Source organism: Papaver somniferum, chromosome 1 (genome assembly GCF_003573695.1).
Source record: "Papaver somniferum cultivar HN1 chromosome 1, ASM357369v1, whole genome shotgun sequence".
In the NCBI taxonomy this organism is placed as follows: Eukaryota; Viridiplantae; Streptophyta; class Magnoliopsida; order Ranunculales; family Papaveraceae; genus Papaver; species Papaver somniferum.
Genome location: NC_039358.1, coordinates 237,972,306 through 238,044,394, shown reverse-complemented (window position 1 = coordinate 238,044,394; position 72,089 = coordinate 237,972,306). Strand labels below are relative to the sequence as shown.

The following is a 72,089-nucleotide window of genomic DNA, read 5'->3' as shown; positions in this document are numbered from 1 at the left end:
ACCAGTTTTCAAATATTCCCAACATACCCTTCTGCAACTCAAAGTGACGAACATAAAACCAAGTCAGTTTCTTTCCTCTTTTTTTCTTCTCAGATCGGTTTCTCTCACTCTGCGTTTTGGATATAATCAATTTCTGGTACTGTTTTTCAATCATCTTCATCTGAGCTTCGAATTAGGTTCTTCTGAGTTTCGAATTAGGTCATCTAAGCTTCGAACCAAGGTATTTATCCTTTCAATCATCCTCTTCTGCTGCTGTTCTAGAAATCTTGATGAATAATTAGGTTTATTCTGATCCAATTTCTATCAGGATAATTGTATATGATGTACATTGTTATCTTTTTATGATTTATGTTTTATGATGATTTACAATGTCAATTCAGTTTCGAAGTAATTTCCGTTCGGTTTTTAAGTAATTTTCGTGATTTTTGTGTGTTTCAATTAGGTATTTGAGCTTCGAATTAGGTTTATCTCAGATTCGAACAAGGTATGATTTCTTTTTATGATTTATGTTCTGTTTTTTGTAATCTGATTTTTTGTATTTTCTACGTTTTTCTGCTGCTGTTCTGTTTAGTTTTCATTAGACAGATCGTGTAGTATGTATTACCAATACGTACTGCATATAGCGTGCTCTCTTTTCATTCTGCAGTAGATGCCAATACATATGAATATGAGTCAGTACATGTAAATACGTCCTGCATATAACATGCTCTTTTTCATCCTGCAGTAGATGCCAATATATATCAATATGAGTCAGTACATGTCAATACGTACTGCTTATAGCATGTCAATACAAAGACTCTTTTTGTTTCATCTCAGTACATGTCATTTTTTACAGGGTTAACATGTCTGACGTTGCTCCCAAACCAGACTTCTCCATCTATTCTCATGTATACCATAAGCAATATCATTTTGCATATCAGGTTACATCGTTTTCAACTTTAGAGGATTTGAAATTTTGCATCTGTAATATGTGGAGCTGGTTGACTCCATCGACTATTATGGTTAACTATTTCCAGAATCAAGCGATAGTTCCTATTCTTGCCGATGTAACACTCCAGGGCATCTCTGCATTACATTCTTCAAAGCAATCAGCTTTCTTTGATTTGCACGTGGATGTAATTTCAAATGGCGCATCTAGGCGTATGGAGTTGACAGTAATGCAGACTTAGTTGTCAGTGCAAAGAATAGTTATTTGAAAGAAGGTAAAGAAGCCCCAAGAGTGTTTTTTTAGATGGTTGGGATAAGATTTTTGATGATACAGATCAATTATTCTATGGTGGTGTTGATGCCGTACGTATAGCATGCCAAAAATACTGCATGAGAACTGGATATGAGGTAATTAAGAAGAAGAATGACCTTGAGAGATTCACCGCCGTATGTAGTGTGAAAGGTTGTTCATGGAAGCTTCACGCAACTGCCATTGGTAGTTCTATTGATGTTTTTAAGATAAAGGAATATGTGGGAAGGCACACCTGTGGCGGTGGTTATATGTTGAAGAATCCAAGAGTTACAAAAAAACTCATGAACAGTCTAATTCATGAGATGGTCAGGCACAACCCTCGCATAACACCAGCAGAGATCATAGATTATCTTAAAGTTGGTGGTGGCATTGAAATCCAGTATCACCACGCATATCATGCAATTGAGTTGTCGCATAAACAATTTTTGGTAATGATGTGAAGTCGTACACTGATCTTGCTTGGTGGGTGAATGTTGTTAGGGAAACAAACCCTGGGTCATTTATTGATTTCGATTTCAATGATGCTACAAAAAGATTCAATAGACTTTTTGTTTGCTTTGGAGCTTGTATAGAGGGATATAAACTATGTCGTCCCATGATTTTCTGTGACTGTACATTTCTCACTGGAACTTTTAAAGGAGGTCTCATGGCAGCAACATGTCTTAATGGAATCAAGGTAACTGGTTCTTTTTTTTTGATATGTAGTGTCTGGTAGTTAGATCACTCATATTGACCTTACTTCACTATCTGACAATGAGTATTGACCATACTACATACTACATATTGACCTTACTGAGTATGAGATAAACCATACTGCATGTGAAAATGTAGTGTCAATCAGTTGCTTAACATGTCATTATGTAGTGTCAGGTTTTCACATATCAACAAAGAGGTAAACCATACTGCATGTCAATATGTAGTGTCAATATTAGTTGCTTAACATAACTAGTAATTCCTTTTTGCAGGATTTTATCCGCTTGCGTTTGCTTTATACTGAAGACAATATCAGCTGGGAATGGTTTTTCAAGAAACTGAAGGAGGCTTTGAATGATGATCGCCCAATCACTTTTATGACTGACCGAGGTGAAGGGTTGGTTAAATATATTCCCAAAGAGTTCCCTGATTCTCATCAAAGATATTGTTACTTCCATTTGGACAAAAACTTACCTATCGCAAAGTCTGACGAAAAGTATAAGGAAGTGACTGATGCTTTCCGAAAGGCGACATATGCTCTTTCTCCTGCAACATACGAGGAAGGTCTTCAATAAATGGTTAATTTGGGAAGGCCTTGGGTTGCTGACTACTGCCGCAACATTCCAAAAGAAAAGTGGTCCAGTGCTTTCTTCAAGGGCTGTAGTTATGGTTACACTTCATCTAGCGTTGCTGAATCGTTCAATAGCTGGATTAACAAAGAGAAGAAATTACATGCGTGTGCGTTCGTTGACTCGATCCGGTTTGTATCAGTTTCCTTAGTCACAGTACAAGCTTATATTAGTTTTCTTTTTGTAACAGTATTAGCATATATGTTCTGTTAATCTACGTATATTTTTAGTATAATAGACTTGCTATTCCCTTGTCGTGTAGGATACGTATGATGGAAATGATGTCAGAACGTCGTGAAGAGAGTCTCTTGATGGACCCAGAACTGCTAACCCCTACGTATCAAGCCTTGCTTGAACTACACATCCAAATTGGCCGTCCCTGGAAAGTTAGCCAGTCAGATGCTAATCGTTATGAAGTGCATTCTCCAAGGTTAGCGTTTACCCCTAATCTCTATCATCTGAATGTTATTTACTTTCTCTTTCTTTTTTTAAGTACCATGTTTCTGTGAGAACATATAAATATGTACTGTGTATATTAGGTGTACTGAAAAATAACACATGAATATGTACTGTGCAGATCTCATATGGTAGATCTAGAGAGAAAAACTTGTACTTGCCAACGATGGCGCGTTTATGGTTTTCCATGCTCGCACGCTACTGCAGCTATTACTAGATCTGGAGGAAGGATTCTTGATTACGTTGAAGATTATTTCAAAGTTACCACTTTTCGTAAGCTATATTCAATAGCTATTAGACCCGTTCCTAACCACGACAGGTATGTGTCTTTAATCAGTACATTTTCATATTTTGCATAACAATATGTAATGGTAGATACCACTTACACATGTAATAGCAATTGAAACTGTCAACATAAACCTACTTACATATGGATGTTACATACTGATATGTAATGGTAGATACCACTACATTTTTTGATATTTGTTTTTTCAGGAACAATATACCGTGTACATATTCATATGTAGTTGTGGTTCATTCCATTTATATGATACTGTTTTTTTCTCACAGGCCCGATGAGTATCACGTAGACGATATCGTTCTCCCAGCAGAAGTAATTAGGTCTCCACCAGGTCACCAGGCAGGAAAAAGGGAAACGTATTAAGTCTGCATATGAGACTAGTAGAAAATCTGTCAAGTGTTCAAACTGTAATTTGAAGACTCATCACAACAAGGCAACATGCAATCTTATCCGACAGTATGAACTTTCTGAAGAATGATTTTTGTCAGGTATGTATTTCAGTCAGATACATATTAATGTCTTAATTAAGTAAGTATGATACAATACAATGTACTTTTAAGCAAGTAGTGTTCTGATTTCTCTTTTTTTTTATCACAGGCTTGAACGTGCAGCAGAATGTTATATCGATGATGTTGCCAGATTCCTTTTCCACAATTCTTTCCTCTAGCCCTTGTTCTATTCTACCGTTTTTCTTTTGATTTTGTCAGTACCAACTGAATTTGGTTAATAAGTATTTCATTTACAGTACATACATTACAAGTGTACTGAAAATACTGTTTTTTGTTGTTCTTAGAACATCTTTTGGTTTTTGAAACATTATAAGTCTATCAAAATGTAGTTATTGTAGTTATTTTCGAATAATGAAATATGTTGTTAAGTCTATCAAAATGTCAGTATCTATCACCAGTAGTGAAGTATTTACATACTGAAATTACATGTCAGTATTGTAGTGTTAGTATCTACCACTACATACTGATATGTAGTGGTTGTAGTGTAACCATACTAGATGTTTGTAACAAGAAAACAATCAAATATGTACTGGTTTGTGGTTTAACCATCTTCCACTAAGATTATTTAGAACATATCATAATTACAATTCCACAAAAACTTTTGTGGTTTCAATCAGGTTAGTACATATTAAAGAAAACAATCAGTACTTACTGATATGTAGTGGTTAGTTTAATTATGATATGTGGTTTTCCAGCTGATTCACCATCTTCACGGGGGTCGAGGGGAGCGCCCCCTCGTATCAACAACACAAAATCATGTTTAAGTAACACAATTGAAATATCACTACATTAAAGTTAAACCCAAATTCAAATTAAAAATCATACATATTAGATATACCCAAAAAAAACATGTTTGGAAAAGCTATATGTTTTTGAACATTCTTGAACTCATGAAATGAAATGTAACCAAGAATAAAAAAAAAAAATAGGTAAATAGTGATATGTACTGTCAGATTACTTTTAGCAAGTAAGACTATTTTTGTGTTATCTGCCAACTGATTTCTGGTGGAGATGCTTTCAGCAATTTGCATGCTAACGGGACCCTTTTGTTACGAATCTTCGCTTGCACTTCTTCATCATCTCCCAAAGGCACTCCCACATATTTTCTTTTTGACTTCTTCATCTTCATAAAATGCATCACAAACAGTAGACAGTCTGGCGATCCCCCTTGTTGAGGTGCTTCACATTCATTCACTATTACATTCTTCATTGTTACTTTGTTCTTCTCCAGCAAGTACACGTTGATAGGTACGTACATGTAATCTGCCATTTTGCAGGCGTGTGGATAACAAATACCTCCCCATTCAGCCTTAGAAGAATTGTAGTGGTTGAACACCATTTTTTGCAGTCATACTCAAGTAGCGTCCAATGAAGATTGTGGTGGCACATTGGTACAAGAATCTTCTTGATACTTTCATCCATCGCCAATATTGGTTTGTAAACAGAATCATGTGCTGCTCCTTTGAGGTTATCCGAGAACTCGACATTGTACTGAAAACATGGATGTACTTGAAATAGTTTATATCTAATTTTTTTTATGCAATATCGTATAGTGTACCTACCCCTACATACTTTTTTAATTTTTGAATATGTGTTGTAGTAAATATGCAGTGTAAGATAACAACTTACCCAAGCGGACGGATCCAGATGCAACACAGGCAAGTATTTCCTGTATACTTCGTGCATCGGTTGCTCATTCTGAAATTTGGTGTTAAGCTTGTATTGTGCGTAGTTGAGAAGATCTTGTTCTAATAAATCGTTCTGCACCAAGTCATCAACTGTAGTTCCACTTACACGAAGACCACCTTCTCCCACTCTCCAAGCAATTGAGCTAGAAAATAAACGACGTAAAGGTTAGTATTCTTTGTGTAACAGTACATACTGATATGTCTTTCTCAGTATTTTTTATACAAATATGTATGTATATCAAAAGTACATACACAAACTAATAGTACATATAAATATAAAAATGTCAATTGAGAACTCACCTAAGATTTTTTGCATTATTGATGTATGTGGAAAGAGTACTCTTTTGTTCATCGTTCATGTCATTAGAGAATGGTGATTTAGTCAGTTTCCGGAAATACTTGCGCAATTTAAGCTTTCTCTTTTTGTTTAGTGGTATTGCTTCTGCTGCTGTAGCTTTCGGTGCTTTATATGATGGTGAGAACTTACTTCCACTCTCATATATATCATCTACCTTCTTTGCAGGATGGGAACGAGTAACAGGTCTGATGGGTGTTGTTACCTACTGCTTTTCGGGCTTTGAAGCGCGCTTTTTGTTCACTTTTACAATTTTTTGTTTCTGGCTTGGGCTAAACTGTTCCTGCATTTTTAATCAACATAAAAAAATATGTAAATATCTATTTTGCATAAAACATAGTTACATCACCTAATCATTTTTGAAAGCATGTAGTGGTATATGATTGTATGGTATAGTGATTTTTAGTGCTACCATACTGATATAGTGTAATATTAACTACACAAAATGAGATTTTTAGTACATATCATTCACCTGTGATGGAACCTCCAAAACATCTTGCGAGGGGACATCCAGAACATCTTGTGATGAAACATCCAAAGGATCTTGTGATGCAACCTCCAAATGACTTTTTGAACTGGTTGTAGGTATGTATTCTTGTTGCTTACCTGTAACTTCACCTGCATCTTTCGGTTCAATGGGTTCTTGTTGCTCAGTTGTTTCTTGTGGAATTTGTAAAGGCCGCAAATCTCTTCCAAACAGATTATCAAATTGTTCTCGTAAGTTAATACCAAAAAGACCATCGTTGTTATCTGGAAGGAGGTCTGCAAACTCTTCGACATAAACACCAATGCCAGAGTTTGCCATTTCTATAAAATCTGGCATAGACAGCTTTTCAATGTGTTCCAAACTCGACATCATAGTAAACAAAGGTACATCCAGCAAATGAAACTCTTTCGCCGCCAATCCGGCGTTATACTCTGGAAATTTCTGCGAATTAACTACAACTGAAGACTTCGTTTCTAGCATAGTTGTAAGCAACTCCTTTGTTGCTTCCTGCCTAACTTCAAGTTGATCAACCTGCAAAAATCAATTGAAACTGTCAACAAAAACCTACTTAGCTTGAGTTTTTGCTATGTCTACCACCACAAGAATGTACTGTTACATATAAATATGTTCCACTACAAGAATGTACTGTTACATATCAATATGTAATGGTAGATACCACTACTTATTGATAAGTAACAGATAGATATTGATATGTAACAGATAGATAGTGGTATACAAGAATGTACTGTTACATATCAATATGTAATGGTATCTACCATTACATATTGATATGTAACAGATAGATATTGATATGCTACTTAGACTACGTACTGATATGCTACTTACCTGTGTGTTTTCTTTGCCCTTTTTCTCTTGTATCTCTTTGACTTTTTGCTCCAAATTAGATTTAGCCCAATTTTTAACCTCAGAACGCGAAACTTCAACATCATGGAACTTCAATACTGAAGTTGTTGACAATTCAACCTCAGAGGTGGCATTAGCATGAGTTTGATCTTTCGGTGTTGACAAACCAACTTCAGGAATGTTGACATTAGCATCTGTTTGATCTTCCAGAGAACCTTGTATTTCGTTCTCAACTATTTGGTCCACATTCAACTCTTCGTTGGGGTTTCTTGGAGTAGGTGTACATCCCAAGCTAACATAATATTCCTGGATGGCTTCTCTCTGCAAAGGGAAAGCTTTCCGGTAAATATCATGAAACATGAACTCAAGCTTTGAAGCGTCAACCGGTTCTCCCTCTTGCTGCATTGTGTTGAATTCACTCCATTTGGCAGATATTGTATTCCTCAAATCATCGTATTTAATCTTCCAATCTTCTCCCCCCAATACTGAGTCCTCTTCTTCCTTCTCTTCTTCCTCTTCTTCTTTCTCTTCTTCCGATTCGGAATTGTCATCTAAACAAAAAGCATCATCATTTGCTTCATGTTGAATCCTTCTTGAAATACGATTAAGTATTTGTCTTTCTTCGTGTGTGATCTCGTCTTTGAAATCAACATGGAACTGGTACAAATCAAATAAATGTAAAAAAGCAACTACATATTAGATATTACCAAAAAAACAACATGTCGTAGTTCTTTCTCTATTAGATACACATGGAGAACTACATATTGATATGCTAATAACTATATATCAATATGTATCACCACAAATTGATATGCTAATAACTACTACATATTGATATGCTAATATGTAGTAGCATATTGATATGCTAATAAATACTACATATTGATATGTTAATAACTACATATCGATATGTCGAACTACATGTACTTATCAATATATATTTTTATTATGACAAAATATGTACGGCAAGTTTACCTGATACTCAGAAAGATCAATATCCTTTAGGAACTCAGCACATATCTTTGTATGATTCCACCTAGCCACTCTTGGCACATACATTCCTGCAGGTTCTGTCACTATATCCTCGGGCGCCACCAAATGGGTATGCTCCGCAAACCATGGATGCAAAATATTGATGTGCAGTATTAGATATACTATCAAAATGTAGAAAACACATAAAACAAAAACATTTTGAAGTAGAATAAACAAATAAATAGATTCTTACTAACAAATAAATAGCACAACCATTTGTGCGTTCTACGGATTCCATGTTTTCATTCAGCTCTTTCTCTAAATGAGAATGGATGAGGTCAGGCCATGAAATATTCTTAGCCTTCTCAAGATCAAGAACGAAACCAATATATTTTTCATTCAAATCGTTTGCATCATTTGTAGCGAAAAATAATGAAGTGCACATACACAGGCAGATAAGTCTAACAAGATCTTCGGCATATTCCTCGTCTTCTTCAGAATCTTCATTTGATTGATCACCAACGCTTTGCAGAGACTCTTCATCAGACTTCTTCTTTTCAGATTAATTGGTGTTCGTTTAAGGATTTTCAAGATTTCCTTCACAATCATTGGCCTAGTCACTTTATCACCAGCTTTCATATCAGTAGGAAAAGTCCTTTTGAAAAATTCTGTTTCACGCCATCCACTTTTTTTATTGACTTGTGTAAGCCTATAATCAAGATATTCCCTATTTGTAATTCTCGGCATCCCATAAATAAGTGCCATTTCTTCTGGTGTGGATACTAGCTCATTCGGTTGGCCATGCCTTTTAAAGACAAATCTAAGCTTGTTTGGATCTTGACCCCTAACGTAACAGCGTAACATTTTCGTCATTGCATCTTCAATCTTCAACCAATATTCCAACTCAAATCTTGTGTACCAGAAAATTAGGAACAAGTTACCGAATGATGCTTCAGAAATCATCTTCAGCTGCAACTCACTCAACTCAAGGTTTTCAATGGACTTCGCAATAGACTTCTTAGTGGTCCTAATAGTCTTCGCAACCAATTGTTGTTGATAGATTTTCGATTTCAAATTTCGGTAATTGTTGTTGATGACCTTTATCGATTTCTTTCAATCTTTTTTAACCATTAACTTCGAGAATTTCAGATCAAAATACTTCGAGAATTTCAGTAGGAAATCAGTTTAGTTTTGATTTCTTTTGTGATACGGTGCTTGTAGATCAAACAATTTCGATCTGTTTGGTGGATTTTGTTTTCTCCGAAGAAGATTGATAAACTAAAAAAGAAGAGAAGATTGAAAAAGTGCAGGAGCAGCAAAATGAAAACTGAAAATAGTTAGGGTTCTTGTTTGTCGATGAAAACAAGAAGAAAATTGAACTGACGCGTGGTTTCTTTTCTGCGTTTTTCTGCCTGTGACTCTAACACGCGTGTTGTTAAGGTTAGCTTAGTAATTTTAGCTTTTTCAAATATTTTTTGGACCAGCTATTAAATGTATTCTCCCGCTGGACTACAGATTAACCCGGGTCGGGTTTTTTGGACTACACAGGAAATTTCTCTTTTTTTTTTTGAATCTGCCTTCCCAGGTATACAAAGCTGGTGCGAGTGAATAAAACCTAATGGATCTGGTGCCAAGGCCCACTCCATTCTCTACCGACCGACATCAATATTGGGACCCATTACCAAAATTTGACACCAACACCAATTCTGCAATTCCTATTCACGGACCATCTGAATGTCGTCTTGCTGGTTGTGTAAGCTTAGGCGAACACAGGGACCTTTCTTTATCCTCTGATGCATTTTCCATTAAACGGCAGCAACTTCTCTGACCAGCTCCCAACTCCAACCACTGTCATCATCTCCAGCATCACCTAGAGTTCAGGTCCTCCCTTACAGACTCCGTTCTCGAGCTTCACCATTAACTTTCGATTAATCTCTTCATGTGCAACGGATATGAAATCCATGTATTCACTCCCTGTTTTCTCAGCACCGGCACCTGCGACTTCTCTTGAAACTTGTAATGTTGTAACACCAGCCAGAAAATCCTTTCGATCACCATCTCCGATTGCAACCGGCTAACTCCACAGCCAAGTCCCTACCTATTCACCACTGCCAGCAGCATCGAGAACATTTAACATCGCCAACTCCACTCGAGCACAACCCCATCGTGGATATTAGAACACAGCCACCACTGGTGCCGCAATTATTTCCTCGATCAATGACAAACAACAAGCCATGAAGAACTGTTGGGTTGGTCGACATAAAATACCCCTTCAATTCCTTGTCCAAAACTGAAGCAGCACTGACGATCTCCATCCAATCAACTGAGCAAACACAACTATTTGCAGCTGCTCTTCTTTCGGCACAAACGAACACCATCTGATTCATGTCCGCCCAACTCTCAGCAATCACCGGTTGTTTCTTCATCTCGTCTACACCAATATTTTCTTTGCAAGCTATTCATTACTACAAGCTGCTACTTGAACTCATTTCCTGACCACTGCCAGCAGCAGACTCCGAGCAACACCTCCATCAATCTGTCACAGCACTTCACGGACTTCAACTTCATTGCCATTCGCAACAATCTCACCATCCTGCACAGAATCCATCTCAAAACCCAATTACCGTTCCTTGAACTCATGCCTGTAAGCATCAGTTCCTCTTTTGAATTTCATTACCACTAGCTTCGATCATTACCAACGAGCTCTCAGTCGAAAACCACCACTGTCACAATCAACCCACAGCAAACCAACACCAACCCAGCCAACGACCGAAGAGAACCAGTTCAATCTCATGAGACCTTACTAACTAACCATTGTTCTTCTCCATGTGTTCTTTCATCATCATTCAAGAGCCCTAGCTTTGCTGCTGTTTAACTCTCAATTGAGATCGAAATTCCCAGTACGAATCATTTTCTCAACTAGACGCCATGAAGTGTGGAACGTCCCACTTATCTCTCCTGGTCATGCACCGATTCCAAACCCTGGCCGTCCTAAGCAAAGCACCAACTACACGTAACCCTTCTCCATCTTCGCAGCTTAGTTCTCGTACACAATATACTGCCAGAACCCATGAAAATCTCCGAACTCCAACCGACAAATCCAAACACAGAACCAACTCCTTAAACTTCTGAGTCTTGTCACCAGCTAGGCATGCGTACTCAAGTCCCTGTCCGTCCAAACATCTCAGTCAACTACTCTTCCATGACGAACTGAGCACCTTCTTGCACTGTCGATTCTTGCAATGACCAGCGAGTCTGTAGAACGCACAACTGTTTGCAGCACCAAACCCATTCATTCCACCTCCATTCGTTCACCGCAATTGCATAGCTCAACTGACTTGCTCGTCTCAGCCCCATCGTGTTACTTCTCTACTCCCTGACCAGTCCATGCCAAGAACAATACAGATTCAAGCAAACAACTCCCAATTAATTCCCATCTGCGGATTTATATACGACCACCATTCATTTCCCTGAACATCTTCAATGCATTAGCGATATGGCTTCAGCCCCCTTCTTCTCTGCTGCAATACGAATTAACCAACACGGACAACCATTCCTTCACCGACTTCCGCTATAAAATCCATCTCATCTCCCATCTCAAGAGCTGCAGAATCATCCCCAAACAACCACCATTATCCAACACCAAAACTAGGTCAAACCCGTCTCCGTGACTCCATGTATTGAGAGCATCAAATGAAACCCATCACTGTCGGTTATGGAGAGATTGCAAACACCACTGCCTGCACTCTTTCCACCAATTTTAATCTATGACAAGAACCCCCAATGCAGATTCAACTCAGCCAGTATTTGTGGCACCATTCCTTCTAGCTATCACCATTTCAGTCCGTCTATGCTGCAGTTTTGTCGACTGCAATTTATCATCTCCTTCCTTCAACTAATTGCAGCACCTTGTTTTGCTGCTGCCAAATCTCTGTCAAGACCGAGACTCTTAATCAACCTCAAAACTGGATATAGACCCATCTTCTATCTATCTTGTTGCTGTTGTTCATTTCTCCATCGAGAAATCTCAAGAACTCAACAAACTTCTCCATAACTCTGTTGCCGTAAACACCAATGTCTTAATCAGTCCTCGACATCTCCATCTCAGCCATTTTCGGTCAGCACCGTTCTTCCCAGCTTCTACCTTTTGTCACATCTGCAGATTTTATTGTTTGCAGCTACTTGATATGAGAATGATGAAGTAGAGAAAAGAATATGATGTCGAATTTCTCCGAGATACCACAAAGAATGGCCACGTCTGCTTTTTGTTTACTCCACTAGTGGGTGCACGTGCCTGGGAAAGAAGAACAATTGGGTGCTCCCTTGAATGAACATTTCTGGGCCTCCAGGCTGCTGGTATATAAAAAATACCAGGCCAGCCATATTTAGCTATTTTCGTCGCAAACGCCAATTAAGTTAGGCGTTTATTCCTCGGGTGATCGAAATATGTTTGTACTTTCTACAAAAGCACTAAAATAGTATCATTAGCCAAAATATCGATTACTAACTAATATAAATATGGGTGTAAAATATAGTATTTATGTGCTTATCACTTAGACCCAATACCTAAAAGATGGAAAGGTATTTGTGAGGTAGGACTTGATTTTATAGAAGAATCTTGCAGAGGCATTGGAAAAGTATTGGCTTTTCATGCGTTTATTTTGAATAATGTTAAGGCCTGGAAGAGTACATGAGCTTCCTTTGGAGGAATTTTGTGAGCATTTTTTGCGTGCTAAGTATTACATTGGAAGCAGGATTTGGAAATAAAATGTGGAAGATATTGACTGCAGGGGCAACGTTGAGTATCATGTTGCACTGGGCATTGATTATTGGGCAAACCAGGTTTATTGCTTCTCTCTCATCCTTTCCATTTTATGTTATAAATGACTTCCATTTGAATTTTGCGATGAAATGTTTATTTTCAACGGGACGCATTGTTATGTCGTATTAAATTTTACATTACTTGCGTGTTTCAGGAGCAACTTCCCATTAACCACATTAGTATATTTGTCAATCCGCAAGAAGTGGTGAAAATGTCGCTTCTAAGTGAATTTGGTTAGCATTGGTACGTCTAAGGTTGACTGTGTTTAACAACACATCCTCTTAGATGAGTGAATGCTAACCCAATTTAAGTTTGGAAAACTAATACTCCTCTTATAATGGGTGAGGAACATTTCCAGTAGTTTTTGGCCTCCTTCATCTTCAAGTAAAGGTAAACCATTCATACTCTTATCCTTATACGGCAGTCCTAATAGCGTCATTTTGCTTACTTCATTCCTCTTCGACAAGCTCAGAGATGACCACATAATTTTGTTGACTTCAGTGGAACGGGGTTACCCAAGTGATGCCATATTCATCCTTCATACACCACCGAGAATCAACATCATAGATATAGAAAGTAATGTCTTCTTTTGGGCAATAAATACATGAGTTGGTATTGTACATCTTTTACCAGATATGGCTATATATGACTTGGTATTGTAACTAATTTTTTTTTGGTCACTATACGAACGAAGGTAACCAAAGATGTAACTACCCGCCGCACAATACATACCCGTGCAACGCAGGGGCGGACAACTAGTATTTTATAATAAAAATTGGTTAGGTAATCTAGATACCATGAGTAAGATAAAGGCACGACGTACAGTGTCTCCTTATAGCCCGTTTCATCGATGTATCCCAGAAGCTTTTTCCATAGGATAATCAATCATTCACTCATTTGATCATCATCTCTGCCAATTCCTTCTTCTTCATCCGTTGATTCGAAATGACAATATGCAACAACCAGAAGCCGACTGAGAGAAAATCTGCCAGCTTCTCTCCGAGTTGCTATCATGAGTTTGTGCAGTCTCTAGAGAGTGATTTCACAGTTGAGTGTATATTAATCATATATCAAGCTAATTAGGTAACGTTAATTCTTACAATCTTACTTATTCTGATATATCTGCACGAATGTGTAGAGGGAATCGAAGTATGGTAAAAGAGCTGAGAATCTCAAGGAAGAGATAAGGTGCATGCTTAATGATCAGCAGAAAGCCAGTAAAAGGTCCTTGTCGTCGACATCAAGTCTGTTGCAGCTGATCAATAACATTCAAAGGCTTGGATTCAGATACCATTTTGAAAATGAGATTAGAGATGCAATGGAAGCCATCTGTAAGGACAAAGATATAATATGGGAGGAAGTAGATCTGTTCACTCGAGCTGTAAGGTTTAGGCTCCTTCGATGTTTCTCAAGGTAATTAGTAACACGGGTTCTTGCTAATAATAAGGCATAAAAATCTCTTAGGATTATGATTTTCGATGATGCAGAATAACAGGTTTGCAATTGCCTACCAAAAAAAAAATATTCCCTCCATTTTAAAATCAATAGACCTATATGTTTTAACACGAAAATTAAGAAATCAAATTCATTATAATTAACTTTTTCGATTTTCTATTTAGGTTTCCCTTCAGTATTTCATGAACATATAGTGGTGAGACCTGTGTGTACATTTATTGATGTTCATTGGGATTATGTACAGTTAAAAGAATTTGCAAATTTGGCTCTTATGTGTACCGGAAAGAGTACAATTATAACTTTTGACTTTCCAAAAATTGAGACATGTCGTCTGTTTAGCTGTTGACATACAAAAAAATTGTAACTAGGCACATCTTTCCAGTAAGTTAACCACTTAATTTTAATATCTGATGGTGCATGAGATACAGATGTTTTTAAGAGCTTCCTGGAGGAGACAAGATCATCAAGCGATCTGATGATGCAGACATGTATGGAGAACAATAAATACGTTGAGGGAATTTTAAGTGTATATGAAGCTTCATTTTACGCTATCGAAGGTGAGGTGGTCTAGAAGAAGCCCAAGAGTTCACATCAGGACTTCTCAAGGAGTACATATCATTAATATCGAAAGACCAACGACAAGAAGAAGCCAATAGTAAGACGATGATTGCGAAAAGATTAATAAGCCATGCCTTGGAGATTCCAATACACTGGAGAATGCAAAGAATAGAGACCAGGTGGTATATAGATACGTATGAAATGATCCAAGATGGCATGGAACCATTGCTACTCGAGTTTGCTAAAATAGATTTTAACATGGTCCAAGTAACTTACCATAAGGACCTAAAATACATCTCAAGGTGGTGGCTGGAGTTGGATTACATTGGAATATTGAAATTTACAAGAGACAGATGGATGGAGACTTTCTTTTGGAGTGTGGGGTGTCATTTCGAACCCAAGTTTAGTAACTATCGCAGACAGTTGACGAAGCTCTGTTGTCTACTAACAACAATAGAAGATTTGTATGACAATTATTTTTCTCCGGATGAAATGAAGATGTACGCTGATGCGATTGAGAGGACGTATGCGTTACCAAATAGTTTAATCAAATGATAACTGTGAGAATAATTCGTTGTACTTATACAACTTCTTAAAAGCAAATTGTTGATTGTTTTTTATTTTATTTTGCAGATGGGACATTAACACTGTGGAAGATCTTCCTTACGAATTGAAAATATGTTTTATGGCAATGTTAAACACACTTAATGAAATAGCTTACGACGTTTTAAACAAGCATGGTTTTCATGCCATATCATACCTGAAAAAATCGGTACAATTTTCCTAATCTTCTACTCCATCTTCTTTTTAACTTCAATTAGCAAATGCATAATGAGCTGGCTACCGACATATTCACGTCGCTGATTTTTGCAAATCGTATTTGGAGGAGGCCAAATGGCACGACTACACACCAACACTTGAAGAATATATAAACATTGCATGGTTTTCGGTAGGAGGGAGTGCGATAGCAAGTGTTGCTTTTTTTTTACTTACCAAGGAGCCTACTAAGGAAGCCTTAGATAGCATAATGGACTACAATTCCTCACAAGTTCCCCGGGGCGCATACAGAATCTTGCGACTTGCAAATGATTTAGCAACATCTTCAGTACGTATGATATAATATCGATGTATTCATACTGCATAATTAATATTTATAGCAGTTGATATTGATTTATGCTGCGCAATGAAACATTAATTTACTATACGTACCTATAGGGTGAGCTTGAGAGAGGTGACACACCAACATAAATCCAATGTTACATGCATGAGGCTGGTGCCTCTGAACCTGCTGCTCGAGAACATATAAAACATATTATAAGTGAGACTTGGAAGAAGATGAACAGTGATAAGTTTTCTCGTTCAGTTTTCTCGGAACCATTCATAGATGCCATGCTAAATGTTGCTCGGGCATCTCAGTGTATTTACCAATTCGGAGATGGTTATGGTGTTGCTGCATAGCCTTTAACAAAGAGTAACGCATTGTCAATGTTCGTTGAACCTATTCTGGTTGCTTGTGATGAAGATAGTACAAAAAGTTATGGCTCTGGCTAGTCCCCGGCTTTTGGAAAATATGGAATAACATCCTGGTTGCTATATGGTGGTGCATATGGAAAGATTGAAATGCAAGAATCTTTAATAACATTAAGAAAACTTTGGCGAGCCACATTAGAGATATCACAAGCAGTTTTTTGGGCGGAAACGAACACAAAAATGTTCAGGCTTATGGCAAATATGGTAATTTCTTTATAGAATTTTTTATACTCGCTTCTATAATTTTTTGCTTTCTTTTTTTTTTTGGGTAGTTCTCATTTTTTTTTCTTTGATTTTAATCATTGAGTTGAGGGAACCTCTTAAATGCCTCTTTTTGATGAATTTTTTATTTAACCCGATCAAAAATGAAAAATAAAATAAGATATCGTCGACAAATTGTGGGAAACAAACAATTCTGATTTGTGATGGGTACTTTAGTGATGAAATTCCACTTACTACATCAAATAAGATTTACTACATGTGATATCCCACTTCTTTGTGTTCCCCCATTTGAACTGTTTATCAGAAGTCCAGAGTGTTTTTGACCTCACCTCATATTCTTCCTTAAACAAACCATAATTAGGTCTTACGAAGATAAAATAAAATATCCAAGATTCCATGCCCAGACGCTGCTAATTATGGCGTGTTTAAGTAATAGTCTAGATCCGTAACTCCTCAAATGATGTTCATTATTCCACAAAGAAGATAAAGGCAGGGTCGTATTCTTTCTTTATCTAGTTTAGTTGGAAAGTAACAAAGATTTGGCTAGTACAATCAATTGGCTCAAATTTAGAAAATGTGCTTCATTTGATATCATTGTATTAAGACTACAGACAGCCATGTTGTAGTCATTTGTTTGTGAGCTTATTAAGTTGAACGTACATGCTCGGAGTTTAGACTATAAAAAGCATTACAGTCTTGGAAATTGCCGTTGCGATGGCGTTGAATATTGAACGAGATACATACTTGAGCTCGAAACGTGCCTACACCATTGACCTTGGACAACTAACCAGTGGTAAATTTGTAACAGGCTACGATGTAAACCGGGTACATACTCAAAGCAGTCCAGTCATGATGTTACGGAGCCATCCTCTCTACTTGTAGTTGTAGTTACATTATACGTAACCCTAATTTACAACCACTCGGCCCTAGGGTAATTGAGGCCCGGTTTAATAAGAGCTCCTGTTGGACTAGAAAACCCTAGTTGTAGGATAACAAAAATCAGATTATCAGAATATAGTAGTCACTTGGTAGCTTCGCGGCCGAAGAAATGGAACCGGTCCTTATTGACGGAGAATTTGAGTTTAGATATCGTACAAGAAATACTTACTTGTTGAAGGTTAAACCAAGATACTATGTGAAGCAAACAACAACAAACAGGAGAAGTTTATTTGTTTAAGGAATGTCCGGAAGTTTAATAAAAGAAACTGCCGAGTAAGGAAGGTCCGGCCGTTTTATAAAACAAATGGCTGAGTAATGGGTAATTGGCTTAGAAAGGTCCGGACGTTTTATAAAACAAACGGCTGGGTAACTTAATGTTTAAGAGTTTGAGAGTTTGAGTTTCTAGAATTGTCTTTGTTTAGAGTTTGATTTGTTAGGAAAGTTCTTTGCTTGAGAGTCAAGTTTGTTAAACTATAAATAGGCTGTTGAGCCAAGAGATTATTTACATCACTAGAAGCGAGTTTTTTGTTTTGAGTAGTTGTGTGTTTCATTAAGTCTTTGATATCAGATTTTTTATATCTAGTATCAGAGCACTGGTATCAGATTCTAGGGCTGTGGGTGTGAGTTGTTGAGAATAAGAAGATGGCGTCAAGTTTGAGTTCTATTAAAGTGCCGGTGTTTGAAGGTAAAAACTTTGAACACTGGAGGTTACAGATGGAGAGTATTTTCATATATCAAGAAGTGTGGGATATTGTGAAAGATGGTTATGATGAACTAGCAGAAGGAGTTGTTTTAACAGCAGAACAACAAACTGCTTTAACATCAAACATGAAGAATAACTCTAAAGAAACCTATATTCTTCATCACCGTATTCATGAATCTCTCATGGATAGAGTTATCTATATTAAGAAATCTAAAGCAGCATGGGATGGTTTGGTGAATTATAACAAAGGTTCTGACGAGGTCAAGAAAGTGAGATTACAAACTCTAAAGTGCAAATATGAACTGTTACAGATGGATTCATCTGAAACAATATCAGATTTTGTCTCAAAAACTTTAAATCTTGTCAATGAGATGAAAGTTAATGGTGATACTATTGAAGATTCAACAATTGTTGAAAAGATTTTGAGAAGTTTGAAGCAAAAGTAACTGCTATAGAGGAGTGTAACACTGCTGCAAATATGACTCTTAATGAGTTATTAGGTTCATTACAGGCTTATGAACAAAGAATACTTGAAAAGACAGTTGCTGCAAAAACAATAAAACAAGCACTACAAAGTCAAGTCATATGGACTAATAATCAAGGAAATTCTAGCTCTGGAGGAAGATCAAATAATGGAAGTTATCAGGGAAGATATAATTTTAGAGGAAGATCAAATAATGGAGGTTATCAGGGAAGAAAACCGGTAGATAAACCAAAACTTCAGTGTTATAATTGTGGAGATTTTGGACATTTTTCTTTTGATTGTCCAAAGCCTAGAACCTCAACAGAAAAGAACTACAAAGCCAACTTCAAAGCAAATATAGCTGAAAGTCAAGAAGAAAAAGAAGAAGAAGAACATAAAGCTGAAAACATGTTACTTGCTTGTCATACCGCAAAAGAAAAACCTCAACTTAAGTGGTACTTAGATACTGGTTGTAGCAATCATATGTGTAGCAGAAAAAATTTATTTGATAATCTTGATGAGTCTGTAAGATCAACTGTGAAGTTTGGTAATATTTCTACAATTACTTTTATGGGAACAGGAAGAACATGAATTGTTCTTAAGAATGGTTCAAAAGCATATATAATGGATGTAATCTATGTACCTGGCTTACATCAGAATTTGCTGAGCATGGGGCAATTATCAGAGAGAGGATACTCTATGAACATTTACAATGGTATCTGTTTCATTAGAGATAGAAGAAGAAGACTGATAGCAAAAGTACGACAAAAAACATATTATTTCCTTTGAATATTCAGCATCAGAAGGAAAGTTGTTTCAGTACTCATGTGCATAATGATAGTTGGTTATGGCACAAGAGAATGGGTCATGTAAACTTTAATAGTTTACAAGCTTTATCTAAGAAGGAGATGGTGTCAGGTCTACCAATTGTAGAGCTTCCAGAGTCAAGGTGTGAGAATTGTATCTTTGGGAAGCAACACAGAGATCCATTCCCAGTAAATAAAGATAGAAGAACGGAACAACATTTGGAGATTATACATAGTGACTTATGTGGTCCTATTGAAGTTACATCACATGGAGGTAATAACTATTTCATAACTTTCATTGATGATTTTAGTAAAAAAGCTTGGGTGTATTTGCTTAGACAAAAAAATGATGCTTTTCATGCTTTTAGAAGTTTTAAAGCATATGCTGAGAAACAAATTGGTAAGAGTATTAAGATATTGAGGACTGATACAGGAACAGAATATACCATTGTTGATAGTTTCATGGAATAACATGGTATTCTACATCAGTTAATAGCTAGATATATACCTCAACAGAATGGTGTTGCTGAAAAAAAGAACAGAACTATAATGGAGATGGATAGAACTATAAGAAGAACAAAAGATTTACCAAAGAATTTCTGGAGTTATGAAGTTGATACAACAGTATATTTTCTTAACAGATGTCCTACAAATAGCTTGAATAATAAGACACCGGAAGAAGCTTGGAGAGGGATAAGACCAAGTGTAAGACATTTGAGGATTTTTGGGTGCGTTGCATATGCACATGTACCTAAAGAACTTAGGAAGAAATTGGATGATAAGAGTGAGAAGTGTGTTGTTGTTGGTTTTAGCTCAGTAACCAATGGATACAAACTTTATAATCCAGAAACAGGGAAAATAATCATTAGCAGAGATGTGATTTTTGATGAAGATTCACAATGGGATTGAAATGTTACAACAACAAAAGAAACTGTCAGAACAGTACCAGTTATAGTTGAAGAAGAAATAAGAACTCAAAATGATGTTGTTGAACATCAAGAAGAAGTTGGAGTTGATGCTGCACCACAACAAGAAAAAATACAAGACCAAGAAGAAATATTGTTGCACCAACAAGAATGAATGACTATGTGTTAATAAGATATGATGATGATACTGATGACGAAGTGACTAACTTTGCCTTGTTTAGAGATTGTGATCCTGTAGCTTATGAAGAAGCTTCCAAAGAACAAGGGTGGATACAAGCTATGGATGCAGAGTTGAAGTCTATTGAGAAGAATAATACTTGGGAGCTTACTGAACTTCCACAAGGAAATAAAACAATAGGTGTTAAGTGGGTTTACAAGATTAAATATAAATCAGATGGAGAAGTAGATAGATTAAGGCAATATTAGTTGTTAAGGGATATAGACAAAAACAAGGAATAAATTACTCAGAAGTGTTTGCACAAGTTGCAAGATTGGATACAGTACGTATGATTATTGCTTTAGCTGCTCAGAAGCATTGGAAGATTTTTCAGATTGATGTTAATAGTGCATTCTTGAATGGTGTACTAGAAGAAGAAGTTTATGTTGAACAACCAACGGGTTATGTTATGGAGGGGAAGGAGAATCAAGTATACAAGCTAAACAAAGCTTTGTATGGTTTAAAACAAGCACCACGTGCTTGGTATACAAGAATAGATTCATACTTCATTGAGAAAGGTTTTGCAAGATGTCCATATGAACATACACTGTATTTGAAAGTTGATTCTCTTGGAAGTCATATTATAGTTTGTTTGTATGTGTATGATCTTATATTCACAGGAAATAGCTCAGAGATGATCAATGAATTCAGGGAGGATATGGTAAAGGAGTTTGAGATGACAAATTTGGGATTAATATCATATTTTCTTGGTATTGAAGTACACCAAATATAAAGAGGTATCTTTATTAATCAGCAGAGATATGCAGATGGAATACTGAAGAGGTTCAAGATGGATAATTGCAATCCTATTTTAACACCAGTAGAGGAGAGGTTGAAGTTGACAAAAGATGGATCAGGAGAGCTTGTGAATCCTACTGACTTTAAATGTCTGGTTGGATGTCTCAGATACTTAACTACTACAAGACCAGATATTATGTATACAGTTGAATTGGTTAGTAGGTTTATGGAATCACCAAGACAGTCACACTTACAAGCTGCAAAACGTATTTTGAAGTATGTTAAAGGTACAACAAGTATGAGAATTCTTTACACAGTTTCACAAGAACCAAAGTTAGTTAGTTATACAGATAGTGATTGGGATGGAGATACATAAGGAAGAAAGAGTACTTCAGGTTATGCATTCCATTTAGGAACATGATTTTTCTCTTGGTCATCAAAGAAGAAACAAGTTGTTGCATTGTCTACAACAGAAGCTGAATATATTGCTGCTGGCAATTAGCCTAAAGACTGTTGCAGAATACTCGGTCTATAGCAATATACTTGGCTTGCTTACTGACTCAGTTGAGAGTCTTTAGTTGATGAGTTGTTATCCTTGACATCTCCCCTCAAGTTGTATTGTAGTTGATGGATGTGCAACTTTTTACGAATTATTTGAAACCTTGGCGCAGAAAGGCCTTTTGTAAATATATCCACTAGCTGATCTCTGGAGCTAATGAATCTGACTTGTAGTTGTTTATCAGCAACTCGTTGTCTAACAAAGTGCTAGTCGATTTCTATGTGTTCCGTTCTTGCATGAAACACCGGATTCGCAGTTAGATAAGTTCCTCCCAGATTATCACACCATAAAATAGGTGTAGTATGAACAACTCCGAGCTCCTTCAGTAAAGACTGAATACATATCAATTCAGAAGTTGCAATAGCAACCCCTAGATACTCAGTCTCAGTGCTTGATTTAGAAACCGTCTTTTGTTTTCTACCACTCCAGGATATCAAGTTTCCACAAAAATATATGAAGTAGCCATTTGTAGAGCGCCTGACATCCAAACTGCCAGCCCAATATGCATACGAGTATGCTTGGAGAGAAACATCATTGGAACGTTTCAGATGCAATCCATAATCGATAGTACTCTTGAGATATCACAGAATCCTTTTGACTAACTCCCAGTGTTCAACATATGGATCATGCATATACTGACAAACCTTATTCACAGTTACGGAGATATCCGACCTTATGAGATGTAGATATTGCAGTGCACCAACCACACTACGATACATGATAGGATCTTCGAAGTGCCAAGCTTTTGTGTTTCTGCACTAGGAGCAAGTGGAGTGCAAACATGCTTAATACCATATATCTTTGTGCATTTTAGAAGATCAGTAACATACTTTCTGTGAGTTAATACCAGCTTATTGTCATGCCTAAGAACTTCGACACCCAAGAAGTAGCTCAAGTTTCCCATGTCTTTTAAATCAAAAACATCACCAAGATCTACAATGAGTTTTTGTATCTGAGATGGATCTGACCCTATGACAATAATGTCATCAACATAAATTAGAACATAAGTGATGGAATTCGATGTCTATAAGATAAACAACGAGCTATCAGCTATTGAACCCTTGAACCCTAGCTTCTGCAAGTAGTTACTGAGCTTTGAAAAACAGGCCCGCGGCGTCTGTTTAAGCCTATAGAGTGACTTATGTAATTTGCAGACATGATTGGGGTAGTCTGGATCAACATAACCAGCTGGCTGACACATATATACATCCTCTACTAACTGACCATGGAGAAAAGCGTTCTCCACATCAAGTTGCTTTATATGCCACTGATTCATTACTGTAATGGACAACACAAGCCGTATTGTACATAGTTTAATAACAGGACTAAAGGTCTCGCCATAGTCCAATACCTCTTGATGATTATATCCTTTTGCCACCAAGCGAGCTTTATACTTTTCTATACTGACATCAGGATTCTGTTTAACTCGATACACCCATTTTGAACCAACTATATTCATGCCCTTCTCATATTTCACTGGAGAGCATGTACCATTGGGAATCAAGGCATTTATTTGAACATCCATGGATGCTTTCCAATTTGGATTCTTTGAAGCTGTGTTGTAACAAGTAGGCTCTATGTAATCTGCATCAAGAAGTGGGTTCTTAGAAGCAGTTAAACACAGTTTATTAATGGGTTTGACGATGCCAGCTTTAGATCTTGTCACCATCGAATGAGTTGCAGTGTCTCCCTGGATTGCAGGAACAGCAGGCTGACTGTGGTGTTGAATGGCTGAAATAGATGATGTTGCAGAGTTGGACGGACTGACTTCTTCCGAGAGTTGTTGCTGATGTGGTGAGTTCTGTGACGCAGATACAATCGGAGAGGCTGGTGTAATGGACTGACTTTGTACTCCATAGCGTCTGGAGTAACACAACGACTAAACGGTAGCGATATTAAAACACTAGTGCTAGTTGGCATATTACCTCGGCAAAGCAATGGTTCTTTCTACTTGAGAGACTGAAAAGGTTATGTACTTTCTTCAAAACGAACATGACGAGATATATAGATCCTATATGATTCTCTATGCAGGAAAAAATATCCTTTGTGTGCATTAATATACCCTACGAAGACACAAGGGAGAGATATTGGTTCTAATTTTGTTGCATTGTACTGTCTAAGACATGGATATGCCAAACACCCAAACACACGTAAGAATTTGTAGTCTGGTTTTAAGTTGAACAGGAGCTCTAACGGAGTTTTATTTTCTGACAAGATTTAGGTAATCTATTAATTGGATAAGACGTTGTGGCAAAGGCATCAGCCCAAAAACTTTTGGGCATATGAGCATGAAACAGTAATGCCAATCCAAAATCTGTAACGTGTATAATATGACGTTCTGCTATTCAATTTTTAGGAGAGGTATGTGGACATGAGAATCTATGTTGAATACCTTATTCATTGAGATAACCTGTAAATTTTGTGTACTCTAATGCATTGTCTGATTGAAAAACTTTGATGTTATGGTCTGTTAGATTCTCGACCTGTTTGTGAAAGTGGATAAAGGTTTATAAGGCATCAGAACGTTGTACAAGTGGAAAACCCAAGTGAAATGAGAATAAACATCCATTATTAGAAGATAGTAACGAAAACCAGACCTAGATAGTTGAGGTGAAACCCAAATATCCGACACAACCAAACTCAAAGGTTTGTCATAGATAGTGCTTCTTAAAGAAAAAGACAACTTCTTGCTCTTACTAAGATGGAAAGAATGACAGTAATCAAATTGCTTATTGGAAACTGAAAGAGAGTTTTGAAGACAAATTTGATAGACAGTACGTAGCATAGGATGCCCTAGTCGTTGGTGCCATAATGGGAAGGAAGATGATATATGTTTGCTTGCGGTTTAATGGGATTGTCTAGCATGTCAACTCCTTCAAAAATGTACAACCCATTCTGTTAGAGCACTGCTCGATCGAACTCGCATGCGTTTCTATCTCAAGCATGTTTTTCAATGTTAGTGATCAAGACCACAAGTCTTGATTTCTAGCCTATTTATAGATGTCTCGGACTAGGACATAGTTTGTTTAGTTGAGCTTAGACTTCACGGCGCTTATCACTTGAAGAAGAAGAACTACTAAGGAGAGCTTGTGGAACTTAAATGACAAAAGGTATGTGGAGACTTAAACTCATCTATCACTTGGAAAGTCTATTTCTACTTTATCTCCTATATTGAGACATAAGTCGTGTTACGATATAGTTTTCTCTATACACATTTGAGATTTCGAGCTGAGTATATCTCACTTACATATTTCTCGAAATATGTGTTGGTAAGCTTTCGCTTCGACCAAGTTCAACTTATATCATGATAAAATCGCCGAGTAACATCTTACATGGTTTGTGTGATACAATCATTTGGTGTAAGACTTGGAATGTATCGATAATGATTATTTCAATATCTTGAAAATTTCTTTGATGCTAATAGTGTGTGAAAACAGTTATTGTCATTATAGAAGAATGTTTCAATGATTGAAATAAAGAATTTAGAATCCTGTAACAGTCTTTGGATATAAGCATAGTGTGTTCGCACATTATTGTATTAGTCCAAAACCGGGAACCTAAAGTATGCATACTTGTGTGTATACAAAAAGGTTGTAGGAGACCGGGTAATTATGCGTACCCGTATGCATACTGGTTGAAGTTCACGTCCGTGAATTTCTGTGGAGTTTGAAAACCAAAACCAAACTCATCTGGTTACCTAAAGTATGCGTACCCGTACGCATACTGGCGAAAAGTTCACGTCCGTGAATTTCTGCTGAGTTTGAAAACTAAAACAAACTCAAATCCAGTTGCTTAAGTATGCATACCCGTACGCATACTTAAGTGTTTACCTTATAAAATCGGTTGTACATGAACCTAAAACATTTATCAATAAGGAATGCAATCTTTGCAAGCCGTGGATATTATTTTCATGTATTGATTCGAGTGAATCAAACCAATTTTTCTTCAATTGTGTTCTTGTATAAATCCATGAGAATATAACAATTGAACAACTCTTTAACTAGTTTCATTTGAGTCATTTGAACTAGTTATGCTTAAGATGAATAAGGTTGATATGAGAGTAATCATATGGCTAACCTCGGTTAACTATTTGTGAGCCAACATAGTGTACACGTTTAGGTACGGTTACATAAACCTAAATGAGGGTACATTTCATTTGTGTGTCACAAGCTAAGTTCGATCTAACGGTTGAAAGATATTATCTTGGTTGAATCAGTTTTTTCATCTAACGGTGAATATTGAATGCTTTGTTACCAAGGTAACTTGGATTGCAAACCCTGATTTGAAAACTATATAAAAGAGAACTCTAGCAACTGGGAAACCTAATCCCCACACCTCCTGTGTGCTACTAGTTGCATAACTAGAGTCGTTTCTCCTTTAACCTTAGGTTTCTTCTCGAGACCCTGTAGGTTAACGACTTGAAGACTTCATTGGGATTGTGAAGCCAGACCTAATTCACTACACCAAATCAGGAATTTTTTCAGAGAGGGTTTATCACTACCATGCCCACAATTGACAAATTTTCTAATTATAATAAAACATTTTATTTTTTGTGCCCAAAAATAATCGAGACTAGTCCAAATATCAATGACTTGGTGAAAACCTCAGGACTTGGACAAAAACCAAGCCCCCTTTCTCTCATCGTCCCCAACAACTCTTCTTCATTTCTTCATCTCGTTCGCTCCGCCACTAACCTCCTGAGAGCGCAGTAGTTTCAGTTTGAAACTAATCCATCAAACCAAATCTTAGTTTGATTTCTATTAGATTTAGATAGGTTTATGTTTTCTGTTACTCGTCTCGATAGGACCTAAATTTTGTATGACGATGAAGAAGATGGACCGTAGTGATTTTTTTATGCTAAATCTCATGCTTTTCCTTCTTCTTTGATGAGGTAAGCGATTATATGTTCTCTTTAACTTATGAATGAATTGATAGTTTGTCCTGTTATATGAAATTTGGGAAAGATGATAACAAAAATTAGGGATTTTGTGGAAGTTCGATATCTAGACCTGTATATTAGTTAGTTTTGATGAGTTTAGAACTGGGTTTTTCTTGTTGGTGGTGTTATTTTGCGTAGATTCGAAATTGGATCTTGTTAATTAGGGATTAAATTTGTGGTTGTACTGAACTAGAACTGATATTTCCTTACTTATGTAGATTCGAGAGAGAGTATGTTGTTCGAGAAGGATGACTTAATTATGGAATTTACTTCACCTGGCAGGGTTAGATAAGCTTGTCTGCTTGTTTTAGTAGTAAGTCTTTGATGAAGCTTAATATCAAATAGATAATGGATGTTCTGTGGCTTTTCCTTTTTTGTGTGTTTCACTCAGTCAACAGTTCCCTTTTTCATATGCCTGATTATGTTGTAATAATATAATATGCTGCTGCTAATTACCCAATTTAAGGTTGATAAGCTCTATTCAACATCTCCATACAAGACCTCACAAATTAGAAAGTGATGATTCATAGATGTTTGTGTCATTCAAATACAGGATAAGACAGACACTTCTCAAGGGCAAAATTACCACCCAAGACAAATTGAAAGCGGTCCCTGAAGGGTATCACCCTGCTTCTTAACCTTGTAAGTACTCTGTTTGACCCTTCTTCAAAAGTGGAATTAAGTTGGGCATCGTCACTGAAACTTAATCATTTGATTTCAAATGGACGACTATGTCAATTAAAAGATGAAGTAGTTTTAGATTGCATCCTGGCAGTCAGGTGGAAGGCCACAAAGGAACAGATGGAGTCATATATATTAGTGCAGTTGAAAAAAATATGTGAGTCATGCATTTTATAACTCTTGGTATTGTTCTTTAGTTCTATGACTTCCCTATTTTACTTGGATACTGGAAGGAACGGCTCTGCATGACTTCCCTTCTGAACTTTCCTGGAAAAGAAGAGAGAAAAATTGTCCAACGATAAGAGTCATGCATTTTATAACTCGAACAAGTTCTTTGAGATGAAGAAATAGCAAGGTATGAGCTTCATACTGTGTAAATGAAGGTTCATAATGGTCAATCATAAAACTTATAATGTTCCTCTTGTATTAGCTATTTAGAGTGGTCAATCAAAAGTTCCGTACTTAACGAATTATTGCTTGTTTTGATTCTTAATTTCCATGTTGTTAATGTCGTCTTAGTCTTACTTTCAATGTCCAGGTTCTGATGCGGCTACTACTTTGGCCTACATACCGATGGCTTTAGATAAACTTCTAGTATTCTAAATGTTTTTACTTTTATCTTGCAATTGCACCTAAATCTTGTGAATGTCGTTCTGCAGCTGCAACCATCGCTGGAGCACGTGACTCCTCGTGGTTTGAAAAAAAAGAATGATGTAAAAGCTACGATAAAGTCTGAAAAGACAATTAGAGAAGCTGGGCCCTTGAGAACGCAAGTAAGATCTGTTATATCTTTGTTCCTCTTTTGATGATGTTATGAATAAACAAGTACTTTGTTGCTCTTTTGAGTAGGTCACACGTTAGTGCGTGTTTGGATGAAGTGTCAAACGATGTGTCTTGTGCTTCAAAACTCAAATAGGTCATGTTACACCAGTAGTTGGTAGTCACCAATGCTTTTAACATAACATTAAGGAAGTGCTTTAGCACTTTGTAGTAACTAGATCGTGTTTACATTATTTCCATAATTTAGATCTCGTTTCATGGAGTGGCTATTGTGAACTACAAGCTACTGAAATAGATAGAAATATTATTGTTCAGTTGTATTTTTGATACAGAAAGAAAAAGGCTCCAACTTCCAGGAAAATATATTAGGAATTATGCATGCAGAGCCATGTTCATATCTTTGTTAAAGTTTACAGTATGTTATTTGCAGTCTGCATTCTCTTCATCTTTTCTTTTGTTAAAGTTGGTTTTATGAGTCACAAGGATATTCTGATAGGGATAGTCGATTTGATTTTGTTGAACTTATGGTGTGGAAGACTTGTGGGCTCTAGTTTATGGTCAGGTATATTAAAGACTAGGCAATTTGTGAAAGAGAATATTGGTTTACTGATTCAACGGTGCAGAGAACGGAACTCAAAACCACCTTTTCTTGTGCCGTACAAAAACCAGGAAGTTGTGGCATTACTTTCTGTGCAGTTTTGGTGTTCAGTGGGTCTTCTCTAACAATGTCAAGAGCAACATATGGGACTGGTCTAGTGTATCTCACTTGAATGCTGTCCTATCTATCTGATGTGTGCTAAAACTTTTTGATAGTGGACGGAACCATCACATGGTCACTACTCCCATCATTCAGAGAAGGCAATGATGGTCCTTGAATTGCAGAGAAAGAACACAGTTTGTTTGGTGTATTTAGTTGTAAAATGGTGCGAAAATAATGTATAAAATTAAGCGTGGTTCACTACACAGCTTATTTGTTGGCCTGGTGGTTCAGTGTTTTTACTTTTGCGATCTAGAAGACCTAGATATATAGGTAGTGGTATCGATTCTCACCACCTCCTGACCTTTATTTTTTCTTATAAATCAGATGGTTAGCTGTTGGGTTTACAATGGAAAAAGCCGGACAATTTTAATAAGCGGGACCACCGGGACAAGTTTTTAATAAGTGGGACCAGTTTTGCCTAGTGTGGTGATCCACGTGCTTCTTTTGTTTGTGTTTGCCTGAATTTTTTTTGAAAGTGTTTGTCTGAAGTTTATGAATTTATATTTTACACTTAAACGATTGCTTTCACAAAATTGTGATACTAATTAAGGGTAATATGGTCATTTTTTAGAATATTTGGTGCACTTGTTCCAGTAAGGGTAATATGGTCATTGTTTAGAATATTATGTGCACATGTTCCAGTAAGGGTAATATGGTCATTTCCTATTTGATGAAAATAATGTAATGAATTGGAGGGTATCTTACCATTTTCACAGTGTCCGGATATTTGGTGCACTTATTCGCGTACGGCTAATAAGGTGTAAATTGCGTGTAAATTTCGTATATTTTGTCAAAATATTCTCATTCTTTACCCCTTGGAGTTTGGAAATTGTTATTTTAAGAAATAATCATCTTAGGTAGAATTTTGGTCCAGGGGCAAAAAGGTCATTTTCTAAAAATTTCAAATCAGCGGCAAAATGGACATTTCACTAACTTTCGGACAAGGGGTAAAATAGTCATTTTCATAATCTAAGGAATATATTCTACACTTATTTTCGGTAAGGGTAAGGTGGTCAAGTCTCCGGGATATTCAATACACTTATTTCCGGTAAGGGTAATCTGGTCATTTTCACAGTTTTTTGAATGTGATGTACTTATTAAATTCTGATATATTTCGTCTCCAGTTCATCCGAACGAGAAACTCAGGTCGAACTCTAGTAATCTTTGAACCTGTGATGTTCAATTCTGATATATTTCGTCTGCAGTTCATCCGAACGAGAAACTTAAGTCTAACTCTAGTAATCTTTGAACCTGTGATGTTCAATTCTGATATATTTCGTCTCCAGTTCATCCGAACGAGAAACTCAAGTCTAACTCTAGTAATCTTTGAACCTGTGATGTTCAATTCTGATATATTTCGTCTCCAGTTCATCCGAACGAGAAACTCAGGTCTAATTCTAGTAATATTTGAACATGTGATGTTCAATTCTGACATATTTCGTCTCCAGTTTATCCGAACGAGAAACTTAAGTCTAACTCTAGTAATCTTTGAACCTGTGATGTTCAATTCTGATATATTTCGTCTTCAGTTCATCCGAACGAGAAACTTAAGTCTATCTCTAGTAATCTTTGAACATGTGATGTTTAATTCGGATATATTTCGTCTTAATTTTGGCAGATGCACGTTGTTTGCAAGGATTTTAATTTTGCAATTTTAGTTGATATTGGCAGATGCATGTTGTTTGCAAGGATTTTAATTTTGCAATTTTAGTTGATATTGGCAGATATATCCATGTCAAGGTTATTAGAAGTGAATGAGAAGCCATTATTCCTTTGATCAGCTTTTGTTGTTAGAGTTCAAAGATGGATTCAGGTAATAAGAGTTCAAAGATGGATTCGTCATTAGCTTCCCCAATTTCTTCTCTCAATTTGAATTAATTAGAACGATTTTTAACTCGCTAGTTATAGGCCATAGGTTGATTTGGGTTATGTATACATTATGCTTGTTGTGTGCTGTTACGTGTTTGTATGTGTCTTAGGTCTTACGAAGTGTATATTAACTACTTTGTTGAATTATCAATATCACTTGTGTGAGTATGCAGTTGTGCATTGCACATCACCATCTTGATTTCCAGTTTAGCATGGTAAGGGTTTTCATCTTGCTTTCCCATTGCGCGTTACAAAATTGTTGATGCCTTTGTTGGTTTAGGTTGTACTGCTTACAACTTAGGGACTGGGTATGAAACATATGTGCTTTAAATGGTCTCCGCATTCATGTTGGAAGTATGAATGATGATAATCTTTGATGATTCAGTTGCCCCATTTATTGTTTCCTTCTGTAATATAGTGCTGGCAAGTGTAATTACTGGTTATATCTCTGTTAATCATTGATCTTCTAAGTATTTGGTTACCAATCTAAGACATTTAAGGAGGTCCATGTAATTGGCATTAATGCTTTGGTATGTGCCTGACAGATTTGCATACAATTGGTGGTTTAGTCCCCCTTCTTGAACCCTTGAAGAACTCAACTGCAGGCATCCGAGCAAAGGCTGCCGAGTTTATAACTACCATAGTTCAAAACAATCCTAGGAGTCAGCAACGTATAGAACCTCTGCTGGCTAATCTCACCTCAGATCCAAATGTTACTGCTCGAAACAAAGTTCTTGGTGCAATATCGTGTAAGTAATAAGTACTGTCTATTCTGTATTCATCTCGTCAGGTTGGATATCTAGCTTTGTTATCTATACTGAGGCTGGTTGATGTTAACTGGCGTCACTTGAAAGACTTCCGACCTCTTGTGTGTTTGCTGCGGATGTCTTCCAGCTTTGATTCGGCACAACAAGCGTGGAGTTGCTGCATTCAGGCAGGCAAATGGTTATGGAGCATTGAGGGATGCACTGGGTTCAGACAATGTTAGGTTTCAAAGGTAATTTGTTCTAACATTTGATTAATCTCAGGTGCATTTTGGTATCAACTTTGTGTTGGGAGACATCAGTTAGACATGCTCTCTTGGTATCAACTTTGTGTTGGGGGGAGACTAAATGAAAAATTTAACACGTATCTTTGCTCTTGAATAATCATTATCATGTTGCTTTCTATATATTTGATTTGATGAAGATGTTCCACTATGAATCATATAAGCTCATTGTATATCGCTAATGGAATTTCTTTTCTTAGGGCCTGCTATGGTGTTTTGAGATTCGTCATGGGAAGTGGTGCCAAGGGTTGTGAGGTACAATCTGCCATTCTTTCATGTATTCCAGTCTTTTACACCCCGTCCGCTTGATATTATATTAAACTTCAATTTTGTAATTGTTGTACAGGTTATTGTGAGTGGAAAGCTTAGGGCAGCTCGTGCAGAGTCAACGAAGTTAAGGACGGATACATGATTTTTTCTGGTAACTACATTGATTCTTTGCAAATGTAAATCCTCCTTTTGCGCTTCTTATTTCTTTAACATTAGCTTCAATGACTTCTGTTTATTCATAACTTCTTGCTGTTAGAGTCCTACTGTTATTCTTTCTTTCAAGTTTGTTGATTCTTTTTATTATGTTTTTGTGAAGATTCCTCGATGTAAAAAGCTGCAGTTCGAATAACCTACTGAGGCAAGACTACTTCGAATTGTTTATATGGGATTCACTACACTCTTCTCTATAGGAAAGAGTGCCAATAATCTTTGTGAGTCGTGCAACTATTTTAAGTCTGGATGTTCTTACACCAAAAGTCTTCATTGGGTTACTCGCTGGAGCCGAAAAGGTGTGAAGAGATTAGAAAACTCATTCCAACTCTTAAAAATTAGGGTGTGGGTGTCTGGTTCAATTTTTTTTTAACTTCTTCTTGTTCTGTTTTCGTGCACCCAAAGAAAAAACTAGGTGCATCCATTCTTGATCTTGGTTGTGCTCTTTAAGTATGTCTACTTACCTTTTCCTTTCACTTTCTTGCAATGTTCCCTATTTTTCTAAATTCAATCATTCCTTGGATTTTTAGTCAAATATACGGTGTTTCGACTCCCCACTTTCTCTCTTTTGGTGCAGTCAAAGACAAAACTAGGTGGATCAGTTCTTGATCTTGATTGTGCTCTTTAGGTATGTCTGCTGACCTTTTACCTTCTTTTTCTTGTAATGTTCTCCGTTTTCTGAATTTTACTTCCTTGAATTTTTAATCAAATCCATGGTGTTTAACTTTTGAATTGAGTATCCAACTTTCAGTTGTTATGAGATGAAGTTCTTGTATTCATTGCAAGTCATATAACAGAGGTAGTTTGTGTGAGTACAAAAATCTGGCAAGTTAATAGTGCTATAACTACATTTGTAGAATTGAAGTATTGAATTAGTTTTAGTCTTTATTGTTTACAGGACGTGAAGAACTGTAGGTGTTAATGTTGAGTCTGTTTACCTACAGCTTAGGAAGTGGGAGTCCTGCGAAGTGGAACGCCACTTATTCTATGTTTTGCTTTATATAGCTATAAGTTGTAATTTGGAGTTTGTGAAGAGAGATCGATAATAATGTAGTTTTTTATATGTTTTTCCACCTCCACCGCCGCCGCTTCCACCACCACCACCACTGAACCCTAAACCCTAAATCTTGAACCTTAAACCATGAACCCTAAAACCCTTAACTCAGAAGGGTTATCATTGTCTTTTTATCACATGTGTGTCAAATACACCATGTAACCACCTTGGATGGAAAAGTTAACGGATTGGGATATTTTTAACTTCTTTTGAAAATCCGGCACATTTCTACAAACATGGCTCCCAAATTAGGGCATTTTGGCTATTTTTCCTTGATCATTTACTGTATCACACCTTGACCAGTTTTTGTTAGAGTTGTAATTTACGACCCTTGTGTGCATTTTTACTGCCCTACATCAAATTTTGTCTCACATCAAACATTTTCTCCAATATCATAAAATCCCTAATCATCTTTTCGTTTGATCCATCTAAATCAATTGACTCACTGGTTTCCAGGTTGGACCTAAACAACCCTACCCAATCCCAATGCCTTCTTCAGGTTGATGTCCGGTCCGGTTTTCATAACATTGATTTCTTTCTACACCATCTCAATTCATCTGTTTTAGGCCCGTCGGGTAATGGGACCCTGGTTGAACAAGAGCACCCTTTTAAATCTTTAGATTTCATTTAATATTTTTATCCTGGCATTTTTAGGGGCGACCCAAAAGAAATTAGGAGCTACACTAAAAGACAAAAAAGGTCACCCAAACGTAATTCTAAGCTACCCCTTATCTCTGATTTTTCGAAATGGCCAATATGCCCTCATATAATCGGGAGCCTACACCATAATCGGTAGGTTAGAGGTGAATCGGTAGGTTGAATTGAAACTATACCTACCGATTATAGTGTAGATACTTCGGCTAATAATTCGTTGTATAATCGGTAGGTTATCCAACTTGTAAGACTACCGATTATAAGGAGCCCCGTATTCAATCTTGGCTAAATTCCATAGGTTCTGAGGGGTGCAGAGCCAACCATAACCACTTGGCTTAAGTTGTGGATGTATCCATAATCAAAAACTAAATAGGTTACAAAACCTACCGATTATAAGTTGCCCCAAAATGAGTTTTTTCTAAAATCTTTCACGTAATGAATTTTGAAACCTGTTATAATCGGAAGTTTGTACAACTCAACAACCTACCGATTATAAGGAGTCCCATATCGAACCCTTGCCATATTTCATAGGTTTTGAGTGTACACAACCAGCCACAACCACTTGGTTCGTGTTTTGGATGCAGCGGTGATCAGAATTTTAATATGTTCCACAACCTTCCGATTATAAGTTGCCTAAAATGAGTTTTTTCAAAAATCCTTCATGTAATGAATTCTGAAATCAAGCCTAATCGGTAGGATATATTACTTCTTACCGTCCGATTATACGAAGCCCCAAATCCAACCTTTGCCAAAATCCATAGGTTTAGAGGGTACAGAGCCAGGCATAACCATGTGGCTCGTGAATTTTAAAATCTGCTATAATCGGTAGGATATACAACTTATAAAGTTCCCGATTATACAAATAATCGGAAGTGTAATCCTGTAATCGGTAGTCTGGGGTCTATATATTAGTGTTTGGAAATTGTTTTTGGGTCATTGTGAGATATCTTCCGATTGAGTGAGAGAAGAAGAAGTAAACAAGAAGAAGAAGGGGTATATGTCGCAAACTTCCGATTGTTTCCAACTTCCATAAACATGGATGGGTACGAAGAAGAACGTGAAGTTGTTGAAGTTCAAGGTTCACTACCGTTTAGAGATGACGATTTGGGGTATATGTTGAATGATCAAAACTGTAATGGAGATGAAACCCTAGACGACGACGCTTTCATGGAAGAATATGGATAATCACCCGAGATCGAAGCTAACGATGCATCAAACGTACAGGTATGTTGTTATCAAACTCTAATACCCAATTTATCCATGTTATGTGCGTTTGTGTGTTTTTTTGAACGTGAAAATTCGATTTATGCATGCTTTGAATTCCATGAACGACATATATTCGGTAGTTAATTTAGTACCATATCTACCGATTATTGGAAATCGGATATCTGTTGATGTAATAATCTGCCGAATATGGAAAAAATCCCCAAATTGAAAGCTTCAATTTCTCACAGTCGGAAGTTTTATACATCCACAAACGTCCGATTGTAAAACTTCGCCCCAAATACGAAATTTTCCAAAAATGAAATAGTTGTGATTCTTGATATTTCATAATCGGTTGTTTATGAATTACTTTTAGCTCCGCTTATTGAAGTTTTCTTTAAAGGAAAATTGTTCAATTGTCAATTTCTTTAATCGGTAGCTTATGGTCGTAATAGGCTACCGATTAATCTATAATCGGTCGGTCTGTGTCCTAATGGTACCTGATTAATCTATAATCAGGTGTGTTGTCTCTAAACTATCTTCCGATTATTAATCAACAACTTGTTCTTATGGTGCGTAGGCGATTGTAGCGGTTAATGACGATTATTATTTGAGGCCGGATACTTCCCTACGCTATGCAAACGATTTGGTATGGTCATGAATCATCTTCTATTTTTCCAATCATGTATGTTACATGGTTATGCTTATTATTTTTGTCTTGTTATATGCGCATTTAGATATTTGGAAGTAAGAAGGAGGCAAAGGTATGGCTTGTGAACAAGGCAAAAGAGAATATGTGCGTGGTAGTTCAGAATCCTTGTGTGAAGGATGTTATGTTTGAAATGGTGTGTGAGCGAAGTGGGAAGAAAAAGAGTCACGAGGAAAAAAATAATAAGTATGTAAGGAAGATGCAAAGGAAGAAGTACCGAACTCATACAAAGAAGATTGGATGCCCATTTAAGATTGTCTTCTATAAGCTCTATGGTAAGGAAAGTAAAGAGTGGAAAATGTCTAAAGTTTCTAATGGTTGTCACAACCACGATGATCCGGATACTCTTATTGGACATGTAATGGTTGCGAAGTTAAAACCACATGAAATTGAGACGGTGAGGCCTATGCGTATCCAAAAGGCGAGTGCCATCTTAAGTAAAATAAAGGCGGACGACCCCGACAACTTGTCTTCTTTGTCTACAATTAAGTCGTCACTAGCTACGATCAAAAGGACGAAATGGGATGGTAGAATGGTCATGCAACAATCACAGTGGTTAGCTGAGTTACACGACTACACGTTGAGAACGGAAGAAAAGGATGGTAAAGTGGTACGTATTTTCTTGGCACATCCCGAAATGATAAAACTAGCTCAGTGTTTTCATCAAATTTTGTTGATATATGCCACATACAAGACAAACAAATATAACATGCCGTTGTTGAACATTGCTTGTCACACTTCGGACAAAAACACGTTTACTATTGCATGGGGTTTAATGGATCATGAGAACAACGTGAGTTTCATTTGGATGTTGGAGACGTTGAGGTCCATTTATAATGGCGATATTTTTTCAAGGGTTATTGTAGCGGATAACGATCAATCCTTAATGCATGCAATAGCGGTAGTGTTTCCTGAAGCCCGAAATTTGCAATGTACGTGGCACATTCAATGCAACATCAAACACAATTGCCATCTCCATTTCCAAGCTAAAAAACCAAGGAAGGGTACCAAGAGGTCGAAGGAAGAGGACGAGCGCATTAGTAAATTAAGCGTGGAACAAAGAGAGGAAGAGAAAAGGTTATTTTATGAAAAATGGAAGGAGGATGTTCCGATTATACAGTTGCCCCAAATTTTGTTTTTGCAGAAATCTCATTTTTTTCGAATTTGGGAACTAGAATAATTTGTAGTTAACCTTCCTACCGATTCTAAGTTGCCCCAAATTTCTTCTTTGACGAAGTCACCAATTTTGGGAATTTAGGAGGTACTATAATCGGTAGCTTAGTGAGGTTCTCAGTCCTACCGATTGTTATAGAAGCGAGATACGAGTTAGGCACAAAAACACACTTAATCGATAGTATAATCACGTTAATAAGCTTCCGACTGCGGTATATTAATCGGACACAAATAAACTTCCGATTGTGTAAGGGCATTAATGTATTCTCCGCGTTTTTGGACATCCTTTAACGTTGTGTATGGGTTGGGAATAAAAAAGTCGCCCCTAATTCTTTTGGGGTCGCCCCTAAAAATACCAGGATTCTTATAGCACGGCCGTCAGCGGTGTTCAACTTCTGAAAACCCTAGCTGTAGAAAAGCAGAATCAGAAGACAGTAATGAAAACCCTAGCTGTAGAAAAAGTAGAACGAGAAGACAGTAAGCAGTTTGGAACTTTGCCGCGGGAGAACACGCAGACTGCAACCATGGAGAGTTTGAGTTCTGATATCATACACGAAATAGTTACTCGATTACCTATCAAATCCGTCTTAAGGTGAAGAAAAGTATGCAGACTCTGGCGAAGTCTCTTGGAGAAACCCAAGACAGGTATGCTTTTCGAAGATATGCCTAAATATTACAGTCTTGTCGAACTCTACTACGGAGAACCACCGTGGGAGATGGTTAATTTTAATTGCAAAGAGGCATCGGAATATTTTAACAAGATAGTTACACAATTAAGCAATGTAGATACTAAATTTTATTCCTTCAGGTTGCTTGGTTCTTGCAATGGTTTAGCATGTTACAAAGCTTGTGACCCCAATTTCGGTCATGTTATGTATATTTTCAATCCCATCACTGGTGAACGTATTCGTGTTCAAGATATGGGTATTAATGAGTATTTTCAGTGTGTTGGATTCGGGTATTGTCATTCCACGGATGAGTACAAGGTTGTTAGGATTCGCTACTCAGAAAACGGCAAAGAGTGGATCCAAGTATACACTCTCGGTGATGGCAGCGGGTGGAGAGACATAAAAGAAATTGCCTGTACTTCCTATATGTTTCAGGGTTTTGGCGTTTTTGCGAATGGGGCTCTTCATTGGTTAAATAGAAGATCTGACTGTGATATTGTAGCCTTTAATTTAACAGATGGAAAATTACGATCTATCCCATCGCCACCATGTCATATTCCTGCTGGTTCCTGGGATAACATTAATCTCGGGTCGCTTGAAGGGAATGTATACCTGTGTCTTCGTTATATAAAGCAAGGTGAACCTATGATGGATATATGGGTATTCAAGAAGAGAAATATGAACAACTGCCGACGTAGTACTCGTACAAAAGAGCGTACCTGCTTTAACTCTTTTACTTGGATCAGGGAGTTCAGCAGAAAATGGGAATCAAGCTTAACCCAGAAGTGTCAACTGCTATCACTAACAAAGAGTGAAATTCTGCTATGGCAAGATGGCTTCCTCTGGGCTTGTGACCCTAAAGATAAAACTTCAAAGATACTATGGTGTGTTGAAGGTCCACGACCGGAGGTTCAAGTGATTCGGCATATGAACAGCCTTGTTTCTTTGAAAGATCTCGGAGAAGAGCTGGTTGCTTGCTAACAAGTGCGTGTTTGGAAAGTTGGCATCCACTGCATGATTGAAGGATGAGTACTGTTCGAATTCGAATAGAGATGTCAACAATATTGAAATACTATTCACAATCTTACATGTTTCTGATGAGAATACCGCAGCTTATATTTTAGAGCGTATTGGTGGGCACCGGGAGCAAGAGATCATATGGATGTAATTGCTAAAGCAATGGTAATTGATTGGCTCTCTTCCCCATTAGACTTGTTAGTTAAATTTTATATTTTTTATTTTGTGGCATTGAATAATCCGTTTAAGCCATTTGAAGTTGCATCTTATTTGGAGCATATGTAAGATGCAATTTGAAGAAACGAATTTGAGCTAGCATAGTTACTTGTATTCATCTCTTATGAATGTCCTTCTGGTGACGGGGTATCTGAAGCTCGAGATCCTAGTTCATGTTTATTTCATCAAGGAATATCTTGGATCATACCAGCTCTCATATAAATTGTTCTAACCGCGGTGCTGGTTGTTGGCGTTGGTGTAATTATTGACATATTTGCAAGTATTTAATGAAATTTCTCCAGTGTATTTGTCTCAATGTTTCTTCTAGTCTGTGGACTCCGTAGGTTATGGGGTCGAAAAATATTCAAAAAGAGAAAATAAGATAGTTGGGGAAATTCGAATTCACAAATCTAACTATTTCCAAAATTTATGGCTTTATTATCATTGAATTCTCACCAAAACAAACATGTAAAGAAAAAAATTCAAAAAAATTCAATTTTTTTTTCCTTTTTTTTCTTTCTAGCTGTCAATTCTTGTCCTTGATCGAGATTTTCCTTGTTGTTTTCGATCTTTGATGTCGACTTGTAGTGTGTTCCCATCCGCAAGACTTCCATCCACGTTCCTGGCTAACTTGGAGTTATAGTACATCTTGTGCAGTATCAATTGGATTAGAGCAAGAACAGAAGCCAAGCCACTAGTTACCACCATGAAGTGATTAAATCCGAGCAGCGCAAACCAAATTCCGGAGTTGACAAAATTTGCAAGTAAGAGATAAACTGGCAATTTCTCAACACTCATTGTCTTAATATTCGACATCATGTCGTCGAGTGGCATAACATTCTGCATGCTTATGTTGACGATAGTACTATGAATTGGCACCACTAAGCCTTTATGCATTGTAGCGCGTCCAAAGAAAAAAGTGAAACTACCTACTAAGACCGAATAGACAGCGGTTTCAACCGCTAACGCGTCTAACACGTAACGTCTTTCTTCCTTGTCGGCATATAGTAGATATACCATTATGTACATGGATTGCATGACAAGAGCTACTATACTGAATGCCAGTATACTGTATGGAAGGAATGGTAAACTGTAGAGAAAACGGATTCCACAACTGAAAATGGAAGTTAAATAAGGGTTCAGAGAAAAATCCTTGACTGTTCGTTTCTTGATAATCTCGTAAAACTGTGGTGCAGAAGCAACATGGGACCGTAAGGAAAAGAGGTTTCCGACGAGCATGACTGGATAGATAATATAACTTGTGAAATTCATCTTTAGAAGAATTTCAGAACAAAAAGTTCGAGAAAATTTGAAGAAGAAAGAATCAAGAGGAGAGTAATTTGTAAGATGCTAATGTGGAGGACGTGTATATATAGAGAGTTTGAAAGGAGAGTTGTAGTCGATTTAGGTGAGAAAAATCAGAATCCCGGTTTGACTAGGAAACAGAACATTGAAAGGCAACAAAAATAAGTTTTTTCGTTTGGCTCGATGTGTCTGGTAGAGTGGGTCTGTTAATTGAATATGGTTTGAGAATATAAGTTAGAGATATAGATCTATTTAGAAGGAAAAAGAAGTATTCCTAGCTGCTAGTCGGATATTTCCTAGCGGCAGATGCATTCGACCTAGCCATTGATGGGTTTCTTCTTCAATTACGGAAAACATATTTAATCTTATTTTTGATCGATAAAACTTTGGGAAACTTGGGGATATGCCCCAAAAATCGGCTGTCATCTTGGGATATGTCTCAGGATTTCAGTTTTCAGAAATATGCTCAGCCGTCCAAAATTCCATCCAAAACTGTTGATCGCACACACTTGGGATTACATATACGAATTAAAATGATCGATAAAACTTTGGGAAATTTGGGTCGGCTGTCATCTTGGGATATGTCCCAGGATTTCAGTTTTCAGAAATATGCTCAGCCGTCCAAAATTCCATCAAAAACCGTTGATCGCACACACTTGGAATTACATATACGAATTAAAAGACAGATATACTATATACTAACACCTTTACAAGGTTCAGGAACATAATCGGATAGAAAAAACTTCTAAAAAATTAGATATAAAGTTCTGACATATTTACGATTAATTGACTATTTAACGATTCCTTATCGGCAAACGTTACTTTGGGGCATATTTCCGAAAACTGGAATCCTAGAACACATCCCAAGATGACAATCGATTTTGGGCATATCCCTAATTTTCACTAAAAATTTTGATGCTAATGGGTTCAAACTCAGATCAGTAGTGTTATAACCCAATAAATTAGCGCTATACTACATTGGTATCAGCAAAAACAAAGACTTAGTCTAACTACTTTGACTTTCATGCGCAAAAAAACAAGTAATTGAACCTTGGTACATTTACAGTATATGGTAAACAGGGGTCAACCAAGGAAAGAGGAAAAACAAAATATAAAGTCCATCTATAACTCCGGTACGGCCACTATATATATATATATTCTCCAAAGGAAACTCGTTCTCTATCCATCCATCTGACAACCCAAATGCTGTTTTTTGTGAACCTCTTTTTGGCAGGTGATGACTGTGGAACTTGCGGCATCTGGGTAACAGATGAATGAACAGCAAAAACGAGCATCTTTTGGAGAAGACATGGCGGCGTCAGATGAAGTAGTATCACTCTGCATATGTTGTTATGCACGACGGTGATAAAAAAGAATAAAAATACAGAAGCTGAAAATTGGATTTGGTTTGATAACAAAAAAAAAAAAGTTAATTGAGGATCAGATATGAACTACTTGATCCGATAAATCCTATTCTAGATAACTATTAAAAAAGTTAATATAAGACTTATCTAGATTACAGAAGATACCGTGAATCTTCCATAAAACAAAACGAAATCTGCCTCCGTTTTTAGCCCAAAGCTCATTAAATTCCCCGGCCTGGTCAGACCTAGCGGAGTGTGCTGTCAAATCCCAGGGCTCAACCCTATGCAGGCGGTGGAAACTACCAAGCTGGAGGAAAAGGGAAAACAAACAAACCTAGTGTAGCTATAACTCGGGGACGGTCTGGTCAAGTTGGATGTGTGTGTCATTCCAAGAAAGAGATGTTGTAAATCGAACCAATATGATAAAAAGAAGACGAACATTTGAGTGATGATGAAACTCCATGGCGGCTGCTTTGAGTTTGCTTTTATCTTTTTTGTGGTTTGGAAGTGTGCATATTATGCTGCTTTAATGTGATGAGGCTGCTGTTCGTCCCTTATTAGTTAAGAAAAGTTAGGTGTTGAGTTATTGAAATTGTTGGCATATTTTTTGTAGTGTACTAGTGGTATTGGTATAAAGATTGATGGATGTGATGGTCAATTAGGCATCTTATGGACGTACTTTTTATCTTCAACATGGAGAGCAGTTCCTATGGCAATGGCCAAACTCAAATATTTGTTGAGCCAGGTGGATGGTCAAATTGGGTTTTCCACTATGGTAAAGCGTAGGGTGTTGGACCACCAAACGCGCAACAGGACGACATACTCGGGCGCTGGAAGGAAAAACTCAGGCGTTAGTAGACTTGACGCGGGCATTCGGTGTCCTAACTCGGGCGTTAGAAGCAAAGTCTCTAACGGTCGACTCTCTAACGCCCATATTTCCAACGGTCGAATTTCCCCCTATAAATTCATTCTATTGATTTCATTTTCAGTCACACCACTTCCCTTTCCTTTTTCTAAAACTCTTAAAATGAACATGGCAAGAAGAGCGATGAATAGTATAAAGAAGAAAAGAGATAGAAAAAATGAATCGACACCGTTGCCTCACACAGGTGTAGATTTTTCTCAAAATCGAGAAGAAGAGTTTGCTAACCAAAATATAGTTGTTGCTCCATCATTAGTCCCAGGTCACGTGTCGGGGCATCATGAACGATCTGAGGATTATCATGTCACGAGAGGTGGATTTTCAGAATTAAATGTTGTTTATGTTGGTCTACCGGCTGCAGTCCGAGCAACGATTGACGAATATCCTTGGCGTGCGCTTTATAGAATAAAGCCTAGAAAACATAACAAAAAAATTCTGAAAACAGTGGTAGAAAGGTGGTGGATGACGACGCACACATTCCATTTATGGATTTCGAAATTGGTAAGTTTTTTTAACTTAACTAAAATTAAATTTTTTAAATAATTATTAAATAATCAAAAGAATTAATCATAGTTGATATTATATTTGTAATAGGAATTACTCCTGTTGATTTGTATTTCATTTATGGGATCCCAAGTGTAATGGGAGACCCGCCACCATTCAACCAAGATGAATGGTTCTCAAATAGTAATGGGAGACGCTTTGTCCCTCGTTTGTGGAATCAGATATCCCTCGTAAAGATTTGAAAGGAGGTGGGATTAGATGTGCGGCCTTGAAGATTTTCCTAACCAAACCCAGAAACCCAGAACATGTAGATGACTATCCTGAACTCGAAAGGATGTTTATCCTATGGGTATTGGGCCATGCATTCGTTCCAAACTCAACTTTTGTTGCTCATGTTGGTTGGCTTGAAGCGTTAGAAGATCTCGACAAAGCACCAGATTATGACTGGGGATCTGCAATTTTAGCATAATTGTACTGTACGCTAGATAGAGCGTCCTTGGGCGACGGAAACTTCACTGGTTTCTGGAGCATCATAGAGCTAAATATCAAAATTATTATTTTTAAATTTATTATTATAACTAAATACTAAAATTATGGAGTAATTTGCAGTATTGGTGGTATACTTACTTTCGTGTTGGTAAACCAATCCTAAAAGACGGGACAGTTAGATTTCCAATGATGGACATGTATATGAAGAACAACTTAGAGAAGAACATTGGCAGCGATGTCTTTGGTTCCAGTTATAGCTACACTAGGTAGTCTTTCTGATCGACCTAGTTCTTGTTCCTTGGCCCAGGGTGATGATGCCGCGAGCGAGCTAGTTGCTGATGGTACCGATGCTTTGGTACAGACTATCCAATCTATACCCGAAACTACTGACTCTTCTTCGGATGCTCCTGATGTTGCCAATTCCTATATCCGTTTTCCCTCTTCTTCTTTTTGCTTATGGACAACTTTTCCATGTCTTGACTGGTTTTCTGGGAGCTCCCAAGCTTGGGGGTGTGGCTTGACTTTTGAATATTCTTTACTTTTCCTGTTTCAAAATTTGGACAAGTAATTCTAATTCTATTGCTACTTATTTTTCTTATGTATTTTATTTATGAAATATATCTCGACGTACTTCTAGGTTTTTGATTGAGGAGGTGGAAAGCATACAAATTAAGGCAAAAATTAAATTTATGTCTATTTGTTATCATGCCATTCGTGCATACAAAGTTATGTCATATTCTTGGAGTTTAATACTTGTGAAAAGATATTATGATTGGGTAGTGTGTGTCGCATGGTATTGGGATGGTCATTTTCTTAAGTATTTCCTAGCATATTATGATAAGTAAATATCTCAATCTGTAATTCGAATAATACTTAGCTCGAGTGAAACGTGTTTCCTTCGTGCCTCAGCGCGATCTTCATTGCCTCAATTTATTTTGTGGTCCTTTTATATTAACATGATCTTTGCAGGTTTTATTTGCCTCCTAAGTAAAGTCTTATTTCCTTCCCCACATAGAGAACTTAAAGGAATTATGGTCTTCTTGGGTAGGGTCTTCAACATGTTGGGCGACGAAACCTCAGTTCCATGTGCTCTTGTGAGTCATTGGCCATCGATCTCAGCTTATCTGTGTTAGCATTTGTACCTCCTCAGGTTGTATGTGCGACAATATACCAGGTCTTAGATACTCCCGTGAGTAAAAATCTCTAACACATTGCCGTCTTTGACACAATTCAGTTCCCTAGTGGAGGGTGCAGTCTATTTATATTCCCCCTGAGATGCCCCCTCAAGAAGGTTACCCCTAACTATGTGGATTATGAGATAAGATCACACCCTAAGTGGGGTTTCTTTGGACCAAGTGTATCAAATCCAGGAACTCCTTCTACTCCACTGGTCATGTTTCTACACCCCATGCCGGAGAACTTATTCGCTGAGTGGTTCGTTCTCAGTGGCATCCAGCGGATAGGCTTTTATGTCGCCCCAATATAAGTGACTTCTCCAGGATTTTCCCAATATGACGCACGTTGGGGATTAGGGTCGCCTCTTACTTGATCATGCTAAAACGCCGTCGCACAGTCATGTGAACTAAGTTGACACGCAAAAATTGGGTACCCAACATCCCTAATTAGAGGTTTTAAATAAGTGACTTGCTTCCCCCTACTGAGGTTTTACGAGAAATTTGTGCAAACTTTGTTTCGCGTTTGGCTCGTGCGCATGTGGAAATAAGTTTGCTTCATATTAATGTTTCTTTGGTTGGTACATATCTTGCTTTCTTCATTACATAATTTCATCATTGCATACGTCTTTTAGATGGTAACTTGTATGCGATGAATATCCTTGCTTTCGCCTTCAGTCATTGCTTTTGCTAGGTCACTTTTAGTTTCTTGCTGATGAAATGCGGTCTCTCCTTCACCTTCATTATGAACAGAACAATTGCTCATGGTGTGACTAGAGATTTCGCTGTACTGGGCCTTCCATCTTGATACCAAATCTTGCAAAATTTCTCCTTGTTCTCTCTTCAGGCTGAATAATGTGTTTCTTCCTGTCTTTAGAAAACCTAGTTGTGCATATGCATTTATGTATGCATTCTGCAACTCAGGAATGGATGTAATATTCTTCTTCTGAGAGTGCTTGTGCTTTCCTGCTTTTCCTTGCTCCATCATTCTTTTAGGAGGTGAATTTTGTGACTGATTAATCCTGTGGAATGCTCTTATCTCGCCATGTTTTGATAATTTCATAAGTTTTTGCAGGTTTGCATTCACGTTCATCATAACGCATTCAGCCTTATCCTTCTCCTTTGTAATTCGCCCAAAATTTTTTCTCTGACCTCCTTTCTCTTTTGCATAGTTTTTTCCTTCCTCCTTTATCATATTGACCATCATCCTTTCCGCTCGTTTGTCATCCTTCACATTTTGTCTCTGTTTTTCCTTCAACTTCGCTTTTCCCTCATATTGTTTTACTTCTAGTTCGTTACATCTCTTTGCACTAGTGCAATCCCCTAAGATCTCTCCTATGCCAGATGGCATGGGGAATCGAATTCGCCTATGGTAAGTTGATGCACTCTCATTACTCCGTGAATCCAGGGCCTCCCAATGATGGAATTGTATGGCGATTCTACATTTACCACACAAAATGTTACTACCGTCTCTAGAGTTCCCGCGGGAATGACCATCGTAATATCTCCCTTTGGTCTTGATGTGACACTATTGAGTCCGTAGATTGTATACGTGGAAGGGATCAGGTCTGGATCGCAGTACCCCATGGTCCTGGACGCGTGATAAAACAAAATATCAATTGAACTCTCCGTGTCTACTAAGATCTTATTTATCTCCTAGGCCGCTTTTTCTCCTCTTCGTGTTCTTCCGATGTAGAGTGCGGCTGCATAGTAATGGTGACTGCTAATGGGTCAGAATGCATTCTTCCTCCTGCTGGCATATCTTCTGTTGCGAAGGAAATTGGTTTTTTTTGCCATTCGTTATTGGTTTTTGTTACCAGGTGTATTTCTTCGTCGTTACGATCCTTTTTGTATACTCGGCTCAAGATATTATCGTGAAAGTCGCTGATGTATTTTCAGAATGGATGATGGAATTTATCTTCCTTGAGCTCTGCCGATTTCAATGCGATGTATGACTGCGGGTTGTTGGGGTAGTGATCCCCTTGGTAATTCAGTTTCCTCCAGAAATTGGTTCAACTTTCTTTTCTCGATTAGTTCTAACAAAAACTTTCGCACATTCCTGCAACTTGCAGTGATGTGGCCGTGAAACTAATCATACAAACAAAATTCACCACTCCTTCCTCCTTGTTGAGGTTCTCGTCCTATATTCCCTGTTAGTGGTATTTCTTCGGTTAGCACCACTGTCTCCGAGATATTTTCTAATGAGGTGTTTAGCGTAGGAAGCTTCACATCTTCAAATGGAGGTTAATATGGCCTTCGCTCAAATCTATGGTTATTATTATACCCTGCTCTTCGATCGTTGTTGAATCTTCATCCCTGATTATCGTACCTCCTTGCTGGATAATTGTATGCGTGGTGTCTATCCCCATATTCTCTCCGAAACCATTCTTCATCCTTGCTTGATAGGGATTCCTCTTTCACAATATTTTCTCTTGCTTTCTTTCCCTGCTCGATATTGGGGGTACTTTCGACATTGCCTGGTAGTCGTGGCATGAGTGTCGCACTTCCTCCTTTTGCCGCTGTGATGGCGGTTAAGTTGGTATCATTTCCGTATGCTTTTCTTCCAACGCGATAAACTCCTCCTGATACTCCCTTTAATTCTTGCATATCAATTTCGTTTTTGAGTTGAAATATTTCTATGTACAAGAGGTCGGTTGCGTACAAGGCATTGACAAAGGCGAGGATTAGATATCGCTCTGACATTTCTACTGATGATTCACCACACATGGTCCTCCATCGCATAGTCAGGCCTCGTAGACTTTCTCCATGCGCCTTCTTTAAGTTAAATGCATTTTCTATTCCTGTCTTAGCCCGGTTGCTGGTTATGTAGTTCCCCAAGAACATCCTTTGTAGTTGTGCGAATGAAGTAGTCACTGATCCTTCGCATAAATTGTCGAACCATAATGAAGCTTCCCCTGTCAGGCTCGCGGAAAATACTTGCATCACACCGCTTGATGTTGGGCCCATGGCATTAGCGTGAGGTTATACGCTTGCATATGTTGTACTGCATTTCCTGCTGCATCGAAGACGCTGGAGAACGTAGGAAGGGAACATTTGGCGGGAATGGGTGCTTGTAGTATTTCGCGTGAGAAGGGTGAGCATTCTGCCTCTTCTATAGCTTCTGCCAACTTCATTTTCCTCCTCCTCTTCTATTATTGTTTTTCATTGCCGCTTTGAGTTCTTCAAGCTGTTGGAGTATAGCTTGACTCGCGTTAATCTGTTTCGTCTCCCTCTATCTTTGTTCTATTACCGCCTCCAATCCTCTTTGTTCTCTATCATGTTTCTTTCTATTGAATTTCTGGTTTCTCTCTCCAAACTTGTTTCTCTCCTTAATCTTTGGCTTTTGCGTTCAGAGCTACTCCCTCTTCTTCCCTCGTACCTCTGCATTTCATATTCTGGTCTTTCTCTCCTTTCTCTTTGTTCTTGCAACCTTCTTTCAATGTTGCGTTCAGTTTCTTTTTCTCGTTCTCTTTCGAGAACGTCCCATTCGTATTCTGCGCGATCAACTAATACTTCTCTATCTTCTACAAGATGTTCTCTTCTTCGCCTTACTTAAGTTCTACTTTTTTGTATTTCTTCTGCTTCAGTGTTCATTCGCGCCTTCCTATCATTGTTTAGCATGTTATTTTCTTTGGCTAGTAATGTATTCTGTCGCGCTAAGTTTTCACGTTCAGCGGCCATTTCTGCATCCATTGTTCTAGCTTGTTCTAGTCCTTGCCTCAGTTCTCTTTCGATTCTCCCTCTTGCGAGACACTCTCTGGATCACCGGTACACCGCTGACGGCGCCGTGTATAAAAATTTTAGCCTAATTTTCAGTATCTTTCGATCAGGTGATTCTTCTTTTATACTGCTAGGGTTTTCTAATCCAACAGTTTTGGCCTGGTTTGACCTCGGAAAGCGGGTATGTGGGGTAAAATGCGGCTGACGGCACCGTGTATAAAAATCTTAGCCTGGTTTGGAGGAGATTGGAGGGCCGAGATTGGTCTTCCTTGTTGTTACGATGATGGTTAAAGAATTTGTAAAGGCATTGGTCCAGCCAAAATAATAACCATTTTTTGGGCACTACTCGGTTTTCGAGGGAGACCACTACTTCTTTTTTGGATGAATATTTGAAGTAAATTTGAGTCATCCCTAACCCATATATTCATTTTAGTACCAAAATTACTTTTTCTAATTAAGTTAGTGTAATAATTAGTGAGCTAATAAATGATTAGTGAGATTAAATTAATAAGTTCAATTTTTTCAAAAGAAGAATTATTGAGAGAGAGAAGAAGAAGATGAAGATGATAATGAAGATGAGGGTTTTGGAAGAAAAAAAATTAGATCTTTTTCTTTAAGAACCACTGGTACTCACGGGTACTTCAAATTTAGGTAATGATGCTTGAATTGGCCAATGCATTCCTAAAAATGAACAATTTACAAAGTGATTTCAGTTTGGTTAAAAAAGTTCGGCTACTCTGAATAACAGGTAGCCGAACTCACGCAAGTGTAGTTCGGTTCATGTTTCTGAAAACACAGGTAGCCGAACTCAATATAGGTTTTTCAGAGAAAAGTTCGGTTAGGAGAAAAAAATTACGGCGTAACCGAACTTTTTTAGACGTAACCGAACTTTTTTGCGACGTAACCGAACTAAAAGTTCGGCTGTGACATTTTTTTGTGACGTAGCCGAAATTTGCTATGAAAAAAAAAACTCCATTAAAGTTGAGTTCGGCTAGTTCGACAAAGTATTTCACATAATTCCTAGACGAACTTCTCTCTGTAACTTCAATGTTCAACTCATTTTGATGATTCTTCTCAATTTTTCAACCATAACCAAAAGACAAGTAATGGGTTTGTGAGAATATATTTGTTAATGATTTAAGTTAAGTTATATGTATAGAGGTGGTGGTGGTTGGTGGTGGTGGTAGTCAGAGGTGGTAGGTGATGATCGGTGGTGGTGGAAGGAGGTGGTGATTATTAGGTTTGTTTTAAGTTGCATTAGGTTAAGGGTAGGTTAGTCATTTCCACACTTTAGGACACCCCTTATAACTATAGAGTGATATTCTTATCAAATAGTAGCCCCCTCCAAAATGGAGTGGTGCCCAAAAAACGGATCCAAAATAATGTCTACATGTAGAGGTGTAAAGTGGGCCGGCCCAGCAACCCATCCCACGAGATGACGTGTTTAGTGTTGTTGTGTGCAATGTTGTGTTGTTCCGTGCCAGAGATTAAGACTAAGACGTGATGTGTTGTGCCATGCTAGACGGCGTATTGTGCTAGAAAAATAAACGTGATGTCTTCTGCTATGGCGTGTTGTGTCATAAAAATAAATGTGATGTGCCATATTGTATCGTGTTGTGCTACATCAAAGGCTATGATACGACAGTTAGATTTCTTACATATTAACGATTGAAGATCCCTATTCACATAAACACCTGATTTCACAATATATAATTAATTTCTGGTTTGTCTCTCCACCTGTTGCCATCACCAAGAGTATAAACTTGGACGCGTTTCTTGGAATTTTCACAGGAACAAATCTTAACAATCTTGTGTTCACCCGTGGAAGGGTACAATAGCCGAATCCAACACATTTCAGCTCATCAACATGTGAAGACGTTGGTCGGTTGTCAACCAAGCAAAAATAATTTATTTTCTTTCACTTCACAATTATAAATAATAGTCTAGTTATAAGAACGGATTCGTTCCACAGGGAGATATGGGTTATTATTCTTATTTGAAAACTTAAGTAAACTGGGGGATTTTGTTGTTCAAAATTAATTTAAAACAATAAAATGTTTAAGGAAATATCAAAAGAGAAAGTTGGTTAAGGAGTTAGCCGTCCATCATTACACGTGCTACTCAATTAAGCAATCAATATCATCATCACTCTCTTACAATACCAATAACTCTAAAATATCCCCAATCGGTGTAATACTTCGTTACGTCTCCTAATATCAACACATATTGCAATCAGTAATACATGAATTATTTTTCATCAAATAACCTAATGCTCATTGCTAATAGATTCAACTTGAGAAAATCATTAAGGTCTGTGAGATGAGTTACTCATATGCAATACATACACAATCATGTCATATTCGACCTAGGCCAAGTTTTACTTATGACTTCCTTCACGATTCACACCGCTAGTAATCACAAATCACTACTTATTATTAGGATTCTTGACAGATATCTAAGTCTCCTAATTAGTTGTAGACAAGTTATTAAGATATTCAATTTGCAACTTAAATATACGAAACAACTAATCATATGAAATGAACACAATTATTCAATTATTATGCTTAGTAAAACATGAATGATATTTGAGAGTGAATAACGAGATTAATGCATCAATTGAGTAACATGCTTATGACTTAGGTTACATCCTTAACCAATTTAAAAGAATTAGCTACACATAATTTTTAGCAATCAAAGTAGAGAAAAGATAAGAAATCAAACTACAGTAGTCGCAGAAGGATTTTAGCTGCTGCCGCTATAGTTGTTGGATCTTCAGCTACTGTGATGATGTTGCAATAGATATCCATCTACTGCTGCATCAATGGAACTCTTAAGCTTCTCTGAGTAATTTCGGCAAACAGGTTGTGTACAGAATACTGAGGGTCCGAGCATGACTGTGGTTTAGACCTCTATCTATAGTTTTTCGACCCTTCAATTTCGAATCTGATCATCTCCAAGAAATTCCAAACCGACCTAAACCCTAAACTCGTATTAATCTACCACCGCTCATCTTCAAACTCAATGGCAAAACTACCACTCGGTGGCTATTTTCTAGCTCTTGAAACTTATCCCAACTTCTTTTCCAACTGAATTTGCGCTCAAGTTATCATATTGACACCAACCGGACCTCCACAACCGCGTAACAATGATATTCCTTGTTTATCTTAAACATTGAAAATCTGTTATCTTAATCCTCTCCGTTCAGCTCTCTGATCAACGGTTTCACAGCGGCGAGCAGCCATGAGTAAATGAGGCGTCTGCCTTCAGCATTATTTAAATTCCATGCCCCCTTATAATTCAAGCGCCTTCCTTTAGCAATTCCTATGAAGCTGCTAGCCCCTTAACGTACGATGGGATGTCAATAACAACCACCCTTTAGATGACCATTTTGCCATTCATTTACAAAGTTCTTGTTCTGCTCATAACTTTCTCGTACGATGTCAGAATGACTCCATTCTTTCATTTAGTCTTTGGCCATTCTCCACTTGTAGCTAGCTTCTTTTATTACACAATTAAGTGCCAATTCATTTCTTTTAGATGATTCACCTAATAAAACACAAATAAGAGAAAACAAAGCGTAATATACGGTAATTTGCAAGAAATCATCAAATACTAGCATGGAATTGACACCAAATATATGTGAAATATGCACTTATCAGACGTCGTGGGAACACGGATACGTTCACAAGTAACGGGATTGTAAATAAACATGATGACCTCGATGGAGGGGTTATACTCATCCGCTCTGTAACATATCAAACCATTGAAAATACCAACAAAGTTGCACCTCTTGTAGGGGTGAAATATCGCACAAGACATAACTCAATTTCGTTCCAGCTAAGACAACTCTAAACACGAAGGTATCACGATAATCAATTATCAAGGAGAAGAATAGCCGGGCAACAATGAATAAAGAGCATGAAGAAAATATTGTGCGATGAAGATGGAACAAAGACCGGTTCAAAAGGAGTTGCGCGAAAGACACAACAGATAGCGCGAAGGACAATGACATCTTTCCAAAAGCCTGACAAATAAGACAAACTGAAATAAGATCAGTCAACAGAGATCTTGCATGTGAACTATAGCTGTCTTCTACTGATCCATCTGTCTATATAAGGGTTCAAAAATGATAGAGAGGGGAGAGCATATTCACTACACCAAATTCAGGGTTTAGCAACTCAGATTCGCAACAGCTCTATTGCAGTTGCGAATTTTCTGTTGCTAATTTCAGTTGCCAAATTTTAGCAACAACTTTATTCTGTTTCGAAATTCGCAACTGCTCATGCTCTGTTGCGACTAGCAACAGCCAAGAGTATAAGCATGCGAGTCACATGCGTAGCAGGGAACACTTTTAACCCTATTTTCACCCATATGTTGGAAGGATTTCAGATCGTGTTGTTATTTCACCCCTTTGACAAGTTGACTTCTTTACTTTAGAAAACGATTTCATATCCTGCTGCTTCATTTCTATCCACAAATTCCTCTTCTTTACTCTCTCCTTTATCCTCTCCATTTCACCTCTTCATCTCGATCTGAAGAAACAACTGCCATTAATCTCTTCTGCTACTGTTAAGATAGATGATTCTACCCTAATACCTATTTCGACAGTAATGATGAAAACCCTACCCTTTTTTTATCGCCCACATACAGCTTTTCTTCCTCTTTACTCTCTTTCTCTTCTTCTACGATCCAACTCCACAGCCACAACCCATTATGCTTGAGCACCACTATCATCACTGATTCAACCGACACTAGTACTACCTTCTTCTTCTTCTTCTTAGAACTCGATCTCTTGTTGAATCTCTTTAGTTGAAACCATAGATCCAGTATTTATATTTGTTATCTAGGGTTTCAATTATGAAGATGAGCAAGAGATTAGTTTCATTGATCCACAGGAGGATTCAAATTGAAAAACACATGTAACAAACCATTTTCCAATTTAAAGTCGTTCTTAACAGGTGATGTTTCGTTGTTGTGTTTAATTTTTCTTTGTTTCATTGCTCGGTTCATTTCTAGGTCAGTCACTGGATTTTGGGTTTTCTTTTTAGAGAAGGAAAGATCTGATTTTGATGTTAGGGTTTTAATTTTTATTTGCTTTTGATGTAACTTTCAGGTTCAATGGCTTAAATTTGTGAACAATTTGAAGTCTTATCCATTGTTCTTCTTTTTCAATTTTAATTTCAGATGCAGGAGCTCCCGTAGGTATTTCAATTTGTGAACCTTCTCCCTTTGCGTGAGTATTTATTTCACTTAAGTTGGCTCCTTCTTCTGATTGTAGTTGTATCATCATTTGTTATCTTTAAAAAATTCAATGGACCATAAAACACCAAAAGTATTATTAGCGAGTCAATCTGTATTGAGAATTTCGGTGATTGCAGTAATACTAAGTGCAATCTGTTTGACATTCACAGGTTAGCAAACTGTAGATTTTTTGATGTTGAGATTTCTGCGGAAGTATAGCTACCCTCATGCCTTCAGGTGAGTGTATGTTGTGCTTGGATGCTTCTTAAGTAATTAATGTAGAATATATTAGATTATTATCTTACGCAATTTGAATGACATGATTGATTACTAATTTTTACTTTTGATGTTTGAATTCAGAAAGGGACGTAATGTTGTAATAGAACAAAGCTTTGGTGCACCTAAAGTGACTAAAGATGGTATCACCGTTACTGAAAGCATTGAGTTTAAGGACAAAGTTAAGAACATTGGTGCAAGCCATGTAAAGCAAGTAGCAAATGCCACCAACAATATAGCTGGTGATGGTAAGGCTTTATCATTCATTACTTTGAAATGTTTCGTTTAAGAATATATGATTGTTTGATATAATAAATAGTATGGGGAGTTATAGTAGTAAGGAATGAGTACTGATATGAGTTAATTCCAAGCTGGTGGTGGTGGTGAGTTGTGGTAGTATGGGGATGGTACTGGAGATGGTGGTGGTGACCTGTAGTAGTTCTGGGTTGTTACTGGTAGTGACTAGTAGTAAGAAGTAGGTTCTAGAGATGGAGGAAGTGGTGATTTGTAGATGTGGCAGGTGTAGGAGGTGGTGGTGGTGACTTGTAGTACAATGAAGTTGGAACTGCAGATATTATGACCTTTGGGTATCTTGTGACCAGGACACCTGCGTATACTGTATTGACGTGTAAATTGAATATCATGATCATTTTCTCCCTTGCTAACTCCCTTTCGTAGGGGTAAAAAAAGCTTTTTTATAAATATGGATTATGTTCTTCTCTTATTCATCTGTAGACTGTGTTATATGTGCAGGTATGTTGTGACCTTCATTACATCATTTGTCAATGTCTCTGTTGGTACTTAAGAGTATACTTTTGACTTTGTACCAATTGTTGAAGGAAACTACACTATTGCAACTCAGAAGCTGAAATGGAAAACAACATTAGAAAACCAGTTCACAAATATTGAAAGAAGATACACTGCTTCGTTCCAGTCATTGTTAAAAATCTTTGTGTCAATGCCCTTACTCCACAGAGGAAGACGCTGATATCGACTTCTAACAAACTCCCCTTAGTAAACTGTGGAAACTCCCCTTAATAAACCATGGACACTCCCCTACGCTTAAGCCATCCCAAATCAAGCCAATTTGTTTTCAAGCCACCCAGCATTCATTTTCTGGTTCCATCATTGATCATATCATTATTCATTATCTTTGATATGATTTTCAATTCCAAACTAGCCGTCTCGGTTTCAACTTGGGCTTTGTCACAAGTCAAGTTTCCTCTCTCTTTAATTTATGTTTTTATTTCTTTGATTTTCAAAGCCTTAGAAAATTTTCTGCTCCTTATATAATGGGAAAATTAGGCGCACGTCCAAAAAAATAATAATCTCATTGTCAGGCCCACAATTAATTTTAGGTACCGTGACACCCATAATTATATGAAATTATTAAAAATATCTGCATGATGGTTTATGCATCAGGGGTATAATTGACAACGCAACTTGAATATAACACATCTAAAAATCCGCGCCTTGGAATTTTACAAATTTTATATTGTTGGAAATCTTTTTAAGAGAGCTACGTAACGAGTACAAACAAGAATATCAAATTTTTGTTTTTCACGAAAAAATCGGAGGTGATCATTATTTTAGGCAAAATTTTCAAAAACTTGATACATAATCATTATGCAGCCATGAAAAAAGATGCATAACACATTCTGCGGAAGCATAACGAATTATGCAACCATTTTCTCCACTGCATAACAAATTATGCATTTGGATAACAAAGTTATGCATCTATAACAAGTTATGTAACCATTTATTTTGGTTGATTTTAGTGCGTATATAAAAAAAATTGATGCATAATGCAGTATACATCTATATTTACGGATGCATATCATGTTATGCATCTATTTTCTCGATGCATAATGCATTATGCAATCATATTTTCGGGTGCATAACAGGTTATGCATCCATTTTCACGTCTGCATAACATGTTATGTAGATATTATTGTAGGTGCATGTCAAGTTATGCAGCCTTATTTTTGTTGGTTTCAATAGTAACAAAAAAGTTGTTACATAACGTGTTATGCAACCGTTTTATGGACTGCATAACAAGTTATGCAACAACTTTTATAGATGCATAAAATGTTTTGCAGACATTTTCTCAACTGCATGACAAGTTATGCAGATATTTTCTCAACTACATGACAAGAACTCGTACAATTTCAGTGATCTCCAACATTAAGACACTTTTATCTAATCTGCACCGTATATATCCAAGTCTATGGAAGTCCAGCGAACTAACACCATGTGATTTTGATGAATATATATCAGACTAAAATATAAACAAATTATCTAAAAGTCATCTATAAGGTCTAATTATATAGTAAAAGATACTTGTCAGCTAGCTTCAACTTGACACAGAGTTCCTAGGAAATTAACACCAAAACCCAATTAATCAGGCCATTAATTTAGCTAATAACTCAATTAACAATATTATTTAACCATTAAATATAACTTTTTTAATATTTGATGCTACAAGGAAATCTGTTAATGAACTGTGATATAATGAGTAGAAGTCACTGCTTAGTTCCATAGCAGCAGGAAGCTTAGAAATGAGTTCTTTCACTGTCTATTTTCTTTGTTCAGTTTCATCACACTTTGCAAGCAACACCACCCATTTTATTTAGTTTTGGAGGAACGGGAGCAGATACAGGTGGATATGTCCCTGCCTCTGGTGTCTATATCTGTATGCCCCATGGTAGTACGATCTTCCACAAGGGCACCGGCCGGTTTGGTGATGGACACCTGATTATCGATTTCCTTTGTAAGTACTGTTCGGTTATGATCACCACATTTTCTTTTCAAGATCTTAATCCTTCCATTCATCACTTCGCTACTTATCAGTTCAACTGTTGTTGCTATTGTAAAATCACCATTCAGTCAAGACCATTTCTAGGAAGAACCCACTGTAAATACAAGAGGGAAATCGCCACTGTCGCCTGTAATTACTCAACTAGACCACTTAGCTCCTGCAACAGGCAGTATTTCCCTCAATACTGCCACCAAAACCATCCCGCAATACTGCCATCTTTCTTCTATTCAACACGCATCCAACTGCAAACAGTTTAAAAAACTGATTCCACCTTCTTTCAGGAAATTCCGCGAGCAACTGAAGTGCATTTTTTGTGCGTCCCAAGGTTGTCTTCAGTTGGCTCATCTCCTCCTCTTTTGTACAAACCACTCGAGACAACACCAGCACTCCCCGTCTCGATGGATGAAATCCATTACCACTATCACCATTATACTTTTTGTCCATCCAAATCAAGGTCACAACATCAACTCCTCTTCATCTTCTCTGAAATATTGCAATGCCAAACACAGACAACCATTTTCCATTCAACTACAACACCCAATTCAGGCCAAGCAATTTCTCCAATTTTGCTCGTTGACAATTGCTCAATCGAACAACAAGAATTCACGGTGCAAATCAATTGAATCACCATCCATCTTCCTGCGAGTGCCATCTTCTGTTTGTGTCTAAATCTGCTACAAACACATCATTAACCAACACCAATAACCAAATCCACTCGAGACCAATTCCAGATCGTTAAACCAACAACATCATTAACCAACACCAATAGCATGCAGAATGGAATATGAATCAGATCGAACCCTAGAGAAAGAGAAATAAACTTACAATCACACGAGACAGAACGAAGAATTGAAAGTGTTTAAGCTTTTATCAATACGATGAAAAGACGAAATACAGAATTTAGAGAATATGGGTTTCAGATAAATTTTATTCCCAAAAATGGATGCGCGTCTGAATTTTTTTGGGCGTGGATTTCTCTGTGGGAAAAATCTAAAAAATAAGTGTGACAGTAGTTTTCACTTATATAATTCAGCAACCGATTCAAGTTTAAATTAAATCATGGGTATGCTCTCAATATCTAATCACTTCATCAGTTAACTTTGTTTTCTGATTCTATCTTCCCATCCTTATCTTATTAGGTCCTAAAAGTCTTGATGGATTTGCCAAACAACGCGCATGCTCTGTTTTTGGGCACGTATTTCAAGCATCGTTTAATCACCGATCTTAGTTTGTTGGTGTCTGGTGTTTGATCACCTAAATCATTCTTCTAGTGATTTTTTTTTCTGCAGCAAAGATGTTGCATCATGATTCACCATCTTTTGTTCTTTTTTGGTCAAGAACACTCAATTTAAATCCGAATATCTCGTTCCATTTTTGGCTATCTCATAATATCCCATAATATTCCCAAAATATTTTGCTTGAGTGTCGTCATTTGTGCGACGTTTTAGTCTGTGACTATGCTATTAACTTTTTTTGAATCCTTGGATCTCGCTATCTCTAAAGGCGGATCTATAATATCCTTTTATCGCAGCACGTCAGTGGTATAATGTTCTCTGACTATGTCTCTCTTTTTTTTTCAATCAATCAGATTGATCTTCTATTATCCAATGTCATCATGACGACTTCAAATCAATACCCAGTCTCAGTCCACCTTCAAAGCCAATATGATTTTCTTCATTCACAACCTTTATTTCCCAATTATTTTCCATATCACGGAAAATAATTCAATCTAAAATACCTTCTGCGTTTTTCAGTTGTCAAGCAGAAGACAAACCCATAAAGTCAGTGTCGTGAAGATTCAATAACCATGAAGAGAAGAAGATAATGAATACTGTTCTGCCATCCTCTTATTTGACAATAGTTCAAGTTGGACACTTCAGTTCTCTCTATGTTCAACTTGAGGGGGTGTTAGAGTATAACAACAACAAATAGCCGAGGTTATTGTGTCGAGAAGTACCGAGGCAAGGCATGCATTCAAGACACGTTATGGTTGGTTTGGACGTAGAATTTTAAAAGTAGAATTTATGAGTTCAGGGGATTTGGTAGAATTATGTTTCCTGTCACGTTTTCTACGGGATTCAATTTTCCAACAAATCCTTCATATGGAATACGACCCCTCCCCTAATATTTGTTGGGAAACTTATCAACCGATTTATGAATCCACTTTTTTTTAACTATAAATCTCATATATATATATATATATATACAATTTTAAGATTTGAGGGTAATGCTAAATGGTACAAAGATTTTAATACATAAAAACTATATAAGTCCTATCTTTTCTTATATTAAGGGACTCTCAAAACGCCACATGTCATTCCCATAATTATTCTTGGATGTGTTGAGGTCACATCAACATGAACTTTCCATGTCATCGGCATCTTATTGGCTATCCAACAATTACTACAAATTTGACAGTCCAGTTTGCAACTTCAAAGGTCACTATCAAAATTGAAAACAAACCATCCTTTCACAATTGTAACAACACACCAAATTGCATCTGTTCACTCATTGATATACGAGCATTATGTATCCGTACCAATCAACACAGTAATTTTAGAGAGTATATATTGTGAAGTACCCGATTCACATCTTCAATAGGTCCCGCGTAAAAAAACATATACATATTCGGTTGCACCGATATTTGTTTGGAAGAATCCAAACGAAACACCCCTTGATGGTTATATGTGTGAGATAACTACAGATCCAGTTTCTCTCAAAATTCTCTATTACCAAATCAACAATCCGGCACAATCCTTCGTTCTCTATTACCATATGGACAAACCGTCACAATCCTTCAGCACACAGTCACAACCTCAAATTATTACCTTTTAGGATATCAGGTCATTTCGCTCAATTATAAATTACACAGAGTAACCACCACAAGTACCGCAACCCAATTTTTACATTTCGAAAATCTCAGAAGAATGGACGACCACCAAGAAAGGCAAGAAGCAATGGAACACGCAGGTACCTTGGCATCCAACAAGTCATCAGGTGAAATGTTCACAACAGTGTTACTGTTCTGCAAAATGACAAACCTAGAAGAACATTTATTGAGATGATACTCTGCATGGAGAAAAAAGAAATTTAGAAAAATGAAGATCTTGCAACCGTGGATGACCGACTCGATCAAAACATATATTTTATTTGAAATAGAGGAATCAACCTAATCACCAGGTCTATAAAAGAATTCGCAAAGCTTCCTTACCTTTTTTAACCAAAAAAGAAAAGAAAACAAAGTGAAGATTTCTTACGGCTTCACAAGGATTGAACATCATGCGAAGAAACGTGTGTAAGGCTGTAGTTGGAAAAGGCGGGGTTGGCAGCCGTATTAAGACAAAGATCATAATTCTTTTAACAGAAGCTTCATTAGGAATATCATCACTCATTGCCTTGAGGGAGGACAGCACATCCAACATTTAAAATAGTACCTCTAGAGCTTGGTGAAAACTCGGTCTGTAACGTATGAAAGGGAACACATTTGGCGGCGTTAATGTGCAGGGTAGACCTAATAATAGGGGATGAAGCAAAGATGGTGCATAAACATGACTTTGAAGCAGGCATTGATGGGTCTTCTTCTGTTTTTTTCTTTTTTTTTCTTTCTTCGAAGCACATTGATGGCGAACAATTTTTGATAATTAAGAACGGTTCTTCCACTTTATCAACTGATGATGCACAAAGACTACTTACGGAGGTGGTGCGATCCAAACAATTTTTGTCAGTCAGAATTGACGCATTTTATAATGATCGATGGTGGTTCGGATGAATTAATAGGAAAAAGAATCATTGTTTATCTACTTCGGAAGTACACAGGATATTCGTGCATTATGGCTGAATTATGATTGGATTGACGGTACCTGGTGCCTGGTTGGGTCAAGTGTAAATGGATATGGTAAGTACCATCGGCTGAGTTTTCCTAGGACAAAACGAGGGAAAGAAGAAATTGTATCTCGTGATTGAATGAATTGGGGTTGAGCATACTATCCCATCAATAATATCCAGGATATTTGTTCTACGGTTTCGACAGAATTACCAGGAAATTGAGTACCATTTTTGAATTCTAACTTCGATACAACAAATTCCACGCCTTTAAAATTCAGACAGTAGAAGAGTGCATTCCGTGACGGTAAAAACGCCCAAACATTCTCACAAAGTTGATCACTAGCTATTATTGGATTTTTCTTCAAATAGCCCGGTGTTTCTTTAGGATTAAGAGACGGGTACCTTTGTCCACTTCCTGAGGTGTAACTACTGGAAATCCAGTAGTACACCCCAAAAGGAAAGTAACCAAGATTTAGGACATGTTAAGCGGTGTAAACTAGAAAACTTTTATTGATGAATTAATCAAAAAAATAAATACAAGTTCTTGAATACAAGCAAACCCTAGCTCACTCTCTAAACAAAGCTTTCCCTGACGTAAATGACCCGTTTTCCCCTTATGCTCATTGGGATTGGGTTTTATTGGGAGGTGATTAGCCGTCCGTGGGCGGTGAGTTAAGCCGCCCTGGAAAGACCGTGAGTGCCGCGACCGAATTCCCGCCAGACGTGGCCAGACCGCCGTAGCGCCCAAGGTGGACCAAGGGGGACACTCTTCACTCAAGTCCGATCCTCTATTCACTGCCAAATCCGATCCTCTATTCACTGCCCAAGGACCTCTATTTATAGGCCAATCAACCCTAATGGTGTACAACTCATTTTACTTCGTCGAGTTCTCTCGGGAGCACTTTATACTTCGCTCAAGCCATTTTCCATAAAGTTTTTCCCCTTCTTTCGCTATCTTCACATGGGTTTGTCGGGACACCTGTCTCTTTTCTTGCTCCCCAATATGTTTACTTCACGATTTATCTTTTCAACCAAGTTACCGTACTTCGTCCTTTCGGTTTTCGCCGTTGATATCTTGTTGGGCACTCTTAGCTTGGTCTTTCGTAACTTAGATCCTTCGTGCAAGTTTCCTCGCTTCTGTATGCATCCCCTTTGTACTTCGTGGAATTGATCGGTGACGAGGTAATTCTGACATTCGAATTGACAAGTCCCTGACTGGGATCTTTAAGTGAGATTTTCTAGTCATACTTCTTCCTTTCATGTCCGATAGGTGGCGAGCCTATTTTGTATATCCACATTAGGTTTGGGAAACCCCCATTTCTGCGTCAGTAACAAGATAGATGGAGGCCAAACACCATTGATGCCACAGGAAGGTACGAGGCAGTTCCAGATTCTTGGAGCGAGAGGATAATCAAAGAAAACGTGCTTAACATATTCTTCGGTATTATTACATGGAAACCACTTATTAACACAAGACAATTTTGTTTACATATGCTACACGGTCATGATAGTACATTAGCCAATACTAAATGTGGAATACGAGGCTTTGCAGCATGAGATGTGAGAGTGTGAGCAACTGAATTAGCTCCTATCGTGGCAACTTGGAGTGAAATCCTTTTTAACGTTGGAGATTTGGTACATATTTTTCAGACCGCCCCATGATGATACTACATCTGGCAACCAATTTACACAAAATTGGTTAAAAAGACCAAAATCAACAATTCCTGGGTGAAATGGACAATTAGATTTTGATACTGTTTAAATGGACAAAAATGTAAAAATAGGCAGGATGTAACCAGTTTCATCGTGCCCAATTTCAAATATTTTTTCTTATTCACAAAATTGGTTAAAGAGACCAAAATCAACAATTCCTGGGTGAAACGGATAGTTAGATTTTGATACTGTTTAAATGGACAAAAATGTAAAAATAGGCAGGATGTAACCAGTTTCATCGTGCCCATTTTCAAATATTTTTTCTTATTCACAAAATTGGTTAAAAAGACCAAAATCAACAATTCCTAGGTGAAATGGACAGTTCGATTTTGATACTGTTTAAATGGACAAAAATGTAAAAATAGGCAGGATGTAACCAGTTTCATCGTGCCCATTTTCAAATATTTTTTCTTATTCACAAAATTGGTTAAAAAGACCAAAATCAACAATTCTTGGGTGAAATGGACAGTTAGATTTTGTACTGTTTAAATGGACAAAAATGTAAAAATAGGCAGGATGTAACCAGTTTCATCGTGCCCATTTTCAAATATTTTTTCTTATTTTTAATTTACACAGGATGTATCCAGTTTCATCCTTACTATTTTTTTTGGCCATTTCACCCAAACTATTTTTTACTCGTCCATTTGAACCGTGATTTAAAAATATTTGGACAAATGACCCATTTTTCGTTTCTTATTTTTAATTTACACAGGATGTATCCAGTTTCATCCTTGCTATTTTTTAAATTTAAGTTAGGATGAAACTACTATTTTTTTTGGCCATTTCACCTAAACTATTTTTTACTCGTCCATTTGAACCGTGATTTAAAAATATTTGAACAAATGACCCATTTTCCGACCAATTTAACCGCCTTACAGTTTAGACAAACTCGAAAGAACCGGTGCGTATGCACCGGGTAAGGTGTTTGTAAATTTTAATTGGGTTACCAAACACACAACGAATTTACATGAATCCCAAAATTTATAATTCCATGGGATTATAAATTCCTGAAAACCATGAATTTTGTCTTTGTAATCTAGCTTGCTAGATAAGTGTTACCTAGTCAAAATAGGATAGGTGGTTTGTTATCATTTAGGGTTTGCTAATTCTCCTATTATCCCTATAAATAGGAATTATTGTAATTGTAATCTTTATCTCAGCATGTACTGCCGTTGATCAATAAATAATCATCCCTAGAGGGTTTCATTAGTGGATGCAGGGCGAGTGACCGAACCACTTTAATTTTTTTGTCTTTCTTTTATTATCTCTAATCCTTACTCTTATCGTAAATCTAATAATCTGCTACCCAAAAAAAAAAAAAAAAATCCATCAGACGCCAAGACTATATGGCAATAATTTTGATTTGCTTTAGGCCACCAGAAACACAATTTCAGGATTGTCTGGCACATGTTGCTTGGTCACGGGGATCCTCCGGAATTATTTAAATGCTTTGTTCAATCGGCATTCCAAACTCCGCGGTCCATGATCTTCTTTCTTTCCACGGGCATCATCTTGGAAGAGTGAGTAGATGTCTTGGATGAATCGTGAGGATTTGGAGCTTGCTCCTATGTTTCCCGAGTCCTTCTTCTCCATCCATCTATTCCGTCAGATGTCTCCACAAGGACAACAGATGTCTCCAACGTGAAATTAGTGAAGTTCGTGTACACTATCACATGGATTGAAGCAAGAAAAAGACCCAAGCCAGTAATTACCACCATGAAGTGATTCAATCCGAGAAGCTTAAACCAGATCCCAAAGTTGAGAAAATTTACATATAAGTCAAAAATCAGCAAATATTCAAGTGGCAAATACTCAAGACTCATCGAAATTTTCGACATCATATTGTCGAATGGCTTTATGTTATGCATGTATTTGTTAAACAGTGCGTCAATATGGCTTCCAAAACCTGATGAACTGTTTTTCTCCGATTTAGAGAGTGACGGGCGAAACAATAGAAAGGCAGCTACAAAGGAATAGACAACGGTTTCAACAGTTAACACGTATAATTGGTAACGTCTTCCTTTCCCGTCCGCATATAGTAAATATATGAACAGATTTATGAGTATGTAGATGATTTGCGAATGGGCTAGAAAGTTTTCTAAACCATAGATAGCATTGGAAACGGAAGCTCGGTTCCAAGTGAAATCCTGGACTGCTCGTTTCCTCACCATCTCTTCACGGAGCAATATAGGACCACCACAAGGAAAAGATGTTTCCAACGATTCAGAGTTAACTGAGAACCGAGTATCTGTTTAGATTGATCTTCAGGAAATTTTCAGAACAAAAAGAAGACAGTTTGAAGAAGAAGAAACAAAAAATCAAAAGCCAGAATAATTTGTAAGATGTTAATGTGAAGCGCTGGTATATATAGAGAGGAAATTAAAAGGTAGAGGTGTAGCTTATTTAGGACACAAAAATCAGAATTCCGGTTCGATTAGGAAACAAATCCGAGGGCGCCAAAAAAAGAAAAAAAAAGAAAAAAAAAACGTTTTGGGTGGGACCGGCATGTCTGATATGGTTCACGAGGAACGGGAATGCTATACTGCGTCCGGATCCGCGTCCGTGTCAGCGCCCAAAATGATGTGGCGTGGTGACGTGTAAAAATCACGTGCATAGCATTCTGTCTGTCTTCAAGGATCCTTTTTTTATTGTTTTCTTCTCTGAACAGTCAACACCTTTCTAGATAGAAGTGCGGAGAACAGATGAATGTTGTTCAATTTCTATTTGTTTTTGGAAAAATGATATGATGCTTTCGTATAGAGTTTCGATTGAAAAATAATTCTGCTTCAAAGAAAACACAATCGTTTCAAATTCATTAGGATTGATTTATGGTTTCCCTAGAATTTTTATTTTCTACCAAGTATACATCTAAGAGGATTTTAGAATTGTTTTCCTGGAATTTGTATCTTCTATTATGACTATTGTAGTTGCATAAAATCACAAACTACATCCAAAGGTGAAGAAATTAAACTAAACAAGTAGAAATGCATACTCAAACATGAACACAAGGATACATGTGGTTCGGCATGTGTAGTTGCATAAAATCACAAACTACATCCAAAGGTGAAGAAGTTAAACTAAACAAGTAGAAATGCATACTCAAACATGAACACAAGGATATACGTGGTTCGGCATGATTACCTACGTCCACGGGGTGAAAGGATGATTGTTATTACTTATCGTTTTAGGTTGGTGTTCTCTCTTTCTCAAATGAACTATCTCTCTAATTTTCAAATGTAATGCCTTTTCTCTCTCTCCTCCCCCCCCCCCCCCTCACTCTCGACAAGCCCTTATATTTATATGCCATAGTCGAGATACAACGAAATTACAGTGTTGGTCACAATACATCAACTATGTTGTTCCCTATCGGACCTATCTTAGTTACTCGCCCGTCTTTCTGGTGTGGCCGATGGAATCTTGGTCTTTGACAGCCTTTCGCCCGAGGCCGAGTCCTTGGTGCTTAATTAGGCATGATCTCCCTTCTTCCTTGTCGTCCCTTGGTTTTGACCAGTTTCCTTTGTTTGACCGAGTACTCCTTGCTCGTCCGTTACTCCTGTCAGATGATAATGGTCATGTCACATCCGACAACTGCAGGGCCATCACGTCCGACCCACGTGACTCTTTATTCTTCGCGCCACCTGAATCTATTATGTGCTTCGCCTTTCTTCATTCCTTGGTGCATCCTAGCCTAGGATATTTTCACCTAGCCATGTGGATTATTTACACCTACATTTATGCCCCTTCTTCCGCTCGTGTGCTTGGCACGAGGGGAAGAAAATCGTTCCATCTTCCCACGTCCTTGGGCATGCCGTGAATCTCGCCATGCAGTTTCCCACTATCACCCCTTTATGACCTATAACTGTTGTTGTCGGTCGAGACTCCTCTTCCTATAAATACCTCCATTTAGTTTCTCTTTCATTCATTTACGATTTTCAGAGAATTTAAGAACCAACTTCTTTCCTGCATACTCTGCTTCCTTACTGCCGCCATTGATTCCGATGATCTCTGTTTTCTTTATCACTTGGTTTAATTTTCTTCGCTGGTGAAGGTGGTGATAGTCGCCGCTGGTCCTTCCTCTTTGCTTCTTTTCTCGTTCGTTTGATATTAATCTTCAGGGTTCTTCAACTGATTCCACCATGGCTATTTCTTTTCCATCGATGACTGAGAAGAGGTGCGTGAGTGATACCTTTTCCGATAGCGATGTTGTTTCCCTTGATTCCTTATTTTTACTTGAGAGTGCCTCACATCACGATTACCGTGCTATAAAATCCATTTTCTCTAGTGGTTCTCCTTCTTTTTCATGTAGGGTTGACAAGAGAACTTCCAAAGATTTGACTGATGAAGAATTTATCGATCAGTTGAAGGACGAGTTTGCTCTTCAGGACTATGAGGTAACCCTAGTCTCGGGCCAAACCGGTGTGTTTAAGAAGGCCGATGTCGATAGGCATGAGCAGTCGTCTGAGTCGGTTATCATTACCCGAAGAAAACTAGATCTTGGTCTTCGCTTTCCTCTATACAACCCTGAAGGTCCCTTCTATTATGAGGTGTTGTCGCAGCTCCTTCCGTATCGGGCCTTGACTCAGTGGAATGGAAATACTTTTCGGGTGATGAACGAATGGAAGAGGTGAGGCGAGGGTAGTTATATTGAGGCCGAGTGGTCCACCTACAAACCGTCTGAAGCTCCCGAGTACACTTCTGCCAACTTTGTTGTTAACTATCGGAGCGGAACCGCTACCAATGGCGATCTTGATGGGTTTGCCGCTAGTCCTCATCTCCAAAAGACTCTTCCTGAAGGTGCTTAAAGATTAATGCTATATGCTGGTCCTGTTGGCAAAGGTTTGAACAAGCGTGCTCGTCACACTAATGACCCCTACTGGGACTGAGTTCCGCTTCTCGTTCGCGGCCAGATCTTGCATGGTAGTTTTCCTCCTCCTGAATTTCCTGCTGAACCGTATCCTTTCTGGGTGATTAATGATGATAAGGTATGTTGTTCATTCTTAATTTTCTTTGACTCCCACTGTATCGGCTTGAGGTGCTGATTATTTTCTCGTCGTAGGCCAAGTCCCAGGGCGAGTCTGGTAAGGCGGCTATTGTTTCCAAGAAAAGGAGTGCTAGCAAAAGGGTCGAGGAAGATCAGGGGAAGGTAACAAACATACAACTTTTATCCTAAGTACATGTACTTGCCCCTGTTTTTTTCCTTCACGCGTTCTGACGCTGAGCCTTGTGCAGAAGTTACCTAGGCGCGAGGATGAAGATGTCGGAGGGTCCTCGGCTCAATATGGTAAGACTTTTATCCCTCGGTTCTTCCTGCCTTAGCTCTTGGGAAAGTTGGCAAGGAATCAATCTAATCCTCCTCGAGGTAAGGTAGCTGCGAAGGGTGTGGTGCTGAAGGGTACAAACGTTGTGATCTATATTCCTGGCCAAGACAATGATGATGATATCTTCGGCGATGACTCTCTTCACGAGAAGGAAACCGATAAGTATGTGAAGATCGCTGTTGTGACGTCCGGTTTACAGTCCGGCAATCAAGGGTTGGTCGAAACATCTATGTCGAGTAAGGTGGTTAATGTTGAGCCATAGGTATTGCAGAGGCTGCCCTCAGTCTTATCGCGTTGGCTCCATTTTAAAATTCTCTACAAAATGGTGAGAAGAAATCAAATATTTGGATGATTTTTATTCGATAAATTGTCCCTTTCTCCATTAGGGTAGGTATTATTTCGAATGTGGCGGCCACACCGGCCCTATGCAGAAGTTTGCTCAAAATTTCTCCGGACGGCCTAAAAATGACCTCAGTCTTTTCGCGTTGGCGCCATTTTTAAATTCTCTACAAAATGGTGAGAAGAAATAAAATATTTGGATGATTTTTATTCGATCAATTGTACCTTTCTTCATTAGAGGAGGTCGTATTTCCAATGTGGCGGCCACATCGGCCCTATGCTGAAGTTTGGTCATAATATCTCCGGACGGCCTAAGAATGACCTCAGTCTTTTCGCGTTGGCTCCATTTATAAATTCTCTACAAAATGGTGAGAAGAAATCAAATATTTGGATGATTTTTATTCGATCAATTGTCCCTTCTCCATTAGGGTAGGTCGTATTTCAAATGTGGCGGCCACACCGGCCCTATGCTGAAGTTTGCTCATAATTTCTCCGGACGGCCTAAGAATGACCTCAGTCTTTTCGCATTGGCTCCAATTTTATATATCTACAAAATGGTGAGAAGAAATCAAATATTGGATGATTTTTATTCGATCAATTGTCCCTTTCTTCATTAGAGTAGGTCGTATTTCCCATATGGCGCCCTATGCTGAAGTTTGCTCATCATTTCTCCGGACGGCCTAAGAATGACCTCAGTCTTTTCGTGTTGGCTCCATTTTCAAATATCTACAAAATGGTAAGAAGAAATCAAATAGTTGGATGATTTTTATTTGATTAATTGTCCCTTTCTTCATTAAAGTAGGTCTCATTTCCAATGTGGCGGCCACACCGTCCCTATGCTGAAGTTTGCTCATAATTTTTCCGGACGGCCTAAGAATGACCTCAGTCTTTTCGAATTGGCTCCATTTTTAAATATCTACAAAATGGTGAGAAGAAATCAAATATTTGGATGATTTTTATTCTTCAATTGTCCCTTTCTCCATTAGGGTAGGTCGTATTTCCAATGTGGCGGCCACATCGGCCCTATGCTGAAGTTTGCTCATAATTTCTCTGGACGGCCTAAGAATGACCTTAGTATTTTCGCGTTGGCTCCATTTTTAAATTCTTTACAAAATGGTGAGAAGAAATCAAATATTTGGATGACTTTTATTCGATCAATTGTCCCTTTCTTCATTAGAGTAGGTTGTATTTCCAATGTGGCGGCCACACCGACCCTATGCTTAAGTTTCTCATAATTTCTCCGGACGGCCTAAGAATGACCTTAGTCTTTTCGTGTTGGCTCCATTTTTAAATTCTCTACAAAATGGTGAGAATAAATCAAATATTTGGATGAATTTTATTCGATCAATTTTCCATTTCTCCATTAGGGTAGGTCGTACTTCTAATGTGGCGGCCACACCAGCCCTATGATGAAGTTTTCTCATAATTTCTCCGGACGACCTGAGAATGACCCCAGTCTTTTCGCGTTGGCTCCATTTTTAAATATCTACAAAATGGTGAGAAGAAATCAAATAGTTGGATGATTTTTATTCGATAAATTGTCCCTTTCTTCATTAGAGTAGGTCGTATTTCCAATGTGGCGGCCACACCGGCCCTATGCTAAAGTTTGCTCATAATTTCTACGGACGGCCTAAAAATGACCTCAGTCTTTTCGAGTTGGCTCCATTTTTAAATATCTACAAAATGGTGAAAAGAAATCAAATATTTGGATGATTTTTATTCGATAAATTGTCCCTTTCTCCATTAGGGTAGGTCGTATTTCCAATGTGGCGGCCACACCGGCGCTATGCTGAAGTTTTCTCAAAATTTCTCCGGACGGCCTAAGAATGACCTCAGTCTTTTCGCGTTGGCTCCATTTTTAAATTCTTTATAAAATGGTGAGAAGAAAATCAAATATTTGGATGATTTTTATTCTATCAATTGTCCCTTTCTCCATTAGGGTAGGTTGTATTTCCAATGTGGCGGCCACACCGGCCCTATGCTGAAGTTTGCTCATAATTTCTCCGGACGTCCTAAGAATGACCTCAGTCTTTTCGCAGTAGCTCCATTTTCAAATTCTCTACAAAATGGTGAGAAAAAAATCAAATATTTGGATGATTTTTATTCAATAAATTGTCCCTTTCTCCATTAGGGTAGGACGTATTTCCAATGTGGCGGCCACACCGGCCCTATGTTGAAGTTTGCTCAAAATTTCTCCGGAGGGCCTAAGAATGACCTCAGTCTTTTCGAATTGGCTCCATTTTTAAATATCTACAAAATGGTGAGAAGAAATCAAATATTTGGATGATTTTTATTCGATCAATTGTACCTTTATTCATTAGAGTAGGTCGTATTTATAATGTGGCGGCCACACCGGTCCTATGATGAAGTTTGCTCATAATTTCTTCGGACGGCCTAAGAATGACCTTAGTCTTTTCGCGTTGGTTCCATTTTTAAATTCTATACAATATGGTGAGAAGAAATAAAATATTTGGATGACTTTTATTCGATCAATTGTCCCTTTCTTCATTAGAGTAGGTTGTATTTCCAATGTGGCGGCCAGACCGTCCCTCTGCTTAACTTTGCTCATCATTTCTCCGGACGGCCTAAGAATGACCTTAGCCTTTTCGTGTTGGCTCCATTTTTAAATTCTCTACAAAATGGTGAGAATAAATCAAATATTTGAATGATTTTTATTCGACCAATTGTCCCTTTCTCCATTAGAGTAGGTCGTATTTCTAATGTGGCGGCCACACCGGCCCTATGATGAAGTTTGCTCATAATTTCTCCGGACGGCCTAAGAATGACCTTAGTCTTTTCTCGTTGGCTCCATTTTTAAATATCTACAAAATGGTGAGAAGAAACCAAATATTTGGATGATTTTTATTCGATCAATTGTCCCTTTCTTCATTAGAGTAGGTCATATTTCTAATGTGGCGGCCACACCGTCCCTATGATGAAGTTTGCTCGTAATTTCTCCGGACGGCCTAAGAATGAGTACAGTCTTTTCGCGTTGGATCCATTTTTAAATTCTCCACAAAATGGTGAAAAGAAATCAAATATTTAGATGATTTTTATTCGATAAATTGTCCTTTTATCCATTAGGGTAGGTCGTATTTCAATGTGGCGGCCACCCCGGCCCTTTGCTGAAGTTTGCTCAAAATTTCTCCGGACGGCCTAAGAATGACCTCAGTCTTTTCGCGTTGGCTCCATTTTTAAATTCTTTATAAAATGGTGAGAAGAAAATCAAATATTTGGATGATTTTTATTCTATCAATTGTCCCTTTCTCCATTAGGGTAGGTTGTATTTCCAATGTGGCGACCACACCGGCCCTATGCTGAAGTTTGCTCATAATTTCTCCGGACGGCCTAAGAATAACCTCAGTCTTTTCGCAGTAGCTCCATTTACAATTTCTTTACAAAATGGTGAGAAGAAATCAAATATTTGGATGATTTTTATTCAATAAATTATCACTTTCTCCATTATGGTAGGTCGTATTTCCAACGTAGCGGCCACATCGGCCTTATGCTGAAGTTTTCTCATAATTTCTCCGGACGGCCTAAGAATGACCTCATCTTTTCGCGTTGGCTCCATTTTTAAATATCTACAAAATGGTGAAAAGAAATCAAATATTTGGATGATTTTTATTCGATAAATTGTCCCTTTTTCCATTAGGGTAGGTCGTATTTCCAATGTGGCGGCCACACCGGCCCTATGCTG

At 37.7% G+C, this 72,089-nt stretch overlaps 2 protein-coding genes and 3 long non-coding RNA genes across 8 annotated transcripts; 4 read left to right on the top strand and 1 right to left on the bottom strand.

The window, feature by feature from the left end:
• The first annotated feature begins 26,754 nt into the window (after window positions 1–26,754).
• Window positions 26,755–29,767, top strand: LOC113320530. 4 transcript variants are annotated; one of them, XR_003346162.1, is made up of 5 exons: window positions 26,755–27,023; window positions 27,290–27,384; window positions 27,625–27,713; window positions 27,950–28,107; window positions 28,412–29,767. It is a non-coding gene; the product is annotated as an uncharacterized LOC113320530 (long non-coding RNA). The 4 variants fall into 4 exon arrangements; XR_003346165.1 differs by having other exon boundaries at window positions 27,847–28,107; XR_003346161.1 differs by having other exon boundaries at window positions 27,625–28,107.
• Window positions 29,768–31,095: 1,328 nt separating this feature from the next.
• On the top strand, window positions 31,096–32,162 carry LOC113273574 (hsp70 nucleotide exchange factor FES1-like). The gene is made up of 3 exons (XM_026523250.1): window positions 31,096–31,105; window positions 31,707–31,910; window positions 32,056–32,162. Exons 1-3 carry the CDS (start codon window positions 31,096–31,098, stop codon window positions 32,160–32,162), a joined length of 321 nt encoding a protein of 106 aa, XP_026379035.1.
• Window positions 32,163–32,399: 237 nt separating this feature from the next.
• On the top strand, window positions 32,400–33,377 carry LOC113339077. Its single transcript, XR_003354950.1, has 3 exons — window positions 32,400–32,464; window positions 32,556–32,630; window positions 32,796–33,377. It is a non-coding gene; the product is annotated as an uncharacterized LOC113339077 (long non-coding RNA).
• Window positions 33,378–39,902: 6,525 nt separating this feature from the next.
• On the bottom strand, window positions 39,903–40,655 carry LOC113273565 (bidirectional sugar transporter SWEET7b-like). Its single transcript, XM_026523242.1, has one exon. It carries the CDS (start codon window positions 40,653–40,655, stop codon window positions 39,903–39,905), a length of 753 nt encoding a protein of 250 aa, XP_026379027.1.
• A 12,714-nt stretch (window positions 40,656–53,369) lies between these two features.
• Window positions 53,370–55,593, top strand: LOC113339060. Its single transcript, XR_003354943.1, has 5 exons — window positions 53,370–53,817; window positions 54,044–54,092; window positions 54,271–54,337; window positions 54,461–54,624; window positions 55,130–55,593. It is a non-coding gene; the product is annotated as an uncharacterized LOC113339060 (long non-coding RNA).
• The last annotated feature ends 16,496 nt before the right edge of the window (window positions 55,594–72,089 follow it).

Bases quoted from the DNA above. Each gene is read 5' to 3' on its own strand.
- LOC113273574 (XM_026523250.1), top strand. The intron at 31,911-32,055 runs GTAAGTAATAAG...GATGTCTTCCAG, and splicing joins AGTTCTTGGTGCAATATCGT to CTTTGATTCGGCACAACAAG.
- LOC113273565 (XM_026523242.1), bottom strand. From the start codon at position 40,655: ATGAATTTCACAAGTTATATTATCTATCCAGTCATGCTCGTCGGAAAC.